At 44.0% G+C, this 72089-nt stretch overlaps 1 protein-coding gene across 1 annotated transcript; it reads right to left on the bottom strand.

The window, feature by feature from the left end:
- Positions 1 to 20092: 20092 nt before the first annotated feature.
- LOC144683318 (transmembrane protein 182-like) lies at positions 20093 to 70339 on the bottom strand. Its single transcript, XM_078546256.1, has 5 exons — positions 70077 to 70339; positions 55512 to 55632; positions 44957 to 45049; positions 42029 to 42166; positions 20093 to 21437 (listed from the first exon to the last, which is right to left on the bottom strand). Exons 1-5 carry the CDS (start codon positions 70242 to 70244, stop codon positions 21211 to 21213), a joined length of 747 nt encoding a protein of 248 aa, XP_078402382.1. The 5' UTR covers positions 70245 to 70339; the 3' UTR covers positions 20093 to 21210.
- Positions 70340 to 72089: the final 1750 nt, after the last annotated feature.

The raw sequence follows: 72089 nt of genomic DNA, 5'->3' as shown, positions 1-72089 counted from the left end.
CTGGACTAATGCTGCAGAGACATGGGCCAGCATCTTCCGGTCGGTAAGCAGGGGCGAGGCCTGCTCGCTGACGTGTAAAATGACGTGGGGTGACGGCCATTCAAAAAACAATTAAGCTCATTAGTGGACCTGCCCGTCCAACCTTAAGGTTGGCGGGCAGGTTGGGAGCGCTGGCGGCCACCTGAAAAAGCATGAAACCTCATCCACGGGCGGGATGAGGTTTCATTGCTGAATCAAAAAAATTAAGAGACACGTTTAATTAACGTTATGTCCATGTCCCAACTCATGTGACATTGTCACATGAGGGGACATGGATGTTGAATTAAATTTTCACTGCAGTAACTTTTTTACTTTGGGAACCAATCTCTCTGACGCAGCACTTAGTCTCAGGGAGATTGGAGCGCACTTCTGATTTTAGGAATTCCCTGTGCGCTGATCGGAGGGACGCCTGCCCACACCCACCCCCGTACATCCCCCCCAATGGGGGGGAATTTTGCCCATGAGTTCAAATGCCAACACGGCAGTTGGGGGAATTTAATTTTAATTAATTAAATAAAGCTGGAATTAAAAAGTTAGCCTCAGTAATGGTGACGGTGAAACTGCGAGATTGTCACAAAAACCCATCAAGTTCACGAGTGTGCTTTAGGGAAGGAAATCTGCTGTCCTTACCTGGTCTGGCCTACATGTGATTCCAGACCCACAGTTCACTTTTAACTGCCCCCTGAAATTGTCCAGTAAATCACTCAAAAAGAATCAAATTGAATGGACCACCCACAGGGCATGATCCTGCAATACCCTCCATACTAACATCTGGGGCTTGTGCCAGAATTGGAAGGGCTGTTTTGCAGACATGTCAAGCAACAGGGTGACTTATTCACAGAATTATATCTTAGTGGTGTCAAAGGAAGCTTGGCAAGTTTCTGCAGCGCACATTATAGATGGTACACACTGCTGCCACTGTGTGTCAATGGTTGAGGAAGTGAATGTTTAAGCTGGTGGATGGGGTGCCAATCAACTTTTTCCCTTGATGGTGTCGGGCTTCTTGAGCATTGTTGGAGCTGCATTCATCCAACCAATAGAGAGTATTCCATCACGCTCCTGACTTGTGCCTTGTAGATGGTGGACAGGCTTTGGGGAGTAAGGAGATGAGTTACTCGCTGCAGAGTTCCCAGACTCTGACCTGCTCTTGTAGCCACAGTATTTATATAGCTAGTCCAGTTCAGTTTCTGATCAATGGTAACCTCAGGATGTTGATAGTGGGGGGTCCAGCGATGGTAATGCTATTGAATGTCAAGGGACGATGGTTAGATTCTCTCTTGTTGGAGTTGGTCATTGCCTGGCACTTGTGTGGCCCGGATGTTACTTGCCACATATCAGACCAAGCCAATTCGTTTGGTTTTGCTGCATGTGGACTGCTTCAGTATCTGAGGTATCATGAATGGCGCTGAACATTGTGCAATCATCAGCAAACGTCCCCACTTCTGACCTTATGATGGAAGAAAAGTCATTGATGAAACAGATTCAGATGGTTTGGCCAAGGACACTACCCTGAGGAACTCCTGCAATGATGTCCTGGAGCTAAGATGGAATAAAAAACACAACCATCTTCCTTTGTGCTAGGTATGACTCTAACCAGTAGAGATTTCCCCCGATTGACTAATTTTCCTCAGGCTCCATGATGCCACATTCGGTCAAATGCTGCCTTGATGTCAAGGGCATCACTCCCACCTCAACCCTTGAAATTTGTCCATGTCTGGACCAAGGCTGTAATGAGGCCAGGAGCTGAATAGAATCCAAACTATATCATTGAGCAGGTTATTGCTGTGTAAGTATCACTTGATAGCACTTGCCATCACTTTGCTGATGATTGAGAGCAGACTGATGGGCAGGTGATTGGCCAGATTCTATTTGTCCTGCTTTTTCTGGGCAGGGCTTGGGCAATTTTCCACATTTCTGGGTAGATGCCAGTGTTGTAGCTGTACTGGAACAGCTTGGCTAGGGGCACAGCTAGTTCTGGAGTACAAGTCTTCAGCACTACTGCCGGGATGTTGTCAGAGCCCATAGCCTTTGCGGTATCCACTGCGCTCAGTTTCTTGATATCATATGCAATGAATTGAATTTGTTGAAGATTTCCATCTGTGGTTTTAGGCATCTCAGGAGGAGGCTGAGCTGGATCATCCACTTGGCGCTTCTAGATAAAGGTAGTTGCAAATGCTTCAGCCATGGCTTTCACATTCATGTGTTGGGCTTATGGAGCCACCTTCTCCGGTTAGTCATTCACCATGGTTACAAGAGCAGGTTAGGGGTCAGAAATCCTTCGGTGACCAACTCACCCCCTGACTGCTCAAAGCCTGTCCACCATTTACAAGGCACAAGTCGGGACTATGATAGAAAACTGTACTGTCCACTTGCCTGGATGTGTGCGGCTCCAACAACAATCCAGAACAAAGCAGCCATTTCATCAGCACCCTATCCATCATCTTAAACATTCACTCCCTGCATCATTGATGCACAGTAGCAGCAGTGTGTACCATCTACACGATGCACTGCAGCATCCCATAAGTCTCCTTTGACAGCACCTTCCAAATCCACAACCTCTACCACCTAGAAGGAGAAGGGCAGCAGTTGCATAGGAACACCACAACCTGCAAGTTCCCCTCTGAGTCACACACCATCCTGACTTGGAAATATAGCACTGTTTCTTCTTCACTGTCACCGGGTCAAAATCCTGAAACTCCCTCCCTAACAGCATTGTTTGTGTGCCTACACCACAGTTCAAGAAGGTGGTTCACCATCACCTTCCCAAGGACAACTACAGAAGGGAAATAAATGCTGGCCCAGCCAGTGACGCCCATGTCCTGTGAATGAATTAAAAGGAAGCACTGCAGGGGTTTTCTACAGTAACATGGATATTTTGAAAAGATGCTTGAGGATAACCAGATGTTTAAAACCTGAACTTTTGTGAAGGGTTGTTTTATTAAAAAAAGAGGATGCTTTAGGCTTTTGACAGAATCTGAATTGATTTCAAAGGCTGTTCCCATTACTATTTGACATTACTTTTGTGCAAAATTCCACACACTTGCTGCAGAGAATGATGTGAACAGTATTTGCTATTATTATGGACATATAAGTCCATAATGTGTGCGTTTCACTATAGGCTGCTTGCGCGCTTATCATCTCATGCTTAAGTGAGTAGACATAAAGGTGTAAATTCTCTAAGGGCGGAATTTTACGGCAGCAGAATTTTCTGATCCCAGCAAAGCCAATGGGCTTTTGAATGGCTAGTTGCATTTTATGGGCCAACCCCCCCACCGTAGAATTCTGCCCTAAGTTTCACCCGGGGATATTTTCATTCCACCAGCCTCTCTGCCTCTTTTTTCAGATACTGCAGGCTTTTAACTAAAATCCGGAAGTGAGATAAAACTATGCAGACAGAATAAAAAGAAATATAGCAAGTGTGTTCCAAACATTTTCAGATTAATATGAACAGTGCAGAGCTCCTCTTAGCAAGTCGCCTAAAAATAGCATAGTGGATTTTTAAATATTTTGAACCTTTTGATAAAAAGCAAAAGAATGCTGATGAAATTACTGCATGGCATTGGCTAGTTCCACAGCTGGAGGATTGTGGCAGTTTGGGGCAACTCCATTAAAGAGAGGATAAAACAATTAAGATTAAGATACAATGTACGTTGACTGGGGTGGCAGTTGTACGAGGCTCAATGCACATGGCTTTGTACGCTGCCGCAGTGAATATTCAGGGGAGAATCTATTTGAAGTTCAAATGTTTTCAGATGGTGATAGTAAATGATAGTTTCCCTTTGGTCAGTAAACAATAAGAAAGGGAAGTAAATTTACAAATGGCACTAGTAATATGAAGGGCAACATTACAAGAAATTTCAAACCAGGTGTTAATTTGGGCATTGAATGCATTAGCGCAAATGGCTATTGAAGCTGCAGCAATCATAATATCTAAGGGGAAATTAGATAGAGATTTGAAGATGAATATTATGAAGAAAGAACAGGGAAACAGGGTTAGAGTGGAAGTCTTACAGATGGCATAGGCACAATGGGTTGGAAGGTCTCCTTCTATACTATCAACCAAAGAACAAAGAGATAGGCCCCAGACAGCATTACTTTGTGGGTGATAGTGGTGTAGTGGTAATGTTGCTGGACTAGTTAACCAGAGGGCCAGGCTAATGCTCTGGGGAATATGGGTTCAAATCCCACCACGGCAATTGATGGAATTTAAATTCAATTATGGTGAAAGTGTGATGAGACAAGCTCACATTACACACAAAATTCCTGTTGTGTTGAATTCATCAGCCAATCCCACTGGCAGAATAGCAAATCCCATAGACAGATACCTGTGATAAACTGAAATCCTTCACTGGTAACTCCAGGTTAGGTAAGCTTGTCATGTGCTGACCAATCAGAGTGGAGCTGGACAATACAAAAGTGCAACATCTTGGAGCACTGGACAAGCCATCATTTGATATTGCGATCTCCCTGTGAAAGGACTTGCGAAGCCAGCAAGTATGACTAACCTGTGTGGAATTTAGAAGTGTTGTTGATCTGAGAGAAGGTGAAGTTGATACAGTAAGTGGAAAATTGTGGCACCAAGCTAAAAGTGAACATGGCGAAGGAGTGGGAGATTCCACCATTGAGTTTGTCCACCATTTTGAAACACAAGGCAATCATCTTGGAACAGTTAACCAAGCAGGCATTCTCTCCAGCAAGGAAGAGGATTAGAACTGCGGTCTATTCCTTTGTTGAAGAAGCTCTGCTAACGTGGTTCAAGGTAGCCCAGGCAAAGAACGTTCCCACTTCCGGTCCAATCCATTGTAAGATGCGAACAAATTGAATAAAGACTTATTTTCAAACATATACTATTTTACTGTGTTTTCATTTGGCTTTTGAATCTGTTGACATAGACTTTTGACATAGACCATGTTTGTAGGCATATCAGGTTACACAGAGACACCTCAGCTATCACAAAACTCTGCTTAACACAAATTTGTGAGCACAAACCCTGAGATTCAACTCATTGGGATTTTACTGTAATAAACTTGGAATATAAAATATTGACAACTATAGTTGATTGTTGTAAAAACCAATCTGGCTCTTCCGGGAAGGAAATCTGTCATCCTAACCCGGTTTGGCCTACATGTAGCTCCAGACCCACAGCATAATGGCTGTCTCTTAACTATCTTAGCAAGCTGCTCAGTTCATAGGCAATTAGGGATGGGCAACAAATGCTGGCCTTGCCAGTGATGCTCACATCCCATGAAAGAAAAACTCTTTTTGAAACCTCTTTCTAGGCTATTGCGGTGTTCCTCTTGACTCAATGGTGTTCACCCCCTCTAAAAAGATCCACCTTTCTTTGTAGCATCTCTTAAAGACATCTCCTAGGATTGGACTGCTCTGTCTCTGAAAATGTTGTCAACCATTTAAAAACGAGAGACCTTTTCCCCTTTATGGGTGGTCAGCGGCCCTTTAATAGCTGCTGACATCAGATGTGCCACCTTTAAATCTTACATGCTTCCAGCTCACAAGGGGCTATGGTGAAACTTTTATTTAGACGTTGAATTGAGAGCTTTGTGTGAGCAAGTAACCTCCCAGAGCAAGTAACTGAAAAATGAATCACATTGGCCTGATCTCTGGCCAATAATGGAGCAGCACTGGGAAAGGATCGGAGTCAGTCCCTGCTCACCTGGCCTGAGAATGATGAGTGATGTGATGTAAGGTTAAAGAAATGGCCCTATAACTGAAAGGAAAGGGATCTTTTTAAATTTCATTTACCCCTTATTTGATGAAAGCATTTTGTTTCCATGATTGCTTTGTGTATTTTTCCCCCATATTTCAGAAGAAAGGGTTGCTAAAACCCTCCAGTGCACAATCTTATTGCTGATGCTGCTCTGTTCCTTCCATCTGGAGGCTGCAGGCTGTGAGCATCACTGTGAAAACAGCAGTGGACACCCAGTTTCTCCCTGCTGCTAAAAAATCCAACCACCACTTGGCAAAAGGGGCTGTTGCCCAGGCTAAACTCACCCTAACCTGATCCCAGGTCCCAGCCATGCTTACTGTCCGCCTGTATATGGGTGACAGTCAAGATTTCAAGGAGATTCCATTGTCCTTTTTCAAAAAAGTCCAGGCCATGCCCTTGGCCCCACTTCCACCCCCTCCCCTCCCCCACAGTGGGGCCCATCTAGAGACCATTATGATTCATCCTAGTTGACGTGCTGGATTCCAGTACTATGCTAGGCTGCGAATGAGTCAAGCATATGGAGACCCCTTGACACTACCACTTGACCCTACCACTTGACCCCACCCCTTAGCCCTATTCCTTGACTGCACCCCTTGATCTCACTCCTTGACTCAGCCTTTTACCCCATCCTTTGACTCTACCCCATGACCCCATCCTTTGACCCCTACCCTTTGACCCCACCCTTTGACTTCACCCTCTGACTCCACCTCTTGACCCTGTCCCTTGACCGCATGCCTTGACCTCACCAATGCCATGCCTGGTAAGGAGCATGTGGCTGTTCTAACCCTCACAAGACAGATTGGGAATTCCCGGGAGTGGGACCGCCCAATTTTCAGTGAGTTTTGGGGAAGGCCGGTTGACCTCTGTGGATTTTTGGGGCTGAGGTTATTAGGACTCGGGATACAGTAACTTGGGACTCTAGGTCTAAATGATTGGTGTGAAGGTCAAAAATTACTTCCAATATTCTTTAATGTCCTTCCCTTTATATACAGGTGCTGATTCCCATGGAATCATTTTAAACATAATTTTTCCTGTCAGCAATCAGCCTGAGAAGAAGTATCAGTACAGAATATTAGTTTAGAAAAACAGGCCATTTAGCCTCTTGAATTTTAGTTGCTGTTTGTCTCTGTCATTCTGTCTAATTCCACCCTTTTGCTTGCTCCCCATCCTTGTAATATTCTTCTTTTCCTAACAACAATGTATTTCCCTTTTAAGAGTGTTTAATTCTGCTCAGCAATAGTTTGAGGTGGAGAATTCCAAATTTGCACCATCCCCTCCGTATAGCACTTTCTTCTAACCTTCCCTTTAATTCTTTGTCTAATGATAACTACCCCAGTAACTCTGGTAACATAAAGAAGCAGGATCAAAGCTGAATCCATCATCAACTCCTATCTTTAAGTTTGAAGCTCATTTATACAACTCTTTATGAAAAGCAGTTTTAGGCTCCTAGAAGTCATTATGCACGTTCTTAGAAGTTTCATTGTGCCTCAGTCACACATATAAGAAGAAAGATTTGCATTTATATAGAACCTTTCACAAGACCCCAAAGTACTTTCCAGCCAATGAAGTGCTTCTGAAGCATAGTCACTGTTGTCATGTAAGAAATCCAGCAGCCATTTCACACACAGCAGACTCCCACAAGCAGTAATGTGGTAATGGGCAGATCATTTTTTTTAGTGACATTGGTTGACAGATAAAACTGGCCAGGACTTTCCTGCCTTTCTTCAAATCACACCATAGGATCTTTGACGTCCATCGGATGCCTTAACTCAATAACTCATCTGGAAGGTGGCACTTATAACACTGCTGCACTCCCTCAGAACTGCACTTAAGATTCAGCTTAGATCATGTGCTCAAGTCTCTAAGAACCTGCAATCTTATGTGTCAGAGGCAAGTGTGCTCACATTGAGCTACAGCTGGCACATTTACTTAAACACAAAAAAAAAATCACAGAGTTAATGGAGCCCTAAAGGAGGCCATTTGGCCCATTGTTACTGTGATAGATATTTGCTAAAACAATCCCAAAATAGTGAGCCATATTACTCTCTCTCCCCATAGTCCTGTAACTTCCTCTGTTTCAAACATGTATTTACTCTGTCCTAACAGATACAACATCCTTGTCTTCAACTAGCGAAGAATCCCACTCTGCACTTACCCTCTGCCTCAAGTCATTCCTCTTAGCTCTTCTCATCACTGTCACAATTTAAAATTGATAACCCCTTCGTCACTGACTCACCAACTAGAAGAAATAGTCTTTCTCTATTCACCCTCTTAAAACCCTTTCTTAATTGTTAAAGTCTACTCTTAGCCTTCTCTGCTCCAGCGGGAATAATTCCTAGTATCTAAATTCAAATGAGACTAATTAAGAGAACTCTGAAAATATATCATAAGCTTGCGTCTATTTGTATTCCAACAGAAGCCCATTTCTTAGCTGGGGTAATACCTCCTTCACACATCACAAACACATTCCTTAATCTTGGTTACTCTGTATCAGAAGGAGCCAGAATGCTGTCGTAAGAATATTGTTGAACTCAGTGCAACACTGCTCAAAGGTCAATTGCAAATTTCATGGGTGGAAGCACTGCACATGCTGGAATGCCAATACAGTAATTGAAAGTTGCAACCGAATAACAGCGAGTAATTGTTACTCTGCTCTATTCTGCTGTAGCTGAGATCAAGATACTTGTTAAAAGGTTCAGAGTAATTTTAATCAGTTTCGCTGCACTGAATGAAGGCAGGAAGAGTGCGAATGCAGTCAACAGCTCCCTCCGCTGCCCAGAACATATAATAGCAATTGGATGTGAAAATCAGGAAATTCCAATTTACATTGGTAGGACACTTAAATATAAAGAAATAATCAGTTTGGAATTTAATTCAAGCTGAAAGCAGAGTGAAGAGCCTCAACTGAAGATTAATAATGATTGTACGTTTGTGTGCATAACACCTAGAACCTAAACATCCTTTTAATGAGAAAAATGCTTTTTCACAGAATCACAGAATCACACAGTGCAGAAGAGGCCCTTCAGTCCATCGAGTCTGCACCGACACGTGAGAAACACCTGATCTACCTACTTAATCCCATTTACCAGCACTTGGCCCATAGCCTTGAATGTTATGATGTGCCAAGTGCTCATCCAGGTACTTTTTAAAGGATGTGAGGCATCCTTTCTAACTTTTATGAATTTTGATTTAAAAACACTTGAATCTCAATATTTCCGTGCATTTTTTTCTCCCTTCTCACTTTAATTTTAATTAACATTTATAATCCCACTCAAGAGACTTGAGCAGATAATCTATATTGACATTTCAGTGCAGTACTGTAGGAATGCTTCACTGGCCACAGTGCTGTGCTTCAACCAAAGCCCTATCTACCCTGCAAGGTGGATGCAAAAGTTATCATTGCATTATTCAAAGAAGAGCAGGGGAGTTCCCTGCAGCTTAAAGGCCTACGTTTATCTCTCAATGATTTTCTCTGATTCCTGGTGATTTATCTCATTGCTATTTGTGGGGTCTTGCTGTGTGCAAATTAGGCTCCAGGTTTACCTAGACCACAACTGGACTTGAAAAGGACTTTCATCAGGTGCACAAAGCTTTGAGGGTACCCTGAAGATGTGAAAGGTGCTATATAAATGCATTTATCTCTCAATGAACTTTACTGAGTTCTATGAATAAGTAAGCCTGTTTTTCTGGATGTCTTAAGGCTGGCACCTTAATACATGAAGAAAAAACTCAAAAGGAATGGAAAAAGTCATGGTCAACGCAGGGAAATACAGAAATGGCAGCATGCTTTTTGAACTTAGACAACTCAACAAAACACCTCCACTATGATAAAGTGGCTTGGATAAACAGTTAGTGGAGCTGCTGTTTCTCTTGTTTTATTGGTGATATCTGTGCCCAAACAATGAAAACTTGCTTGACAAAGTGACATCAGCTCATTCAAATATCTTAGCCACACTCCTGCTGCTAGAGCATTTGTCACAGTTGGAGCATCACTGGAACAGCAGGATGGAACACCGACACCTGTCTGTCCTTGATCTTTTTAACCACTACACGTGCACGCTGGCCTTGACTTAACCGTTCACCTGGACTCAGACATCCAGGTAACCACAAACTGAAAACACAGTCTAAAACGTTGCGCAGTTTGGAATGTTGGCGAGTTATGCAAACACATACAATATGCCCAGGTTTGCTCGGTCCTTTAGTGCAGCAACAATGTCTTGCATTTATATAGCCCACTTTACAAAGTAAAACTTTATGGATTGATCCCTCCTCCCGAATGCATCTCCCCACCCAACGCCCCCCCCAGCTTAAAGAGCCTTGTTCTTGTGAGGTTTCTGTAACCCAGCTTGCTTGCAGCTTTCTTCAAATTACAATTTGAAGTGAAGCAGGAAAATAAAACCATTCTCCTGGTGCTTTATTGCAACTTTTGGAGTGTTTTAAAAACAAACCGCTGGGAGGAGCCCTGTATTCCCCGTTTGCTTGATTGCATTTTTATGGCATCAGAAAAAGTCACATTAATAACGGAATAAGCTTCATGAATGTATTGTACCTGGTGCGTATGAATGATGGTTCAATGAGTTGCAAGCTAAGCTTTTCGGAAGCTCCTCACCAAATAAATTTCTAGCTCTGCTGCTCTCTCTCCACCTGTAAAAATCTTTTGGCCTTCAAAGCCTTTGACTCATGTCCTTGTCGTCCCTCCTGATCCCTCCCTACCCAGCACAGCAGCAGTGCTTTCAGATAGTTGCTTTGCTCAATGTGCTGTGTAAATGCAAGTTGTTGTTACATTTGCTGCCAGTGCTTGAAGCTGGCATGATTCCTTCATTTGGTTGTGAGCTTGATTGAAGTATTTGAATAATTAACGTTTCATCAGGTATTCTTCACCCCTAACTCCTTCACCCCATTCCCTCCATTATCCCTACATCCCTGTGTCCATCCTCATCCGCCCCCCATCCCCCTCCCCTCCATTAACATCCCATCCCTTCCTCCATCCCAACCTCACTGCCCGAAGGTTAGCAGCAGCAGCAGCAACTGTCATGAGAGTGCCCTCGGTTGAAAAACAGTAAGTGAAACCCCTGTAATCTTAGAACTAATTGGGTTCTGCATGTGGTGATGAGTTGAGGAAGAGGTTGGAGGGCTGAGGTGAGGGTTGGGGGGAGGTTGGGGGTCAGAGGGGTGAGGAGGAGGTGGGGGCATTGGTGGGAGTTTGTGGGGGTTGGGGGAGGTGGAGGAGGTTGGGGGACGGGGGTACTTGAGAGGGTGGGAAAAGTTGGGTGGTGAGGGAGGTTTGGGGAGTTGGGCGGTGGGGACATTGGGGGAGTTTGGCGGGAGAGGTTGGAGGGGTCGGGATGTTGGGGGTGGGGGACGTTAGGGTTCAGTTGGAGTTGAGTGGAGGGCAAGTTTGGTGGGCTGGGGCAGCTTGGGGCAGTTGAGACGGGGGATGGCAGCGGTTTGGGGTGGCGGAGTAGCGGGGGTGGGTGTGATGGGGGTGGGGGAGTGTGGGGGCATGTGGGAAGGTTGAGGGGGTAAGCTTGTGGGGCTGAGGGTTGGGTTGGGGGTTTGCTGGGGAGGTTAGAAAGAAGGCTGTGGAGAGGTTGGAGAGGGGTCGTAGGGGAAGGTTGAAGGGGGTGGGGAGGAAGGCTTTGAGGATGGGGGGGTTCACTGCTGGAGTTTCTTAATTATTAATTATATTTTTCCACTTAATTTGCCTGTTTCTCCCACACCTCAAACAACAATTTGATTTTTTAAAAATGTAATTTGCACATTTATTTAGTATAAACATCATATGGAACCTATGTAAATTCACAGTGTTCAACAGAGTTGTACGACAGTGGGTTGGCGCCAGTGATGTCAGAATGGTAAGGTTGTATTAGCTACATAGTTGAAATGCTTTGTAAATGTAGTGATTTCTTTGTAGCATTTTCCTATTGTCAGTTGATTGCTCAGTGATTAATTATCCTTAGAGAATCAGTACTGAGCCTCCATTGCTACAGTCACTCTGCCTACTGCATACAGGTGTACTGAAAGAAAGACAAAACCTACATTTATATAGCACCTATTATGATGCCCCAAATTGCAATACAGCCAATTAGGTACTTTTGTGTTTTAGTCACTGGGATAATGTAGGCAAAATTATCAAATGGCAGAGCAGGCTCGATGGGCTGAATGGCCAACTCCTTCTCCTAATTCATGGGTATAATTTTCCCCCAGATCGGGGGCACAGCGTCATTTTATGTGGGTGGGCCAATTAAGGCCTGCCCAGCGTGACATCCACACGGAAGCGCTATGCGCTCCCTGTGCAGGCGGGGGCGGGATTCCCTAAATCAAGAGTGTGCACTTTCACGCATGCGCATGAAAGAGCGCACTCGTATCCCTGAGGCTAAGTGCAGCCTAAGGGAGATTGGCTGTTCTGTGACAATAATTAAAAATACTGTCACATGAGTTGGGATATGTTCATAATTTTTACAAAAACTTTAATAAAATTTTTAAAACCCTAATTCCTGCCTGGGCTCCTGGCCTGCCCACCAACCTTAAGGTTGGACGGGCAGGTCCATTAATTAGCTAAATGACTCTGTCAATGGCCTCAATTGGCCATTGACAGGTCAGCGGGCGCACAGCTGATTTTGCTGCGCCCCCGCCTACTGGAAAATTTAAATGGGGCGTGATGATGTTGGGAGTTCCGCCTGACATCACCGCGCGTCATTTTACACGTTGGCGAGCGGACCCCACCCCCGCCCCCGCTCGCTGATGGGAAAATCCTGCCCCATATATTCATATGCATCTTAACCATATCTTGCCTTCTCTCCCTTCATTTTCCTTTCCAAACCTGATTTGAAACTGAATTAAACACTCTGCCTGATTCATCATGGTTCAGACTCTGATCATTATGACTATGTGGGGGTTAGGATTAGTAAGTTTGCGGATGACACAAAGATTGGCTGATTGGTTAACAGTGAGGTTGAGTGTCTTGGACTACAGGAAGATATAGACGGGATGGTCAAATGGGCAGATAAGTGGCAAATGGAATTGAACCCTGAAAAGTGTGAGGTGATACACTTTGGAAGGAGTAATTTGACAATGAACGGCATGACACTAGGAAGTTCTGAGGAACAAAGGGACCTTGGCGTTTGTGTCCATAGGTCTCTGAAGGCCGAGGGGCATGTTAGTGGGGTGGTGAAAAAGGCATATGGGACACTTGCCTTTACCAATCAAGGCATAGATTACAAAGTAAGGAGGTCATGTTGGAGTTGTATAGAACCTTGGTGAGGCCACAGCTGGAGTGCTGTGTGCAGTTCTGGTCGCCACATTATAGGAAGGATGTGATTGCACTGGAGGGGGTGCAGAGGAGATTCACCAGGACATTGCCTGGGATGAAACATTTAAGTTATGAAGACAGGTTGGATAGACTTGGGTTGTTTTTGTTGGAGCTGTGAAGACTGAGGGGTGACCTGATCGAGGTGTACAAGATTATGAGGGGCATGGACAGGATGGATAGGGAGCAGCTGTTCCCCTTAGTTGAAGGGTCAGTCATGAGGGGACATAAGTTCAAGGTGAGGGGCAGGTGGTTTAGGGGGGATGTGAGGAAAACATTTTTTACCCAGAGGGTGGTGGCGGTCTGGAATGCACTGCCTGGGAGGGTGGTAGAGGCGGGTTGCCTCACATCCTTTAAAAAGTACCTGGATGAGCACTTGGCACGTCACGACATTCAAGGCTATGGGCCAAGTGCTGGCAAATGGGATTAGGTACGTAGGTCAGGTGTTTCTCACGTATCGGTGCAGACTCGATGGGCCGAAGGACCTCTTCTGCACTGTGTGGTTCTGTGATTCTGTGATTAATAATTCTTCAGTCTGATTAGTTAAGGAAATAAACATTTGCTCACCCTTTTCACACAAGTCCCAGATGCCCTGTAAAAGGGCGTTGGGATTTTTGGAGGTCTAGCTGATGTACTTCCCATGTAAAAGCCTGTAGGATATCTGTGGGCAAGTCCAAGTGGAACAAATGTTGCTGTTCATTCATTGCTGATCACAAGATCTGCCCCAGTGGGTGGGATTTTATGGCTCTGTTGTGGTGGAGGTAGCGGTATAAAATGCAACAAGCTGTTCAAAACTCCACTGAAATCGGCGGGACCTTAAAATCCCGTCAGCATAAATTTCCGCCCAGGGTATTGAAATCTGAGTTTTCCCAAATTCAAACACACCCCAGGACAGTCACTGGGAAAGCTCTGTTCTGATCAAATCAAACTAAAAACTGCAATGTAATAAGCGATTTTCTTGGTTGAAATGATTCAATTAAAGAAAGGTTTGCATTTATACAGCACCTTAATAGGACGTCCCAAAGTGCTTTACAGCTAATGATGTATTTTTGAAATGTATTCACATTTGTTATGTAAGAAACATGGCAGCCAATCTTCACACAGCAAGATCCCATAAACTAACAAAGAGATGAGTGATCAGGTAATCTGTTTTAATGATTTTAGCTGAAAGACTCCTTACTCTTCATCATGGGATCTCAGGTTAACAATTTACCAAAGCGCCAGCCTAGATTACGTGCTCCAGTTTTCTGGAGTGAGGCTGAATCTACAACTTTCAAAACCTGAATTGTATTCAACCCCCTTGCCTTTTTCAGGATAGTGTGACCCACCCATCCTGCTAACATCCCTTAACCTTTATTTATTTATTCTTTGATGGGATGCAGGAATTGTTGTCAAGGCCAGCATTTGCTGCCCATTGCTAATTGCCCTTGAACTGGGTGGCTTGCTTGCTAGGCCATTTCAGAGGGCATGACTGTGGATCTGGAGTCATAATGTAGGCCTGACCAGGCAAGGATGGCAGATTTCCCTTCCCTAAAGGACATTAGTAAACAGATGGGTTTTTATGACATCAATTGATAATAACTTCATGGTCAACATCACTGGGACTAGCTTTTAATTCCCAATTTTATCAATTGAATTTAAATTCCACCAGTTGCCATGGTGGGATTTGAACCCATGCCCCCTGAACAATTAGCCTGGGCCCCTGGATTATTAGCTCAGTGACATTACCACTATGCCACCATCTTCCACCAGGTGAAAACATCTGGGGAGAGCAGCAGTTTTACACTGTTCTAGTCTCATCAATGGTACTTACTTAGCCAGTTACATGTCCAGTCAGTGGCTAATTTCACCTTAAGTCTTTCTACTTAATCTTTATCCAAAATAAATGATGGATTATAAAATTATGACATCAAATAAATGAGATTTAATAACTCTTGACCACTGATGGAGAGGAATCCAATAGGCCTCCCTCTATCAATATTATTAGTCAGTCCTCATTGGAATCATTAGACAACCTCTATAGCTTATATTCATTATTCCCTATCAGTATCATTTGTTTATCCTATCTACCTCAATCTTAAAAGTTTATTATTCACCCTGACCAGTTGTATTCCACCAATGACATTTAAAAAAGCACAACATTTATCTGATCATTGCTTAATAATTTGATGTTAAAATTATACATCACTGCAACGATATAAGTCATAACATTGATTTTTTTAAATTCCAGGCATGTGACAGTCAGTTCTGTCCATATTTAAAATCAATTGTTAGGGTTTTTGATGTCAGCTCGATACATGTTTAACATCTAATGTTAGGGTTTGTGAGACATATTGAAAACATCACAATAAATAAAACATCAGCCACAAAGGTTTCAATCCAAATGAGATTTTATCATTTGATCTTAATATGTACAACATGGGTCATTGTTGCAAGCAATTTTTGCACGCATATTCAAATTGCACTAGACAAGTTTAATTTTATTAACTATTTGCATTATGCAGTTGTAAAAATCTACAGAGAATATCTTTCAGGAATCAATATGTTCTCTGTGTGAATATCAAAAGACAGAAATTCTGTATTTCAGCAGATTTTCCCATACAAATATCTTAGGGGAGAATTTTCAGCTCAGCGAGCGGGGGCAGGGCCCACTCGCCGAAGTGTAAAATGATGCGGAGTGATGTTGGGTGTGCGTCCTGACGTCAACACGGGTCATTTAGATTTTCAGTTCGGCTGTGTGCCCGCTGAACTGTCAAAGGCCTGTTAAGGCCATTAATTAACCAATTAAATCTATTGAGAAAGCTGCCTGTCCAACCTTAAGGTTGGCGGGCAGGCGAAGAGCCCAGGCAGCCTTCGCATTTTTCATGGAACCTCATCCACAGGCAGGATGAGGTTTCATGAAGGGTTTATAAATTAAATAAATGTTTTCATTCAAGTTCATTGACATGTCTCAACTCATGTGGCACTGTCACATGAGGGGACATGTCTTAAAATGTTTCTTTTTCTTTATTAAAATTTTTCAAACCTAAAACTTATCTCCCTGAGGTAGCTCTGTGCCTCAGGAAGATTTCTGTGCTCTCGCACTTCCGACTTAGGGAACTCCCCCACCCCCCCCACCCGCACAAGGTGCGGTTAATTGGCCCCTCCACGTAAAATGGCGGCGTGGACCCGATCGGGGGTGCTCCCAATCGGGTCCACGCCCGCTCCCACACAACACTCCCAACAGGGGGAATATTCTCCCCTTAGTTACTCAATGTTAGGGGAGAAATTGTCTTTCACCACGTACCAAACCATCTATTTAGTCCATTATTATAGGGTGGATTCTGTCCATAATGGACTTGTGACATGAATAAAGGCTCTCATCACATATACACCCCAACTAGCTTGCCACCTTGTAACATGCCCTTGACTCGAACTGCTACAGCCAATACTTACCCTGAAGAAGAAGATGAGTGAGTGTGGCTATGAGGACAAAGGTAGAGGTGAACATGATCATGGGGAAAGTTGGTTTGAGGACAACATGGTAGGAACAGCGTGAGGGCGAATGGGCCTGAGGGGTTGCAGGTTTGGGAGGAAGGGTCGTACATGAGAAGCTGTCGATTCAGAGCATTATGATATGAGTTGACTCCACATCTGGAGAGTGTTTATATGAATATCATCACACTTTCTGTGTCGGTGAAAGCTAAATCTGCCTTGAATTTTTTTTTGGCTCTATCCTTTTCCAAGCTGCTGGCTGAGATTACGTTGCTATTGATCAAAGCACAGTGTTGAATTGTATAAAGGTGATTGAAGCTTTCACGGTGCATTCTTCATGCTTCATTTATTTTTTTTCTCCAAAGCAGTGAATCAACAATTGTCAAAGCAATAGGAGCTCAATGCAAAAGCATTTCCACAAATCCAGGGTATCTGGATTCTGTGCACAAAAAGATTTTGACACTATCTGGAAAGCCAGTGATCTGTAACTGCTGAGAAGGTTTCTACTGCCTCAATGCATGGGAAATCTGAGATGCACGTAATAATCTAATGATGATCATTGCCAAATCCCTTCAATTGAACACAGTTTTCCATTCTAAATAGAGCCTGTGCATCTACATTATTTGAGCATGATGGCTACTGTGAAAGTTGGTACTTACATGCACAACAGCAGACTTGATTTGTTATATTGTCACAAAAAGCACAAGATGCCAACGACCTGTAATAAAAGATATTTCCTCATTACCTCTCTAATCCTTCTTCCAAAAAACCTGGCATGTTAAATCCCATCATCAATTGTTGAATGTGCACTGAGAATATTGGAAGAGACATAGATTTAAAGTAGTTGATACGAGGACTAGAGGGGAGATGAGGAAATATTTTCTCACCTAGAGGGTTGTGGGGGCCTGGAACTCAACGCCTAAAAGGGTGAGTAAGGCAGAAATTCTCAGCAGATTTAAAAAGTAGGAACATAGGAAAAAGGAAATAGGAGTAGGAGCAGGAGTAGGCCATTTGGCCCATCGAGCCTGCGCTGCCATCCAAACAGATCATGGCTGATCAATTACCTCTTACGCCATTTTTCCCACTCTCCCCATTTTCCTGAAGCACTTGAATGTCTCCTTGAAGAGCAGAAACCTGCATGGCTACAGACCAAATGCAGGAAGGTGGCATTAGCCTGGGTAACTTTGTGTCACAGCGCGAACACAATGGGCCAAATGGCCTCCTTTTCTATAATTTTTTTATAATTCTGTGATCTCTATGAAGAAAAGATAGAGGTGCCTAGATCCATCGTCTGGTACCTCAGTGCAAGAACCGGTAAAATGTGCTAAATAGCTGTTATGATTCTATAATACATGCAGAGCTTCATGTAACTTTTAATTGGCGAGGAATGCATGTGAGTGAAGGGAGTTAGGACGAGGAACTTTGGTCGTCTGTTCCAGTGATTTCTTCTGTGGTTCTCTAAAGAGCTGCAAAATCTAAGTGATGGAAAACGGCTTCACACAAAGAATCTTGTGAGCATGTCCTCCTGGGCCAACATATTACCGTACCTCAGCTGACCGCTCCTTCTTCTTCCATCCACTTCTCACGAGCCTTCACCTGGTGGGAAAACAGCGTCAGCTTCCCCATTCGGGAAGGAGTTAAAATTGTAATTGGGGCCAGATGATGTAATTGGATCTAGATCTATATATTTAAAGAAGAACTGCACTAGGCAGTTACCTGTTTCGAATAGCTGATTAAGATAGAAGATGGCAGGATCCACATGGCGCATCATTGCAATCCCTTTCTCAGTGCTCCCTTGTAGCTCAATTCATGTGTTGTACAGCAGGAACTATGACATTTGAATTTTTCTTCACATCAAACGGCATTATAGTCATTCTGAAGTTTAACAAGCCAGTCAGATCAAAGTAGGATCAATGTTCTCCAATCTTTGATCTATGGACTTGTATAAGTGCTCCAGTTAATATCCTTTTCATATACCACACTCTTACTTTGAATACCTATTAATATCTTCATTTTCCTGCTGAGACACCTGCAGTTTCTGATGTGTAGAAGCTGCAGTTCATCTGCTCAATTCATCTTTCTGAGCTGTAATGCTAAATCCTTTGTACCAGTTAATCGGCTGTAGCAGGAGCTCCAACCAATGTTTCTGATCGCGGACGATTGTATTTAGGCCGATGTCTGAAATTTGAAATTTTCGTTGCACAGACATTACTGCAGGTGGATGGAATAATTGCCTTTGGGTTGTGCTAAGAGGCCTATCAATGGAAGAAGGTAAAGAATGAAGTTGGTAACACTCACCTTTCACAATCTTCACACTGAGACACAATGACACAACAACCAACAAGAGATAATGTTTGATAGTGTTAGGTAACTCGCATGATCTTCATTGCATCAGACAAATAAAGCTTTACAATTCACTAAATCATATCAAAATATAGTGACACTCACCAGTTAGTGGAAGCCATTTCCACTTCAAAGCCCACATGAACAAACCTGAAGATTTCCTCTTCAACAATGGTCAGGAACTTTAGAACCTGTTGTACTTTCCTGATTTCACTTCTGGTCCTTTCATTGACCAATGTAAATGTTTAAATTACTTGCAATGACCTTCCATACTTATCCACAGCCAGTTATTTTGTGCTCCCAGAAGTTGCTAATCATCTGGCTGCAGCCTCCTGTATCAAAACGTTCATTCGCGACCTATAGTAAACTTCCACTGTGGCTTGGAGAATCTTCACACAATATTTGGTGGAAGACCCTTTGTAGACTGGAAATGATGTTATTGTGAACTCAATGCACTCCTCTCCCTGTTATTTTGATAGAGGCCATGTAAAATAAAGGGGTTTACCTCTGCATGGAAGTGAGAAGTTTTACATGGTCATGTTAAGTGCTTGAGTGGTGGCGACATCTGACCTAACTCATTCATGTGTCTAGAAGGGCCAAGCAGGCAACTTCTAGCTTAGCCTTCAATTTAGTGCAATTGGATGTCTAAATATTGGATTTATTCTCCACTGAGATTTTAATTGTGTTGCAGTGCAGTTTTCCTCCCCTCAAAAGTCTGCCTTTTCCATACAATATCTGGAATTATTTTTCTTTCTTGGGATATGGGCATTGCTGGCAAGGCCAGCATTTTTTGCCTGTCCCTAATTGCCCTTGAACTGAATAGTTTGGTAAACCATTTCAGGGGGCAGTTAAGAGTTAACCACATTGCTGTGGGTCTGGAGTCACATGTAGGCTGGACCAGGTAAGGACAGCAGATTTCCATCCCTAAAGGGCATTATTGAACTAGAAGGGTTTTTACAACAAACAATGATAGTTGTCATGGTCACTATTACTGAGACTAGCTTTCAATTCTTGATTTATTAATTGAATTTTAATTCCACCAGCTGCTATGGTGGGATTTGAACCCATGTCCCCCAGAGCATTGGTCTGGGCCTCTGGATTACTAATCCAATGGCATCACCATTATGTCACCATCACCTCCCCCCTCCCCCTCAATATAGCCCTTGTGAATTTTGCTTTGTATAAATGTCTCACAAGCTACATTTTAGCATTTTCCAAGCAATGTTTATTTCAATAATATTTGCATCGCTCCCAAAAGTGGTACAAAACATAAGTTTTTCAGCAACCCTGCATTGTGCGCACATGAACAAGCATTAAAAATTGCACAGTAAAGATAATTTTTGATAATACACTACTACAACCCCGATATCATGCTGGAAAAGCTTGAAAGTTGAAGAGCAGATTTAAACATACCAACTATATCATAGCAGCTAGCTTTTTAGACTATACAAGTCACTTTAAATAATTATCTGCTTTTGAAACACAATTATTGAATTATCCTCAGGATATTCTATGTTAACAGTCATAGGTCTAAATACATGGGACATAAGTTGACTTTAGCATTAGAGCCTGAGAATAAATATCTGGTCAAAAACACATCAAAATCAGCTGCCATTCACTGTGAAGCTTTTATTCCACATCAACCAATCACTGAATCATAGCAATATAAAAAATTCATACAGTATTTGATGCCATGAATGAATATCAAAAGAAAAATATATTAATGTACCTGATGCGTACAGGTGTAGCAGCTGGGATATCCAAAATAGCATTTTATTTTAGCAGAATGTCATGGAATAAAAGCATTATTGAAAGCATAATTTCAGTTTTTGTTTTTTTTACAAAATCTAATAAAATAAAACATGTCCTCAAATGATCAAAGCTGAGGCATACCTTTTGATAATACTAATGGGTGAAGAATCGATTAATTTGAATAACATTTCTCTTGTCAGTTATTTCATGGGGTTAATGCCCGAGTTAAAATAGTGGAACAAGAAAGGTCAGATGAATGTGTGAAGCATTTGTTTGCTAAAATGACCAACTTAATCTGCAGGTTTAAAGATCCTCTTCAGTACACCCAATGTCGGCAAAATTAATTCCTGTGTTCTCAAATGTGATGCATCATTAAACCAAAATAAAATATCCTCTGAAAATAGAGCTGGGGCTTGCTTCATATGTCTCCCTGGATCTCAAAACAAGATGGACCTTACTGTAATCTCAAATATGTTGGAGCATTGATGACTATTTTTGATTTCCCACTGCACGTAATCAAACTAGCACCGCACAAGAGCTTGTCGCTCCAGGTGTCAGCATCTACCTCTTATTTGTTATGGGCCTCGATGGTGCAGCCAATTAGGTAGAACATCAGTCCAGCAAGTAGAGTCAAAGGAATCCCAGCAGCCGCAAACATGAAGGACCATCCGTACTGCACGTAGACTAGGATATCCATGCAGCTGTTTCTTCTCTCTAACAGTATGTATCTTTCCAAATCCACCACAAATTCCTTCCACATCACAAACAGAAATATCAAGATAGAAAATAAAATTCCTGCAAAGAAAGAAACTCCAGTGAGATTTGGCAGTTCATATTTTGACACCGTTGTTTATAATTTCTCAAAATGCAAAATGAGCATTTACCAAGGGTTGAATCTAATACTGCCAGGGCTTATAGCTAACCGACCACATATGATTACTGGTGAAAGATGACTCCCAGTGGAAAACCTGAGGGATTTCACATGGGAGAATATCAGCAGGACTAATTTTAAAAAGCAGTTATGATGCTCTAAAAAACCAAAATTGAAAGCTTACCTGAGTAGGCTTGTCAACTCTGATCAGAGTCATTCTTGATGATTTAATCACATGATATTTGGACCATTTTTTTATTCATTCACGGGAGGTGACCATTTATTGTCCATCCCTAATTGCCCTCAAGAAGGTAATAATAAGCTACCTTCTTGAACCATTGCAATCCATGTGGTGGCGAGTTGCTGCAGTGCATCTTGTAGATGGCACAAGTGGTACACGTTGCTGCCGGGATGCACTGGTTGTGGAGGGAGTGAGTATTTAAGGTGGTGGATGAGATGCCACTCTAGCCAGTTGCTTGGTCCTTGATGGTGTTGAGTTTCTTGCATGTTTTTGGAGCTGTGCTTATTTAGGTATGTAGAGAATGCACATTCCTGACTTGTGCTTTGTAGATGGTGGACAGACTTTGGGGAATCAGAAGGTGAGTTACTCATTGTAGAATTCCCAGCCTCTGACCTGCTCTTCTAGCCACAGTACTTGTATGGCTAGTCCAGTTAAACTTCTGCTCAATGCTGGCCCCCAGGATATTGATGGTGGGTGATTCAGCGATGGCAATGCCAGTGAGTGTCAAGGGAAGATGATTAGATTCCTTCTTGTTGGAGATGGTTATTGCCTGGCATTTGTGTGACCCAGTTGTTACTTGCTGCTTATCAGTCCAAACATGAATGTTGTCCAGATCTTACTGCATGTCTGATGAGTTGTGATGTCCAAGCCTGGGTGGTCCAATCCTGGGAGAGGGGCGTCTGTTTCCCATCCCTTGTGATAGGGGTGGGGAGGGATGAAGGAAGCTAGGAAGGCTGCAGTGGACTTCCAATGCTCCTCCTCGCTCACAAGCAATGCCGTAAACCTTCTCCCCAAAACTCTCCTCACTTCTTTCAGTTGCCAGGTTTGCTGAGGTCTGAGAAACCCATGAGGGTTAAGACTCCAAAGAAGGCTAAATCAGAGGCTGCCAGCCTTATTAAATATTTCAATTGCCAAGCTGCCTCCCAGCAGTGCAATGGCTGCCCACCCCTCGTTCCTGCATGCATTCAATCCAAAACTGGCTGGGTTAGAGTCGGGCACAAGGTTTTTAAAATTTTAACATGTGACCTGAACCCGACCCCAATCCACCATTTTTAGGCATAAAGCTTCATCCCATTCTTAGGAATAGACCAAACCCATTAGACCCAATGAGACTATCCCTCTTTCAGAGGTCAAGAGATCACCCACCTTCTCAATATCAGCTGGATAGGCTAGTGGAACAGGCAACATGTGATGTTTCTTTGTCTGTTATTTAAATGGAGGCATTAACATGTTTGATATCAACCATGTACCACTACAAAGAAGTAGGAGGCAGGTCAATGTCACCCTTGACACATGAAGCCTTCCAAGCTTCCTTCATCACTAGGGATGAGAAACAGACACCCCTCTCACAGGATCGGACCACCTAGGCTTGGGCTTCACAACTCCTCAGATATTCATCCACCAATATCCTCAACGGCCATGTCTGGCCTGAAAATGCCAGATACGCACCCATTGATACTACTTTCCTCAAAGGAGGGATGGTACTACGCTATGGTCTGAATTTTTATGTCAGCGGGCACGATTGGCAGGCCAATGGAACGGCTGGAGAATGGACAGCCGACTGCGATCGGCCCCCGACCGCGATTTCACACTGGCTGGCCAATTACCAGCCAACCAGCGTGAATCGCGTGCTGAAAAGCTCAGCGCTGCCAGGGTGGGGGTGGGAAGAGGCGGGCGCTGACGTCAGTGCAGGCACGAGTCAGCGCTGAGAGAAAGCTCCCTGACAGCAGAAAGCTGCCTCAGGGAGCTGCAGACATGAAAAATCAAAAATAAAGGTTTCAGAAGCTGAAAGAAAGTGTCCATGTATCATAATAAATCACCTGAAAATTTACCTACTGAAAACAGAGCTGCCTTAGGGAGATGAACAATTTAAAACATTAAAAGTAAAGATTTCTAAAATGTTATAAAATGCGTCCCCTCATGTGACTGTGCCTCTGTCACATGAGCAGGGATATGTTATAAATGAAATTTAAAAATTTTTCTTTTGCTGTTGGAAACCTCATCCCGCCCGTGGATGAGGTTTCCTAAAAAACGCAAAGGCCACTTGGTACCGTAAGGTTGGACGGGCAGCAAAAACTTTCATTCAATAACCCTTTTAATGGCCTTAATAAGCCTTTTAATTGTCAGTGGGCGCGCTGCCAACACCGGCAGTGCACCCAGCGGCTGAAATATCGCGCGAGTGCACAATGATGTTGGGATGCTCGCCTGATGTCACTGCGTGTCATGTTACGCTCGGCTGGATTGGGCACGCGCCTGCCCGATGAGCCTAAAATTCTCCTCATGAAAAATGTAAAGGCCACCTAGCCAATTCGCCCATCCGCCAACCATAAGGTTGGATGGACCATGAAAAATCGGAATCAATTGCTCCGTTAATGGGCTTATTTGCCAGTGGGCGCGCTTCTGACGTTTCCGTGCTCGATCAGCATAAAATTCTGCACTATATTTCTCACCAGGTTGATCGAGTGCTGTCAATGTTTTCTCGAGGCTATTATCTCATGCAATGCTTTCTTAGTTCACAGCAAGAGGCTTAAGCATTCCTGCCTCCAGTTTATAGCCAGCTGCCAAATAAATCCCCCTGCCCACAGAAGATGCATGGTGCGTGTGTCAGTTTGGTAACTTGATAGTAATTCCTGACCAAGCATCAGAGCAGTGTAAACACAGAGATCACATGAGTCACCGAGCAGCTGACTCTGAACTGTAGGCGCACCTCAGCATCAGTGACACTTTAGATGGTGATTTTGATAAGAGAGCCATGCTTTCCAGGCCTGTTAAGGGAAATATCTACGACTGGTTTGGATATGCTTGAATTGAATAAACTGTGATTTTAAATAGTCCTTTCACCTTCACTAGACACTGTAAAGAGGAGAACCTATGTCTGCTGGCACTATTTTTATTGGTCCTTTAAAGCTTAAGGCTATTCCTAGCCAAAGAGAATGGGAGGGGGGCTGGGATCAAAGATAAAGACAAAAAATCTTTACTGTTCAGGTGTTAAGAATCCTCTGCAGGCCCACAGAGCAGCACATTGATGTTCTGTGTTGCCTATTCTTCCCCAAACTTTTCAGTTATGTTTCAGGTCAAGGTAAATTTAACTCCAGATGCAGCTTTGAGCTTGCCAGCAGAATGGGCAGTTTTAATCTAGTACTTGTACAACTTTGAAATTATTAACAGTGGTTTTGATTTCTTCACAGTCTGCAAATGGGTGCAAGGGAGTAGGTCTTTAAAACCAGAGGAAAGCCCTGTTTAAAGTATGGGTATTCTTTTTTTAATGCTTTTACTAAGATGCAACAAAGAAAAACATTTATATAGTGATTTTCATGAGTTTAAAATGACCATAGCACTTAATTAGAGCCAATGGAAATCTTTTGAAGTGTAATCACTGTTGTAATGTAGAAAACATGGCAAATAATTTACACACTGCAAGCTCTCACAAATAACAATGTAGTAATGAACAGATAGTCTGTTCTCGTGATGTTGATTGAGGGATAAATATTGGCCAGGACACTGGGGATAACATCTCTACTCTTCTTCAAAATAGTGCCCTGGGATCTTTTACATCCACCTGAGGGGGCAGACAGGGCCTCAGTTAACATCTGATCCAAAAGTTGGCACCTTCCACAGTGCAGTACACCTATGGTATTACACTGAGTGTCAGGCTAGACTTTGAGCTCACGTTCCAAAAGGTTGAACTCACAACCTTCTGGCTCAGAGGCAAGAGTGCTACCAACAGCTGACACCTTACCAAAAGGTGGCTTTGGCAATTGCAAAATAATTAGACATGCTTATTTAGACCCTCCTCAGTCAAGACATTGGGTTTTCCTCACTAACTTAATCAGTTGTGAGAGCGACCTTAACTCCAGAGATCAGTAAAGGTTTTTAACATGTAATTCCATGCATTGGTAATAATTTGTATAATGCAACTGAAGTACAACAGGCCTTCTGTAACACAGTCCCAGTGATAACTCTGAGCATTCATAGCATCTGATGGTCATGATGCACTTAGTTACTAATTGCACTTGCGATATAGTTGGGAAGCCTTTCTGCTCAATCTATTTTCCCTGATGCCTTGCCTAACTATTTAAAGTGCTGCAGAGTATGTTGTTGATCAACCAGGGGAGCAGCCCATCCAGAAGACTTTCCAACTATTTTGCAAGCATGATTACTGATTGTCTTACTCGACTCAGCATCCATTCCACTCCCGTATCAGATACAACTAGAGAATGCGCTCTATAAATACTAATAAACACCAAGAGTTCACTCAGTTCTTCCTTATGATCCTTTCCCCTGTAGATGCCTGATGCAGAAAACATTGTGGACTCATTAACTGCTCTGTTGGATAGGATTGGAACACTGTGTAGGAATACACAAACTTAAATGATCAAAGTAATGACCAGACTCAGTTGGAGTTAAGATTGTTGTCACAACTAATTAAGTTTCTGAGGAAATCTTATGTTCATTTTAGTAAGCTTCTAACCAGTACCAGCATGCTTGGTTATTATTGCAATTCTTCTGAACACCTTTTGCTATATTGGAACAAAAGCAATATACTATGTATTTTCTTCATCAGCTCTCTGCCCAAAGGCAGGTCCTTGGTGACTATTCACCAAAACATGGCAAAGTGCTATGATTTTTTTACTATGAACAAGGCAAGTAAGCAGGCTCCGATTCTTTCGCAGATGGAACAGGATCAAACCCCATGCTATCAGTGCTCATTGGATCCATACACTAGTCATCTAGCAAACTAAGCTAGCTGCTTCCCTCTATGCATTTTAGTGCACTTATAAAACTATTCATTTTTCTGTATATTGAACACTGGGGAAATCAAAGACAGTGTAAGTAATCCCAGGGCTGTGCAACCACTGCTCAAAACTGACCACAATGCTGGCAATATCTGTTGCTGGTCATGATAAACAGTCTCAAAGCTTTCAGCATTGACCTGAATCCAGAATATGGAGAAAAAAACACAAGGGCCAGAATATTGCCATCAGCATGGAGGGCTGACAATTTAGATAATTAACAACGCTGCCCAGGCAGCCTTTGTGTTTTTCAGGAAACCACCCACGGACGGGATGAGTTTTCCTGAAGGTTTAATAAAATCAACAAATAAATTTTGATAAATTAACAAACATGTCCCAGCTCAAGTGACACAGTCACAGGAGGGGACATGTGTAAATAATTTTTCTCTTTCTTTATTGCAAAATTTCAATATGTTCTTAATCCCCCTGAGGCAGCTCAGTGCCCTGACTCTCCCTCCTCCCCCTGCCTGCACAGGTAGTGCTGAGCGCTACCGGCCATGCGTCTCAAGGCCCGCCCATGCAAAATGGCGGTACGTAGGGCGGCGATCAGCTCCACGCCCGCTCCCGCCCAGCCCGTCCGACATAGGTAAGTTTCTGGCCAAGAAGTTAGATCAATTGGAGTTCTTTTAAAGAACCAGCACAGGCACGATGGCTGAATGGCCTCCTTCTATACACTCAGATTCTATATTTCCAGGTATGAAGTGCAATTTTATTAACTCGTGTTGCTCTGCTTTCTTGCCACTGTTTAGGTTGTGATCATTGCACAATGATTATTGCGTAGTAAACAATGGGAATAGCAAACCTTTCCATTGTTCCCGCATTTAATCTTCTCCTTGAATGCTTCAGAATGCTTTAAATTGCTTTTGATGGCGAGTGTGGCGTGATTGACTAGCTTCCCACCATTCCCTGGTTATCAATTTGCTACATACAGGTTTGCCTACACAAAATCATTAGCAATGCCAAGTTGTTATTTGCCTGTTCAAAATTGCAAATCCATCATTGTTAATAAGTAGAGTAGGTCAGAGTCCAGGAGTCGAGGGTTGCCCACACACACACATCCAAAGTCACCAATAAGCTTCAAAACTGGGCTGGTAATCAGGGAGCCCTGCATCCTATTTTCTGATGGCATTCACTTCGAGGGAGTATACAACTCCTGTCAAACTGCTATTGTGTAGGGAGCTTTAGGTTTTTGATCCAACAACAATGAAATGAGTTATCATACCTTTTTACCATAATCAGCTCCATTTCAGAATTTCAAAGCACCAAATGATTGTTATTCATTTCTGCAGAAGTATTGCAGTTTCATGCCATAATAGAACTTGTACAATTCTAACAAGAAAATCATAATTAGGAGTATTTAAAAATAGTTTCCCTGCATTTGGATCGCAGTTAGTTGGCATCACACAGTTCCACTTTGGATAACAAGGGTGCAGGTTAAAACCCTGTGACCCAATCAAAAACTTGGGTAAGCTTCAGTTACTGGGATATATTGCTGTATCTTGAGTCCCATCCCCGGAGAAGATGCTAAATCAAGGCCATGAAAAGGTCATGATTTTCAGCATCCAAAGTATTTTGCTTTTGTTATTCGGATACAGTTTTGTTTGCTTGGCCTGGGGAATGAGAAAGGAACCAAGGCATGACTATGAAAGTATAATGATCTGGTACCTTGCCGCCAACTAGATGGGGAATTTCGCTAAAGAGTTCTCTTCAAACAAGATCGAAATAAATAATCTCAGTAAGTTATTTGCATTAGAAACGTTTGCCCCAGTGGTCTGTTGTTCTAGCTCACCATTCCTTTCACATTTTATTTTGTCATAGAAGCATGCACCTAGTTCATTCTTGTTTGGCACCTGTGCATTACTTATAAAGATTAAAGCCTTATTATTTATATATTTTTATTCATTCTTATGGTATTGGCATTGCTGGCAAAGCTGGCATTTATTTCCCATCCCTCAAGAAGATGTTGGTGGTGGGCCTTCATCTTGTGCCATTGCTGTCCAAGTCATGCAGGAAGTTCCAGGTTCATCATAATCTGCTCCATTTCAGAATTTCAAAACACCGAATTATTGTCCTTAGTTTCTGCAGAAGTTTTGAAGTTTCATGCTATAATAGAGCCTGTACAATTTAATGGATTTGTCTTTTTCACACTGTAAACACTGAGCAACTGATCCTAATTACCATGCAGGGAAACTCTGTACCAATCATAGTCAAGTCTGTTTCAACTCTCCCCCTGCCCCATAAGCTGACGGTATGAATAGATACTTGGAGAATTCCTTCATAGTCTTTTTATTCCTGAACTTTCTTGCATTCTTTTCTCTTTATTTTGTCTGTGAAACAGTTAAATCATTGGTAGTCTAGGACTTCCCATATTTTACACATATAATTTGAAAATGTTGGGGTATCTTTATGAAACAGAATAGAAACCTTCAGCCTGCAGAGAGAGAAGTTCTATTAATATGGCTCTCTAATTAGACAATTTGCATATGCAAATTGAATTATGAAACAGACTTTCCACAGTAACTCAACACTCAGAAGCCCTAACTTTACGAAACAAGAGAACATAATTAGGTTGTTAAGGATAAAGTGCCCATAAATTATCAGATTAATGTATTTGCATATTGATTATGTTAATTAGGATAATTTAAACACATGAATTAAGCTGGTATAAAAATTGTCCTCCCTACCCATGGTTAGCTTTATCTCTAGATCTGCCATTAAATGCATGTGTTAACAATGATTTCAGGCTATGTACCAGAGCTATTTAATTAAACTGTATGTTAACAGTGGACGGAAGAAGAGAAAAGCTGCCATCTAGACCTCATCTGTTGCATGAATAAACATTTATTTCTCATGATGTCCAGCAATGTGAGGGATTAGTTGGTGCAAGTCAGTGCAATGTGTCTTTATGCAACCTATAAGCTCTTTATTGGGCTAAAGATAACCATGCACCATCATCTCGAGCCAGCTTTTTCCAGATGTCTTTGCACCTGGCCTTGTGCCAAATACACTCAGAATAAAAAGAAGGGCCAATTTCAATTTTTGATTTCTTCAAAGTGGATCATATATCTGGGGTGTTCAACTCAGTGTTTCAACAGTGAATGATGATAAATACACACGTGAATCTTGTGAATGCTGCTGGTTTATGTCAGTGACAGCTGGCACAAGCCTCAATGAGGAAAGTGAAGGAGGTCCAACAGCAGATAACATATTACAAGGACACCTTCTCCCTCCACTGTGACCTCTATTGTCCAGAAAACCAAAAGCAGAACTTTTAGGGGAACAAAATCACCTTCCGTTTCGCCTCCAAGTCACACCCCATTCCTGACTTGGGAGAAACAAGATGCACAAAGGATTGGGAGAGACAGATAACACCAGAGTAAGAAACAGGAACAGAATAACACAGGAAATAGGAGCAGCAGTAGGCAATTCAGTCCCTCGAGCCTGCTCCGCCATTCAACTAGATCATTGCTGGTCTTCTACCTCAATGCCATTTTCCCACACTATCTGCATACCCCTTGATATCTTTAATATCTAGAAATCTATCAACTTCTGACTTGAACATCCTCAACGACTGAGCTTCCACAGGTCTTTGGGGTAGAGAATTCCAAAGATACACCACCCTTTGAGTGAAGAAATTGCCCCTCATCTCAGTCCTAAATGGCCTACCTCTTATTCTGAGACTGTGTCCCCTGGTTCTAAACTCCACCCACCCCATAGCCAGGGGAAACATCCTTCCTGCATCTGCCCTGTCAAGCCCTGTAAGAATTTTGTATGTTTCAATGAGATCATCTCCCATCCTTCTAAACGCTAGAGAATACAGACCCATTCTCCTCAATCTCTCCTCATAAAACAATCCCGCCATGGTAAGGTATTAGGCATTAAGGTATCAGGTGAGGGTCAGATTAATAGGGAACACAGTAAGATCTAATTCAGGTTTGTAATTGCACAAAACATGGTAAATAAAGTTGGTGAGCTGCAAGTGCAGATAGCTACCTAGGAACATGATCTTGTGTTGACAATGGAGACCTGGTTTAAAGAAGGGCAGGATTGGATATTATATTCATGTATTCTTGTGTACATTCCTGGACACATGGTATTCAGGAAAGATAGGGAAGGAATTGGTTTGTTTTCGTTGGAGCAGAGAAGACTGAGGGGCAACCTGATCGAGGTGTACAAGATTATGAGGGGCATGGACAGGGTGGATAGGGAGCAGCCGTTCCCCTTAGTTGAAGGGTCAGTCACGAGGGGACACAAGTTCAAGGTGAGGGGCAGGAGGTTTAGGGGGGAATGTGAGGAAAAACTTTTTTACCCAGAGGGTGGTGACTGTCTGGAATGCACTGCCTGGGAGGGTGGTGGAGGCGGGTTGCCTCACATCCTTTAAAAAGTACCTGAATGAACACTTGGGACGTCATAATATTCAAGGGTATGGGCCAAGTGTTGGTAAATGGGATTAAGTAGGTAGGTCAGGTGTTTCTCACGTGTCGGTGCAGACTCGAAGGGCCGAAGGGCCTCTTCTGCACTGTGTGATTCTGTGAAAGGCAGGTGGAAGGGTAACAGTATTGTTTATGGAGAGTATCACAGAGCTGGAGAGAAAGGATACCCTAGAAGGTTCAAAGATAAAGCTATTCAGTTAGAGTTAAGAAACACTAGAGCTACCATTACTCTCCTAGGTATAAAAGCAGAAAATGCTGGAAATGCTCAGCAGGTTAGGCAGCATCTGTGGAGAGAAACAGAGTTAATGTTGTAGTTCAATGACCTTTCCAAACACTATGAGGTGTATTTTATAGGCTGCCAATTTGTGGGAAAGGTGTAGTGGAGCAGATTTTCAAGGAAATTACAGAGACTGTACAATACTGTAACTATAATAGGAACTTTAATGATCCAAATATGGACTAGGATATTAATAGTGTAAAGGCAGGGAGGACGAAGAGTTCCTCGAGTATGTTCAGGTTAATTCCATATGTTTCTAGTCCAATGTGAAAGATGGTATTGTTGGATCTGGTTCTGGGGCGTGAGGTGGGTCAAGTAGATCAAATGTTAGTAGGGGACCATTTAGGGAACAGTGATCATAGTATCATAAGGTTTAGTTTAGCAATGGAAAAGGACAAGGAGTAATGAAAGAAAAAGATACTTATTGAAGGAGGCCCAATTTTAGAGGAATGAGAATGGATCTGTCCCAGGTAAATTGGAATCAAAGATAGGCAGGCAAAACTGTAGTGGAACAATGGACTGCCATTAAAGTGGAGATGGCTTGGGTACAGCTCAGGTACATTCCTATGAGGTGAAAAGGCAGGAAAACAAATTCAGAGCTCCCTGGTTGATGAACGAGACAGACAGTAAGAGTGCATATGAAAGATGTCAGGTTGATAATATAAATGAGAATGAGGCTGAATATAGAAAGTTCAGGGGGGGAATTAAAAAGGATATAATATAGGTGAAAGGAAAGTATGAGAAGAGACTGGCAGCTAACATAAAAAGGAATCCAAAAGTCTCCTATAGGCATATGAATAATAAAAAGGTAGTAAGAGGAGGGTTGGGGTTGAATTAACACTTAAAATGGGATCTATGTATGGAGGCAAAGGGCGTGACTGAGGGACTAAACAAGTACTTTGCATCTATCATTACCAAGGTATAAGATGCTGCCAAAGTCATAATGAAAGCGGAGGCAGTTGAGATACTAAATGGGCTAAAAAGAGCCGTATTGGAAAGGCTGTCTGTACTTAAAGCTGACAGGTCACCAGGACCAGATGAGATGCATCCAAAGATGTTGAGGGAAGTAAGGGTAGAAATTCTGACGATACTGGCCATAATTTTCCAATCCTCTTTAGACATGGTGGTGGATGGGGGGTTGATTCCAGAGGACTGGAGAATTGCAAATGTTATACCCTTGTTCAAAATAAGGTGTAAGAATAATATCAACAATCACAAATCAGTCAGTTTATCTTCAATGGTGGGAATGCTTTTAGAAATGATCATCATTAACAGTCGCTTGGGCAAGTATGGATTAATTAAGGAAAGCCAGTATAGATTTGTTAAAGGAAACTTGTGTTTAACTTGATTGAGAGTTTTGGTGAGGTAACAAAGAGGATTGACAAGGGTTTTACAGTTGATGTGGTGTACATGGGCTTCCAAAAGCCATTTGATAAATTGTCACATAACAGGCTAGCCAGCAAAGTTGAATCCCAGGAAGAAAAGGCACAGTGGCAGTATGGATATAAAATTGGATGAGTGACAGGAAATGGAGAGCAGTGTAAACTGTTGTTTGTTGCTCTAGACAAATATGCATAGTCAAGTCCCATAGGGGTCATACTAGGACCACTGTTTTTCTTCTTATATATTAGTGAGCTGGACTTGGGTGTAAAGGGCACAATTTCAAAATTTGAAGATGGCTCAAAACTTGGAAGTATTATGAACTGTGAGGAGAATAGGGATAGACTTCACGAGGACATAGGCAGGCTGGTGGAATGGGCAGACAAAATTAAATGCCAAGACATGTGAAGCGATATATTTTGGTAGGAGGAATGAGGAGGGGCAATATAAATTAAATGGAACAATTCAATAGGAGGTGCAGGAACAGAGGAACCCAGGGTAGGATTTTACAATTCACCGGGGTTCCTGCCTTCCCCAGTGAAAATGTCAATTTTGAACCCACCCCTACTCTGGTGGTCTGCCCCGCAGCCATTTAGCACTCGGATGGATTTTAAGTGGCACAGGGTGAAACCTCTGCCCCATCTGAGGAAGAAGTTTCCAGAGGTACCAACCAATCAGATGGCCGGCAGCTCTCTGGTTCCAGCAGTGCCACTAGGAGCGGTGGCCACTGCTGGGACCACAACCAGTTCCCAGCAAAGATTGTCACTGGAGCCGGATGGAGAGGTAGGTTCTGGGGGGGGGCGGTGGGGTGCTGGGTGGCGGGGATTCGGTGGGGCCAGGCTAGGAGGACCCAGCGATGAGGGCAAGAGTGGAGGGAGGCATGGTGCACAGACCATGGGTAAAGGGGAAACTGGGAAGTGCATGGGGGCAGACCCCAGTAGGGTAGCCTCTGATAGCCTGTAAAAGAAGTACTTCCCATTTCCTGCTAATAACACCTGGCATGGGGCTTATGGGCTTCAACCTGGCTCCTGCCTCCACCCTCCACATGAAAAATTGCAACGAGGCAGGAAAAAGCCCTTAACGGGTCATTAATTGACCACTTAAAGGCCTCAATAAGTCTGAGCAGGTGGGCCACTTGATGTCTCCCTTGCCGCGTGTAAGATTGCAGTGGGATTGCAGGTGGCAGGTAGGGACCAGGAAAGCAACACATGGCATCATGCTTAATTTTACATGCCTGCCCTCGCCTGCCATCCTGACCCGAATATGACCCGAAGGAGCTTAACATTTTGCTACTGGGGTTGCATGTGCACACATCATTGAGGGCGGTAGGTCAAGTTGAGAAAGTGGTTAAGAAGTCATATGGACTCCTGTGCTTTGTAATTAGAGGCATAGAGTACAAAGCAAAGAGTTTATGAGGAGCCTTTATAAAGTACTGGTTTGGCCTCAACCGGAATGTTGTGTCAATTCTGGGCACCACACTTTTGGAAGAATGTGAATGCTTTAGAGAGGGCAAAGAAAGGATTTATGAGAATGGATACAGGGATAGGAACTTTGGCTACACAGCTAGATTGGAGAAGCTGGAGTTGTTCTTAGAGAAGAGAAAGTTATGAGGAGATTTGATAGAAGTATTCCAAATCACGAGGTGTTTATGATTAATTAATTACATCATAGTAAAGGATCTTCTAGGCAAGAGTGATTATAACATGATAAAATTTCATATTCAGTTTGTTGGTGAGAAATGTGGGTTTAGAGCTACTGTCTTAAACTAAAAAAAGGCAATTACAAAGGTATGAAGGCAGAGTTGGCTAAAGTGGACTGGAAGAAACAGGTTAAAAGGTAAGGCAGTGGAGAAACAATGGCAGATATTTAAGGAGATAATTCATAGTTCTCAATAAAGATATATTCCATTAAGAAAGAAAGATGAGAAGAATGCACCATCTGTAGCTAACTAAGGAAGTTCAGGATGGTACCAAATTGAAAGAAAAGGCATGCAATGCCGAGAAGGTTAGTGGTAGGTCAGCAGATTTGGAAAATTTCTGAAACAAAAAAGACTAAAATTACAAGAGAGAGGAAGAAATTAGAGTATGAGAGAAAACCAGCAATAAATATAAAAACAGTCAGTAAAAGCTTCCACAAGCTGACTAAAATGAGGCTTTGTCTCTTAGAGATTAAGATTGAGCAATTAATAATGGGAAACAAGGAAATGGAAGAGACTTTAAACAAGTCTTTTGTATCTGTCTTCACGAAGCATCCTAAGAATGATAGAAAATCAAGAGGCAAAGGGAAGGGAAGAATTTAAAACAATTATGATCACTAGAGAGAAAGTACTTGGAAAACTAGTAGGTCTAAAGGCTGACAAGTACCTTGGGCCTTCTGGCTGGCATCCTAGGGCCTTTACAGTGTTGGCTGCAGAGGATGCATTAGCTGTAATCTTCCAAATTTTCCTAGATTCTGGAAAGGTCACAGTGGATTGGACGTAATACTACTATTCATTAAAGGAGGGAGACAGAAAACAGGAAACTATAGGCCAGTTAGCCTAACATCTGTCATTGGGAAAATGCTAGAATCCATTACCAAAGAAGCAGTAGCAAGGACATGGTTTAGGGAAAGGGAAATCTTGTTTTGACAAATTTATTAGAGTTTTTTGAGGATGTAACAAGCAGGATAGATAAAGGGGAACTAGTAGATAGTGTGTTGGATTTCCAAAAGGCACTCGATAGGGAGCCACATAAATGGCTACTACCCAAGATAAGAGCTCATGGTGTTAGGGTGATATATTAGCATGCATAGAGGATTGGCTAACTAACAGAAAAATATGAGTCAGGATAAATGGGTTGTTTCCAGTTTTGCAAACTGTAATAAGTGGAGTGTCACGGGGATCAGTGCTGGGCCTCAACTACTTACAATCTATATTAATGACTTTGATGAAGGAACCAACTGCCTTAGGGCCAAATTTGCTGACAATGCAAAAATAGGTTGGAAAGCAAGTTGTGAGGAGGGTACAAAGAGTCTGAAAAGGGATATAGGAAAGTTAAGTGAGTGGGAAAAAAATTGACAGATGGGGTATAATGTGGGAAAATGTGAGGTTGTCCACTTTGGCAGGAAGAATAGAAAAACTGAATATTATTTAAACTGAATGAGGCTGCAGAATGCTTTGTGTACAGAAGCATCTTTGTACATGAATCACAAAATGTTAGCAAGGGTATTTTCCATTGACTTCAATCTTGTCCTTTTGTCTACTTACCTATTATCCAAATCTAACTTGGTGCTTTTTATGAGTTTTCTGAGGTATTGAAATATTGTGATAAAGTTGTGTTGCATAGCAGATATTGAAAATGTATTGTAGTGAGGAGCAATCAGCAGAATCTTCAGACTTGCTGATAAAAAAAACACAGATACAACTGTGAAACATTCAGTCTTTGTTCTCTGGCTTTTTAAAAATTCTGTTGCACAGATACACCTGAGGGCCTGGAAACAGGAGAAGCAGCAGGGCCGACGATTTCTCTCGCTGGTCCTGAGTGAATGTCCAGGATGTCTAGGTTGGTGTCCAGAGGCATGTTCATGCTCTTTCCCTTATCCGCTTCCAATGTTTTGCTTCCCACACCGTTCCCTGTTTCCCACATCTTCTGAACCCACCCTCCTCCCCCACCTACCAGGGCCACTCCTCTCTTGGCTTCTTGCCAAAGATATAAATGCTCTGCACTGATATTTGTAAGTAAACACCTGCTTCTCTAAAAACATTATTAATGAAATGTCCCTTAGATGCAGGATTTTCATGTTATGCGCATTATATAGTATCTTGATAGAGGGGAGGGCAGGCCTGTGATTACTAATCCATTTGAAATGGGGCCATTTAATCAAAAAAGTTTGTGAAGCATTGAATAATCTAAAACAGACCCAGGCATGAGGTGAGAAAAACCCTACAAGTGAAAAGCTTTGGGCCAAAGTCACCTTTTTCCTCCAAGGTATGTGACATTTACCACATGTACGGCCTCAAATTACTCATTTACTGCCTCCCAAAATGTTATTTACTGAAAGAAAGCTATGAATTTGCATTTGAATGAATCAGTACAAACTGCATCTGCCATCTCCCTTGGGAGCCTTTTCTATAGGCTGATCACTCGACTGCCAGTTCAGTAGATACTGCTTCCCCAGATTTGTTTTGAATTTTGAATATGCCCCATCTCAAGCACAGGCTTTGTTTTCTGATTCCAGTGTCCTGGGCAAGTTGAAAATAGCTTGACATGATTTACATTATCAAGGATCTTAAGAATCCTAAAAACAGTAACCATATCACCTCTCAGCATTTCACTTTTCCAGTGAGAACATCCCAATTTACAAAAACACTAGTGATGGTGTTTGTAGGGAGCCTATTATTCAAAGCATGTTCTTATAGCACCTTGTTTTGCCCACTGTTTGTACAACAACTAGAGTCCCACCAATACACTGCAGCACAGGCCTATTTAAAGACTGTCTCTTCAAACAAACTGAGATTTCCAACTCCTGGTGAATGCTGCCACACAGTAAATTAACTCATCTCAAAGAAAGCTGCGCTGAGAGATCTTGTAAGGTCTATGACGAGAACTTTAACTCTCAGTGATTGTGGTGTAGTTCAATAGAGATTTCCAGCATTTAGTTGCAACATTGTCATCAATCTCTCCAAGCAGCGAATCACATTAAATCATTCTCACAGACAACCAACCAGGAAATGAAAAGCACTGAAAGAAATAATCCTATCACTTCTTGAAAAATTTACAGGGATCAAGATTGAGACACACACACAGACTGAAGGTGGAAGCTGAAATACCATGAAAAATTCCTATTTTTGTTTTTAAAACATCTAATAATTAATCGTAATGGAGACATTTAGCAACATTCTACAAATATAAAATTATGTTTTCAGGCCAGATCTGTTGCTCAGCTATAGTTATTACTCACATCATCTTTAGAAACCCAATTACACCTTATTGAACAAAGCTTAAGTTTTTGCTGGTGTTTTGAACAGTGATGTGATGGCAACAAGTTCTTGCTGCATCATTTGATTTAGCTGAGTGAAGGTTCAAAGGAGGGAGTGGGAGTCCACAGAGCAGCAATGAGTGACAGTTTGCAACTTCAGGAATTTTTGAGTTAATTTGCGCCTGTGCTAAATCCTGAAGTTGTGGTTAGCTTTAAAAGGGTAATGACGGTGAACACTGGTAGCTTGCCAGCAAATGGCAAGCCTTTGGGCGGAGTCTAATGGCCCCTCCCGCTGTCAGGATCTTCCAGTCCTACCAATGTCAATGGGGCTTTGAATCGCTCGCTGCATTTTCCAGCCGCGGCAGGGCCGTAAAATTCCGCCCTATGTTTTTTCTCAGGCCTTTTATACATCCGCTAAAAACGTGTCCAATGGCCATGCTCAATATCAGCCAGACAATATAATTTACATTATTAAGTCCCTTTAGAATCCTAAAAACAGCAAACATATCACCTTTCAACGTTTCTCTTTATTGATAAATTAAGAATGCTTTAAGATAAAGAGCAGAATTTTCCGTGCCCTTTGGCATTGGCCATCATGGTGGGCGTGAGTGGACAATATGGCGGAAGGCCAAAAATTGGTTTCATGCCGTTGTGAAACCAGTTTGCAATTGTCTGCTTAGCGTATTGATGGTGGGCCGTGTTTCCTGCCGCCACATGGCGGGAACTTCATTTTCATACAGCTGCTTATCATTATAAGCCCTGTTCACCGGAATCATCTCTCCACGTCCAATTTACCACCCACATGCCAGCCCAGAACACATCTTGACAAGTGTAATGTGCAGAAGTCAGAACTTACCATTAGGGCCTTGCTCACATCATGGACATCCGAGGAGCAGAAGATGTTAGAGCCCTACAGAAACCAGAGAAGGAATATGTGCATTGTATGCTGGGTGGATTCTGATGGATATGGCTTCACTGTAAAGCAGCTCACGAAAGTTGGGAGGTCATCATTGAGGGTCTGCTTTGGGACATCAACGTCTTGGCCATTGTCTGCTACGGATGATTATCTGAGGGGTGGAGAGGAAGGTCTAGGCTTAACTTGGAGAGGAAGGTATAGCAGGGGGAATGAGGTTGGGAGAGGGGAACCGATGATGCCAGGGAGGTGGGTGACGTTGGGGGTTGGAGGGAGTAACTGAGGAGAATGCGGCAATTGGGGAGGTAGGTTTAAGGGAAAGAGTTTGGAGGGTGAAGAAATTTGGAGGGGGGAGGGACTTTGGGCGGAGGAAGGAGTTCAGAGAGGGTATGGAGTCCAGGGGTAGGAAGGAGTCCAGTGGGGAGGGAGGAGTTTGGAGAGGGGAAGGAATCTTGGGAAGGGAAAAAGTTTGGAGGGAGGGGGAAGGAGTCCAGGGGGAGGAAGGAGTAAGGGTAGAGGAAGGAGTAAGCACGGAGGAAGGACTAAGAGGGGAGATGTCCAGGTGAACGTGCAAGGGAGGGGTCTGTGGAGTCGATGACTGCCTCCTGGGGAGCCAAATGAAGGAATGGTGAGAATGGGAGAGGGCAGAGTGAGTCGGTAGGGTGTGAGGCTGGTGGTAGTGGTAGAAGGGACGGTGAGGGTGGTTGGTGGAGACTCGGAGGCAGACAAGGACCCTGGGACTTGCGAGGCCTGTAAATGAAGCTGAAAGACACCATTATATATTATTTAGTGAAAGTGAATATTTTACAGATTATTAAGTGACAAAATGTGTTCACCCGTGCAACCACTTGTGATCAGAAATTCTTAACTTTTCTAACCCTACCACTTCTTCTAGGTGCTGCCCTGACATCCGCAACAGGGTTGGAGACAGCCTGTGCAATGGATGGCACTGTTGCCTCTGATGACTTTGGCATGGGTCCTCTGGAGAGCTGAGGTTTTGGGGGGCCTGGCTTGCTTTGGTTGTCCTCCTGTAGGCCAGCTTCTCCCTCTGCTGTGACAGAGGATGAGTCACAGGCACAGGGGTCTTGGAGGAAGAGGGCAGCCTCAAAGATTCTTGAGTGGATGAATCCAGGGGTGTCCAGCTGCCTCTTCTCCTCCCTTTGGGTGCCCGAGGGCTCCGGCCTGACTCATTGAGGGGAAGGAGCACCTGGAGGGATGTCAAGGTGCCCCGTTTCCCTCTCGCATTGCCACTGCAGGAACATACCAATAGCTACCCCGATGGAGTGCAGGTCTGTGCACAACTCTGCATTCTGCTGGGCCAGGGTCTCCATGGTGTCCGCCATACTTTCCATGGAGACCTCCATATGTGCACATGTGGGCACCACTTCAGAGAGCAGGCATACGCATTCCGCCAACTCGTGTGCCACTCTGTTAAGAACTTCGAACAGCTCTGCGTGATGTTCCCCTGCCTTCTGCTGACTCTCCATGATGAGTTGGAAGTCCAAATCCAGAGGCTCGTCATCTGACTCGGACATCAGAGACACCTTTCCCCAGCAATCCCAGAGTGCCAGGGAGCACAGCTGAACCTGCCTCCTCCTGCTGCGGACACATGTCCTTGTGGTGACCACCAGATTGTGAACCCGAACCTGCTCGAGATCTAGGTCCCACCGAAGTATGTGTCTCTGCGCTGGTGGAGGGTGTGGGTAAGTGCTGCGACGGGTCCCCCAGGCTGCTTATTTCCAGCTCTTCAATGGAGGAGGTGCCCTCTTGACTGGAGGTGAGGACGTGGATGGAATTGAAGATCTGGCTGGCTGAGGGTGTCGGTCACTTGGCAGAGCTCCCTGTGAACCAAAGTGGAGATTATCAGTGCATGGCAGCAGAGTCAAAAGCAAGAGAGAGAGCACTCACAGTTGCATTGAGGGAGGGATGATGTGGTACAGGATCCTCATGTAGGTGTTCGCTGCCGACCTCACCGTCGCCTCAGGCACAGTCCATGTCCTCACCAGTCAGCACGATGGCATGCTCCTCAAAGTGAGTGAGGGGCCTAATGTGGGACACTCCATCCCCAGTCTGAGACTTCTCCCTGCTGATGTGAGCCAGCTTCTCCTGCATGAAAACGGATGAAGAGAATGTGAGCAGGACACATGGCACTGCATGGAATGTTTGTGTGGTGAGCGGAGCCATGGACAGGATGAACACGTGAGCTCCAGATGATATGAGCCTGATGGAGATGATATGGCAGGATTGTGAGTGTGTGAGTTGAGGGTGGTGAGAAGAGTGAGTTACCCTGGCAGAACGGATGAGAGCATTCATCCTCTTCCTGCACTGGATTGCTGGCCTTTTTTTGCAGGGCGTTGGCACTGATCACCGCTGTCGTTGCTTCTCATGCAGGATCGGTGACCTTGCTTGCTGGCCTTCCCCCAGAGCGCAGCTAGATGACATTGAGCTGGGTGTCCTCGGTGTCCAGTAAGCACTCGAGGGAGGCATCGCTAAATATGGGGCAGCACGTTTCTTCTCTTTGGCAGACACCAGTTCGCAGCAGCTTCCTGTCCCTCGAAGAGTGCTAGTTCTTTGCAGGTGCGGCCTTTAAATATGGCGCCCTTTTTGCTGAAGGACTGAGGTGATGGTGGGATGGGTGAAAGAGAGGACCCAGCGTGTTTCTCAGAAATTCATAATTAATGAGGCGGGATTGGGATGACACGGTGTGAAAAGCCATCATTGTGGCCAGCGGGTTAACCATCCTTTTTCCTGTCTATTACCACACTTAGTGAAAATCTCGGACGATTCCACTCTAATATTATTTCAGGCCAAGAGGGATTGGTCTCTGCACAAGAAGTGAAAATACCCAATTTCTTTTGAAATTTATATTATCGATAATCACATTCAGACATATAATCCATGGTATATTCCAATGTAATGAAAAAGTTTTAAACCATACAATGTAATATTATACAGTGACCATATAAAGTACATTGCATTTTATGTAAGGGTATTATAGACCACCATCATCAGACAGAGCGGACAATCGCAAACTGGTTTCATGACGTAGTGAAACCGAGTTTTGGCCTTCTTGCCATATTGTCCGCTCACACCACCGAACATGCCCGATGGCCTGTTGCATTGAATTGTTCTGTGCTTGATAATGTGAATCTATTTACTATGGATACTCACTGTGCTTGATTGATTAAACCTGGGTTTGGGTTCTGAGAGTAGTAAGTAAACTGTTGAAGTTGTTGCAAGCAAAGAGCTGTAAGCATTGAGCAGACATTTTAAAGCACAGTCAATAAATTCCTGTTGCACATATATAAACTGTTGTGTCATCTCTGCATAGCTCCGGGCTATAAATTATGTAACACCAAGACCTATCTGGTGCTCGTGGCTCAACATGAAATTTAATGAGCCATCAGGAATGTTGGGGAATAATCTCTTGAGGCAAAAAAAATAAATAATGCTCATTATTTTCTGTGATACCAACACTATATAATTATTAATATTTCTCATTGTACATATATAGAAACTTACCAGAAGTCAAAAGGAATCCACCTCCTAATTTGTATAGTTTGGCACTCACAAATGGCACTGCACAAACTACCAGGAATCCTCCCACAAGACCAACAGCCATACCAATTATTATGAATGCTGTCCAGAAACCTCGATACACTGTAAAATGGAAAGAATATTAAAGTTAATTAGTCATGCTGATTATTTAGATGTATTCACTTCAGTTTCTGTATACTAGCTGATCTGTAACTGAATTGTTCATGGACAAAAAGAGGAAGAATTTGTGTCTCACGTTTTTCTTTAATCTAATTTGCATTTCGTGTTTCTTTCCATTGCACCCACCTCTGCCATTTTGTTCTTTCTTTGCCCGTGTGTTTCTCTCTTGTTTTATTAGTTGTCCTCTCATTGGATGGAATCCTGTGGAGATGACGGGGCTCCTGGCCAATGACTTGTTGGTGGGACACCAGCGTTGCCTCTTTTTGAGAAGGCCCACCGCATTTTGTGCCACTCAAGAACTAAACAGGCCAGTGGCAGGCCTTTCCCCACGATCAAGGACCCCGGCAACACAAGTCCTGCTTGTCAAGAGCTGCTAGCCAATCATAGGCTAGCAGCTATTTTGTACTCAGCAGTGCCATTGGCAGGCTGTGGCTCCTGCTGGTAGTGCACACACCTGAGGCCTTGCAATACCAGAAGCTGTATGGACAGGTCTGGACCTCCCGGATTCTAAGTGTTGGGACTAAGTAAGTGTGGAATCTCAGGGCAGGGAAGGGAGGTGAGGCTGGGGTGGGGGGCGGTTGCTGTTGGTGGAGAGATGGGGTCGGGGGGAATGGAGCACCCGCAGGAGACAGACCTTGTTGGGCGGGGTGGGTGTGCCAGAAGTTGAAAGAAGATTGTTGATGGAGTCACCTCCCCCACTTCCCACCCGAGGCCTGAGCTGGGTCACTTTCCGGGCTTCTACCCTGCCCCTGAACTCCTCCTGCCAGCCTGAAAATTGAGGCTGCGCGGGAAACAACTGGCCACTTAGGGGCCTCGATAAGGAAAAGGACTGACAGGCTAACATTGGCCCTCGCCCACCCAAATTATGGAGAGGTCAGGCAGGCAGAAGGCCAGTGGGAAGGCCATCTGAAAGAGTTTATGGTCACCAACCACTCCCACCCTCATCACCACCCACTAAACCGCCGGTGTGGGACTGTAAAATTCTTCCCAGAGATTCCACGTTCAACGGATGGTTATCCCACGGCAGTGGCCACTCCCTCAGCTCCAGATCTGCCGCAGGGAGATTCACCCCTTCGATCACAAGGGCCTGCTTACTTGCCTGGCCCTGGCACATCAAAAAATGTCTTACCCCGCCTTTGGTGGTGTTTTAACACAGAGCTGCCCTCTCCTTCACTTTGCAGCATTTGCAACAGCCACCCCCATCAGTGGAGCTGCCTTTTAATTGACCGCTGCTGGCAAAATTGCCCCTGCGGTCCCACCATCCATCTGCAAGGGCTCGGGACCCACGGCCTGTCAGTAAAATGCCAGTCTTTATCCCTCCCTTCTTTCTGCATGTCACTCACTTTCAGTTTTTCATTTCAGTTCTCAAGGAGATCTGAAGAGCTCTCGGCAAAGTGGAGTTGAGACGACAACCAGATTAGCCATGATCTTATTGAATGGCGGAGAAGGCTGGAAGGGCTGAATGTCCGACTCCTGCTTCTATGTTCCTATGTTCCCATTCAAGTCTGGAGACAAAATAACATCTTTCCCTAGAAATGGAGCTTCAACTTTAGTTTTACCCTGAAATTTGTATTCTCAGAAAATTGAGAAGGTGAATTTATGAGACTCCGGAAAGATCATTTTGAAAGTGGGCAGAATAGAAAGGGTGGGTGAGTGCTCAAACTTAGACCAAAAGAATTTTGCCTTTATATAACATGAAAATGAATTAACAAATTAACATATTAATCGAAAACTAACAAATAAAAAATTCAATTTCTGCCAGATAAGTGAAGAATGGAAGAAGAATATGTGGTGGCCTTCAGAACACTGTAGGCAAATAATTGGATGAATGGATCACAAGGTATCCACCAACCAACTGGAGCATTGGATGAGTATTCGAACATGTTAGTCAACAAATTCCCATTAGCCAATCAAATCATTGGAAGAATAACAGAAGCACAGGCCAAGTGATTACCACAAATAATTCAGAGTAGCAAAAAGTGACATAGACTTCATGGGCCAACCAAATATAAAAAACCTCCAAACTTGACACCCTTGGAAATATAGGCTGCATCTTCTGGTCGGCGAGTGGGGGCCCACTCACCAATGCGTAAAATGATGCGGGGTGACATCGGGCGTGCATCCCAACGTCACCCCTTGTCATTTAGATTTTCAGTTTGGTGGGCGCACCCGTCGAACTGTCAAAGGCCTATTAAGGCCATTAAAAAAGTAATTTAAATGATTAATGGACCTGACTGTCCAACCTTAAGGTTGGCGGGCAGGCGAAGAGACCAGGTGGCTTTCAGAAAACAACATGAAATCTCATCCACAGGTGGGATGCGGTTTCATGAGGGTATTAAAAGTTGTACAAAATGTTTAATTAAATGAAATTGACATGTCCCAGCTCATGTGACAGTGTACTGAAAGTTTGAATCTTGAGCCGATCTCCCTGAGGCAGCACTTTGCCTCCCGGCTCAGGGAATCCCTCCTCCCCGCCCCCACAGGGAGCGCACAGCGCTTCTGGGTGGATGTCACGCTGGGCGGGCTTAATTGGCTCACCCATGTTAAATAGCGGTGTGCCCCCAATCGGGGCAGCGATCGGGTTCGCATCCACCCCCGCTCGCCCCCACACAACACCCCCACCACCATCAATGGTGGGGGAATTTCTGCCCATAGAAGAGGTGAGAAAAATCATCTAATTTTAAGCAAGAACCATGTACTGTCATTTAAAGCTAATTATGTTTCAAAACATACCAGCAGTACTGTCATGTGAAGATACAGGTCCCATTGCGATTGGAAAAGGGAAAAGATAGCCATGGGCGCAGTACTTGGACGGGGGTTGGTTTGCTGTGCAATACAAAATATGAAGACATTAATAAAATTCTCCAAGAAAATGTAGCAAATTTGTGACTACGGGATATATATTACTGAATATTTGTTCTTAGCTTCTTTTGGCCAGATCTTTGTTATTAGGTACTTTGCCTTGCTAGAAACTAAAGCTGTTTCAAGTTTTTACAGAAATCGTTGCATTATTTTTAATTGTGGTTTAACAATGGGTTAGGAGAGACAGTGAGCAGAGAACACAAAGTGTGAAGACTCCTAAGGTTTGAAAGGAAGAAGATAAAGTTAAAAAAAAATCTGCTACTGAAATCCTGGAAGAGTTTATCTTGCATAGATTTTTTTAAAAATAATGCTTTAGGTTATTGTATAAACATGAAAAACATGAAATGTATGGATGCCTGGAAAGATCAAATCGAGTTTCACAAATTGTTTTACTGGTTTGTTTCAGACAAAGGTTTACATTCCTTGACAAGTAAAAGACCAATTTGCAGTGACGAGAATCAATGTGAACTAATAGGTCATTTCACCTTTGGAACATATGATAGGACATTTTATACTGAAAATAATGAACTGGTGTGAGCTGATATCAGCAGAAATTTCCAGGAGTGTTTTAGATTGGGTGGACGATGATATAGTCAAAAAGGTCGGGTTTTGAGGAGCATTTGGAAAGTAGGCAGGGATGTAACAAAATGGAGCAATTTTGGGAGAGGGTTCCAGAAATCAGAACCAACATGGCTCAAGGCTCTGAAACAGATAGTAGACCCACAGAATAGTAGGGCTGTGCGTTAGTGGAGACTCCAAAGAGTGGAGGGTGATGTTGTGTTATTATAATGATATAATACTTTGGGCTTATTTACAGTATAGGACACAAAGCACCAATTGCTCATAAGGGATTGGGTAAACACGTTGTGAGTTCATTTATTAAGACTAGGCACATGAGAACAGTTATACATAGGTATAAAGCTTGAAAATATCAGAGCTGTGTGTGTGTGTGTGTGTGCTCTGCTCAAAGCAAAAGTGAAACTAAGACTGGATCACATGACATATTTCCAGTCGAGTCATGTTGTGCTGATATCCCTTAAAGGCACGGTACAACATCCCCATTGTTTTTGAAGATACTTTCGCCCCTCCCAAAGAAGCATAACTATTTGCAATACATGTTCATGTTCAGTTACCATTACATAAATGCATTGAACCAATGAATCTATGAGTCTCTAAAGCGTAGAGATAATCTGCTGGTACACCTAGATCTTGTAATGCTTGCCTTGTCTGGAGGTTTCTTTGATTGCTCACAGTGACCTGTGGGATTGTCATTCTGGGATGTTGTTTCTGGCTGCATTTGGGGTCTTGTCCTAGGTGTAATAGGGCTGTATGGTGGCTGGGAAGCTGGAATGGATCTGATTTGTCCTTGGTTACATCTCACCACTGCACCTAAGTGTGTAATGGCTTCACAGGACCTGGGTTCTGAACAAATCCTTGTCACCTTGGCTGGTTGCCAGGTATCTTCTGTGGGATCCTGGATGTGAACTTGTTGGCCCAACTGTAAACTTGGCAATTCTGTACCCACATTTTTATCATACATGTTGGTCATCTTCTTTTGTAGTTTCAAAAGTTGCTCTCCAGTTTCTGAGAGAGTAGGAGTTTTTTTGTGTTCATTCATGGGATGTAGGCATTGCTGGCTAGGCCAGCATTTATTGCCCTTCCCTAATGGCCCTTGAGAAGGTGCTGATGAGCTGCGTTCTTGAACTGCTGCAGTCCATGTGGTGTAGGTACATCCACAGTGCTGTTAGGGAGGGAGTTCCAGGACTTTGACCCAGCGACAGTGAAGGAATGGTGATATATTTCCAAGTCAGGATGGTGAGTGGCTTGGAGTGTGTGGTAAAGTGGAGTACCAGTGCCTTTAAGAGAATACAAGTGGACTAACCATGTGACACTACTGACCAATCACTGTACAGGGCTTGCTACTGGTTAACTGTAAGTCTAGAGCTGGAGGTAGTTGTGGGAGCACACAAGGATTTAGTGCTCTGCCTTCTGTTGCAATAAACAATCACAGTTTGTTCTTATGTCAGTCTCTCCATTATTGATAGCGAGTATCAGCTAACAGGTGTATATGAAGGCGTGCAATTCGAGTTTACTTGACTAGTTAACTCATAGACTCAAGACATAAAAGAGGGGAACTCCCAAGCGGTGGTATTCCCATGTGTCTGCTGCCCTTGTCCTTCTAGATGGTAGTGGTAGTGAGTTTGGAAGGTGCTGCCTAAAGAGCCTTGGTGAGTTCCTGCAGTGCATCATGTAGATGGTACACATAGCTGCTGCTGTGCATTGGTGGTGGAGGGAGTGAATGTTTGTGGATGGGGTGCCAATCAACCAGGCTGCTTTGTCCTGGATGGTGTCAAGTTTCTCGAGTGTTGTTGGAACTGTACTCATCCAGGTGAGCGGACAGTATTCCATCACACTCCTGACTTTTTTTTATATTCATTCATGGGATGTGGGCTTCGCTGGCTGGGTCAGCATTTATTGCCCATCTCTAGTTGCCCTTGAGAAGATGGTGGTGAGCTGCCTTCTTGAACCGCTGCAGTCCAATGCTGTTAGGAAGGGAGTTCCAGAATTTTGACCCAGTGACAGTGAAGGAACGGTGATATATTTCCAAGTCAGGATGGTGAGTGACTTGGAGGGGAATTTCCAGGTGGTGGTAACCCCATCTTGTCTCTCCTTGTCTTTCTACTCAGTAGTGGTCATGGGTTTGGAAGGTGCTGTCAAAGGAGCCTTGGTGAATTCCTGCAATGCATCTTGTGGATGGTACACACTGCTGCTACTGTGCATCGGTGGTGGAGGGAGTGAATGTTTGTGCCAATCAAGTGGGCTGCTTTGTCCTGGACATTGTCAAGCTTCTTGAGTGTTGTGGGAACTGCACTCATCCAGGTGATTGCATGCCTTCATATGCACCTGTTAGTTGATGTTCGCTATCAATAATGGAGAGAGTCCGACATAAGAACAAACTGTGATTGTTTATTGCAACGGAGGGCAGAGCACTAAATCCTCATGTGCTCCCAAACCACCTCCAGTTCTAGGCTTACAGTTTACCACACCCTCCAAGCCACTTTCCATCCTGATTTGGAAATATATCACCATTCCTTCACTAGGTCACTAGGTCAAAATCTTGGAACTCCCTCCCTAACAGCACTATGGGTATACCTACACCACATGAACTGCAGCAGTTCAAGAAGGCAGTGCCTCGTAGATTGTGGACAGGCTTTGGGGAGACAAGAGGTGAATTACTCACCACAGGATTCCTAGCCTCTGACCTGTTCTTGGAGCCATGGTATTTATATGGCTAGTCCAGTTCAGTTCTTGGTTAATGGTCACCACCAGGATGTTGAAAGTGGGGGAATTCTGCGATGGTAATGCCATTGAATATCAAGGGGCAATGGTTAGATTCTCTCTTGTTGGAGATGGTCATTGCCTGACACTTGTGTGGCGTGAATGTTATTTGCCTCTTATCAACATGGACTACTTCAGTATCTGAGGAGTTGCAAATGGTGCTGAACATTGTGCAATCATCAGCACACATCCCCAGTTCTGACCTAAGGAATGTAGGTAATGAAGCAGCTGAAGATGGTTGGGCCTAGGACAAGAATAGGTAAGAGGGTAAGAGTTGGTAAGTTGGTATGCACTAGTCTGCCAAACATGAGCTCCGCCGGTGATGGAATAGTTGTACTTAAAGGTGTCACTCTCAGGTGTGACATTGCATTGTGTGGATCTTGCTTGGTCTGTCTACGTTTCAGAATTTGGGATTTCACTGTGTGTATCATTTGTTCAGCTGGGCCATTAGATCTTGGGTAATGAGGAGAAGAAGTAGTGTGATCGATATTCAACTTCTGACACATATCCTGAAATGGCTTACCGTTATCTGTAATGATCCCTCTAGGCACACCAAATAAATTTAAAACAGTTCTGTGCAACAGTTGTGCTTGCCCTATTGTGCAAATGTCAAAAATGGGGTACTTGGTAAAGTACCCCATTGATGACAATGAAGGCAGTGCCATGGAAATGAAAGAGGTCAGATGCATTTTTGGGTCAAGGATGGATAGGAATGTCACACGGACTCAGTCATGCTTTATGCTGACTTGGCGTATGCTCTTGACATGCCTTGCACTTGTTGATGACAACTTCAATGTCATTGTTCATACCTGGGCAATAGACTGTTTCTTTTGCAAGTCTTCTCACCTGATCTACGCCCATGCGTGAGTGAAGATGTTGTTGAAGAATATCAGGTCGCAAAGATTCTAGTATGAAGACCTGTCTGCCTTTAAAAATTACTCCCTGGGAGATGCCTGGATCAATTGATGGACTTGCATTTGTCTGCAAGTATAATGTTGCAGCTCCCTTGGAACTGCTAATTTTGTCAAAACATTCAGGATATTTTGATGTTAGGTTGTGAACTGAGGTAATAGGGGTAGTTTCTGAAATGGACCTGCCTTGCGATGTCTGACTGATTCCATGGATTGTTACTAGTGTAAGGTCACAACATGCTTGTAGACCTGCAATCACTGGGCCTTTAGTCCCACAATGTAGAACATCTGTGACACCCAGGAGGATTGATTGTACTTGCACTCCAGGACTATGGAGCCTGCACATGGAATAATTGAGCCATTGTACGCTGAAAGTTTCACAACAGTAGGTTTCGCCATGGCCTTCCACAACTGTTGAAAAATGCCTTTTAGAACTTGCAGAGATATTATGTTGGCTCTTCCCCCTGTGTCAATCTTGGCCAATAAGGAATAGTTACCAACTTTAATTTGAATCTTGGCAACCACGTCAGACGCTGAGATGGCATCTGTTTCCCACGAGACTGATGGTGTGAAACCCGTGTTCACCATTGTTTGTCTTGTTGTACACATCACCATAATTTTCTGGTTTGTCAATCACCTTATGCATATGTTTCTGATGGGATACCGGATGGTCATTCTTATTGCCTGAAGTTGTGTCTGGTCTATTTGGATCAGTGTATGGTTCTTTATAGCTGCCTCAGCCTTTGCTCTAGTGCACTGCCTTTCCCAATGGCCCTTTCTGCCACATGCCTGGCAGAATTGATGAAAAGCTGGGCATTTCCTTGGTGCATGCAGAAGGCCACACTTTCCACATGACTTTTTAGATTTGGGTGTTCTAGTGAGTGTGTCAACAATTGGCATTGTGCTTAGGACCTGTAAGCTTTGTCACCCTGTGAGGATCACTTCAAACTTAAGTCCATCCTTGAGTAGCCCTTTGATGCTTTATGTCTTGGGCTTGTCTAGCAGATCTTTCTGGAACGTTTCTATGGAAGTGGATGTGATCACCAACTCAACAATTCTTGCTGCTAGCTCGGCATTTGAAAAATCAAAGTGCGTACCCTTTTCTCTGCATCTGCTGCATCTGTGGATTTTGAAGGCTGTTGTCAAAATGACATGAACTCTAATCGATATATGGAAGTTTAACCTGATCCTGAACCCATCTTCCAATGAAGTCCAGATCTTTTGGAAGAAGGGTCAATGAAGTCCAGATCTTTTGGAAGAAGGGTCATACAGACATGAAATGTTAACTTTGTTTCTTTCTCCACAGATGCTGCTGCACCCGCTGGGTTTTTCCAGCGCTTTCTGTTTTTATTTTAGATTTTCAGCATCCACAGTATTTTGCTTTAGCCCATATCTTTTGGGGATTTTCTGTTAATCCTGATGTGTTCAGCCTGTGTAAACCGTCATTCCCAATTGCTAGGCAAATTTTTATGCATTGCTTGTCTGGTTCAGACACACCTGAATCCAGAAAGCAAGGCTGGAGCTGAATACACAGTAACATTGTGCAGCACTCACCAGGGTGGCAGGGGTCAAGGGCAGCCCTGCCGCTGAATATGGCACACAAGTATTCTGGGTGGGGGGTAGGGTGGGTGAGGAAAGCGGCCACGCATTCGGGAAACCTGTATAAAGTGACCATTCCTCTGCAACTGAGACAGTTTAGGCGCAGCCACATTGATACGATTGGAGCCGGGCTGCTAGTTTATCTGCCCACTCAAGCAACGCAGAGGCATCAAAGTGTCACCAAGTTCCCAAAGCTCCCCCCCCCTCTCCGCCCCCACCCCCCTGGCACAGACTGCAAAGTCATGAGCACTTTAGTGGACTGCAGAACAGTTAGACTGCTCACGATGATGAGGAGGGTGATGATGACAGGCAGTGAGAACACTCCATAAATCTTCACATAGCCTCTGAGAATGTCTGACTCCATGCTGGCCGAGGGCAGCTTGTTTGTGCTCTGTGATCAGGGTCATCTCAGAGATGCAGCCATTAAACTTCAAAAGCACCTGATCCTTTGTCCGCGTTCAGCACCTGAGCCCTTCAGGAACACAGCGTCATTGGTCACAGATGCTGAAGAGATGGGGGCCAGCCCACCCCAAAGGTGCTGAGAGCACACAGAGAGAATGATGGAACTCTGTGACATCTGCCCATGACATGCTGGCAGCAATGATGCCTGTAATGTGTCCACTGAGTGTGAGGCTGGACCATCACTTTGGCCTGAAGGTTACACACTGCACAGGGAAGAGGCCCTGGACTGAGACACCTGCCTTTATCTTGTGCAGAAAGGTTTCACATCTGAGAGATACGAACACTCCTCATCAGAACAAGGAGCCATAGGCAGGGAGACATTCTTGGGAGTTTATTGCCAATAGTGAACATTATGTGCAAGTGATTAACACTCAGTCCCAGGCTGTGCAACTAACTCTTCTTAACTTCCCTAACCCTGCTGCTACGACTTGGTGCTCCCCGGTCATCCACAGCAGAGGTGGAGGCAGCCTGCTGACGGCTATGCCCTGTCTGTGATGACCTTGGTGGGCATCCTCTGGAGGGCCGAGACTTGGAGGGCCCCGGCCTGCTTTTGAGGTCCTGCTGTGTGGCAGTGGCGCCCTGCTCAGCTTGTGAAGCTGGAGCTGCAGAGGTCACAGGAAGAGGGGATTCGGATGGGCCGGACACTCTCGGAGTTATCTGGATAGATGGCCCCGGAGTGTGCACCTGCTGATCCACCTCTCTATGGGTGCCTGAGGGCTCCAGGCTGATTCCTGAGGAGAAGGGGTAGCCAGAGTGAGAACGAACTGCCCAGCACCCCTCTCGCACACTCACTGTTGCAGGTCAACTATGGCATCACCAATGGATTTGAGCCCGTGCAGTAGTGCAGGAGTGACGTCCTGGACCAAGGTCTCCATGGCCATCGCCATCCTACCAGTGTTGACTTCGGTGCGTTGGCATGCCGGCACTATCACCTCAGCCTGGGGGCAGACGGACTCCTCCATTTTGCTTTGCAATCTGAGGAGTGCAGCAAACATCCCTTCCTAATGTTCGCGAGCTTGCCTTTGCAGCTCCAGCAACTGTGACATGACCGAGTCCAGAGGCTCATCATCTGACTCAGACTCAGCAGATTTCTGGCCTCCAACAGTCCTTCAAGTGCCGGGGATCTTGGAAGTCCCTGCTGCTGCCTGCCGTGGATCAGACAGTGCGATGTGCTCACCAGATTGTGACCCCGAGGCCAATCTAAAGCTTGGTCCCATTGAGTTGCATGTCTCTGTGCTGGTGGAGGGTGTGGATGAGCGCTGTGACAGGACTTCAAAGAGGATGCCTCCAGATTCCTCTCCAGGGGTTTCTCTGGGGCTTGATTAGAGGCCCTGGGTCATGGGCTCTGTCGGTTATTTCCCAAATGTGCCTGCAAAGGCAAGGGGAGATAATTAATGCATGGCAGTGGCCTGTGAAACAGGACACATCACTCACATGGCTGTTTGATGGATGTTGCGCTGCTGGACCCTCACTTGGTTGAGCACTGCCAACGTCATTGTCAGCACAGGACCGGTCCAGATCGCCATCGGCCAGCTGGATGGCTCTGCTTTCAAAGTCCGCGAGGACCTTGATTTCAGGCATTCTGCCACCAGTCTGCAGCCTCTCCCTCCTGTTGTGTGCCAGCTTGTCCTGCATGAATAGAGATGGAGAGAGTATAAGCAGGATGCCTGCCTGTCCAGATGACAAGTGTGCCTGGCATGTGTGGGTGGTGAGTGGTCCCATGGAAGGGATGGGATGAGGACAATGACGGTGAGTGTGAGAGAGTGAATGATGATGTCCCTTGAACTGACAGTGAGTGAGGGTCCTGTGGATGTGTGATGGGTTTGTGAGTGTGTGAGTTGAGAGTGATGAGAAGCTTGACTTACCCTGGCGGAACGGAGGAGATCATTCATCCTCTTGCGGCACTGGGTGGCTGTCCCCTTTAGAAGGGCATTGGCGCTGACCACCGCTGCCACTGCCTCCCAAGCTGGATTAGTGATGTTGCTGCCCATCCTGTGGCCAGAGTGGGAGTAGAGGACATCCCAGCGGGACTCCACGGCATCCAAAATGAGTTCCAGTGACATGTCGCTGAACCTGGGGCCTGCAATCTTTTTTGCCTTTCAGGGCCATGTCTTCCCTGCAGGAGTCGTGGTCTGGAAGCACTGAGATGTGTGTGCATGGCTGGACGTTAAATATGGTGCCCAGCGCGATGAAGCGGCGAGGTGATAGCAGGCGGGTGAATGAGAGCCCACCTGCCATAGAAACGGCATGTTTCCTAGGAATGCATAAATGATGTGGCGGGTTTGGGGCGATACTGCGTGAAAACCCGCAATTGCGGCTGACATGTAAAACATTATTTTACCCGCCCGCTCCAAGTGCAAATCTGGGACGATTCTGCCCCATAACTCTTTATACTGTTCAAACATTGTAGGTCAGCTATATCCTAATTCAAACTCGGGAATATTGTGGACATTCTGGCAATACCCCTTTGACCTTCCATCTTCTGTAGTACCTGGGATGAATGTCTCCAAAGCCGCTTTCACGCACTTTTCCAAAGCTCGGCCAATGAAGGCGAGTTATGGTGGGAACGCACCATGAAGTAATAACGTCTTTTCTTTTTATTCAACTCATTGCTCAGCAACTCCCGAAGCCCCCCTTTATAATCGCAAGCTGCTCTGGCCCAATTTTTATGATGGTGTTTTGGGTTTTTTTGTTTGAGCCTCGCTGCTCATTGTCAATCCAGTCCACACCCTGGTCAGTCGCCTTTCCCGACTGAGCTAACCCGGTGCTGGTCCTCGCGACACGCTGTCCCTCTCATGGAACTGACAGGCTGTGCACTGAAATCTCACCATGGGGGACCGTCTGCTTAGTAGCTCTTCACCTGAGCACTTGCTGCTGCTGTGTCTCCAAAGCTTTTCTTCACAGTCATCATGTTGCATTTTCAACACTCTCCAATGCTGCAACTTCATTGTGGTCTGTCCAAAATTTTAAGGGTCTTCTCATGCTATGTAGCATGATCTAAGGCTGTTCATCATCTCGTACCTGTACTTAATCTTACTGACACCTGACTTACCACCACTGATCACCGTGTCGTGTTATTGTAATGACATAATACCTTGGGCTTATTCACTGTACAAGACACTAGGTACCAATCACTCATAAGGGGCACGTTGTGGGTTCATTTATTAAGACTAGGCAGATGACAACAGTTATACATAGGTCTAAATATTAGAGGCATCAGAGCTGTTTGTGTGTTCTCTGTTCAAAGCAAAAGTGAAGCTAAGACCATATCACATGGGACAGTAAATGAAACATCTGCCTATGACCTCCCTAGCTGGAATTTCTAGGTCCTGTCCAAATAGGTGCAATCCCTTCTGGGAACACCAAGCCACTCAATTCATCCTCCAGGTTTCAGTCATGGTCTCAGAGGTAGCACGTTCACCACTGGGTCGCAGTATTGTTCACATCTTATAGCAGAGACTTGAGCACATAATTTAGGCTGTCAGTACTGAAGGGCTGCTGCACTGTCAGAGGTGTTGTCTTTTGGGTGAAGTATTAAACTGGAACCTCTCCTTTTCTCTTCCAGCATTATTTGAAGAATGCAGGGTGTTCTCCCAGTGTTCTGGCCAGCATTTATCCCTCAACCACTGAAAGTTCTGATGAAGGGTAACTGGCCTGAAAGGTTAACTATTTTTCCCCACAGGTCCTACCTGACCTGCTGAGTACTTCCAGCATTCTCTGTTTTTATTTCAGATTCCCAGCACCTGCAGTATTTTACTTTTGCATCACAAAAAGCAGGTTATCTTGATACTTAAGTCATTGTTTTTGTGGGAGCTTGCTGTGTGCAAATTGGCTTCTACATTTTTTATACATTATCACAGTGACTACACTTTCAAAGCACTTTGCTGACTATGAAGTGCTTTGGGGAAATCCTGAAATAAGATCATGAAACACGCTATATAAATGTAAGCTTTTCTTTTTAAGATCATGATTAACTATTACCAGAAAATGACTGAACATGGACATCAGCAGAGTAGCTCCTGTATTTCAATTGAAAGCAATTGTTGGCTATGAGACAGATATATCAGCTGCACATCAGTGACTAAAGTTGACAATAATATATTGGCACTACTTACTGAACCAGAAATTCCAGATACTATCATGGGAAATGTCTTCAGTGAACCAGCACCGCCAAATGAACCCTTCATGGTGAAAGGTGATGGCTGATTCACCACGAGCTTCTGTTGCTTTCCTACTCTGCAATCAACATCATAAATAACATATTAAAAGCAGGCAGTGGATAGGTAAGCTCATAACCAGATTAGAGTCAAATAATTTAAGGTTTTTTGTGCTAAATTTATCTAAATTAGATGAGCTCGTATCACTTACTACTAGGAAGTTGAATTGCCCTGGTTCCCAGGTGCTGCGCTTTATAGGCCAGCTTGATAGTAAGGCATTGACATTCCAAGCTATTTTGAGGCATTCCAGTTAAAACATTAAAACTTTAAACCATAAAACCTTAAACATCCACTCCCTTCACCACCAACACACAGTGGCAGCAGTGGGTACCATCTACTGCAGCAACTCACCGAGGCTCCTTCAACATCACCTTCCAAATCTGTGATCTCTACCACCTAGAAGGACAAGTGGGAACACCACCACCTGTAAGTGCCCCCCCCAACCCACTCACCATCCTGGCTTTGAAATATATCGCCGTTCCTTCACTGTCGCTGGGTCAAAATCCTGGAACTCCCTTCCTAACAGCACTGTGGGTGTACCTACACCACATGAACTGCAGCGGTTCAAGAAGGCAGCTCACCACCACCTTCTCAAGGGCAAATAGAGTTGGGTAATCAATGCTGGCCCAGCCAGCAATACCCACATCCCATGAAAGAATGAAAAAAGATAGTTAAAAATGTACAATATAATTGAAGATGCTCTGTTCTATTTTCATTTGAAGTCAGATAACTGCAGTGAAAAGGTCAGGCAGACAACTTGCTAGTGGGCAGCTGTTGCTTCAAATCGGATAATACTGGGCACACAATATGAATTTGCCATGACTCAGTGAGGTGGAACATTTGGCCTCAGCTTGGCATCTCCCAGGCTTTGGAAACTGTAAATTGGCCACATTACCTTCAAAAAGATGAGGATGATTTGGACAGGGATACAGATAATTCCTTTAAACCTTAAATTATAAATGATAAAAAAAGAAATTTTACAAATTTATTTGCACTGGAAAAATGAAGATTAAGAGGTGACGTGATCCCTTCACAATTATGAAAGGAATGGATGACATTGTTGTAAACAGGGTCTTTAACTTCAGTTAAGGTCATGAGGTGAGAGGATAGGGATCAAGATTCACTGGAACATTTATTCACAGTCCTGTTTAATAGCAGTTCATTATAGCCAGTCAGTGGTAAGTGCTGATATCCTTTCAAAAGAAATGGGGTCTTTGATTGGCAAGAAACGGAATTAAAAATTATATAGACAAATTATGTCCCACTATTTATGTGGTTCATGGTACACCTTATGGCCTCTTACCAAGTATATTAAAGGAATATCTCGAAGAAATGCCTCTCTAAATGCCCAGTGAGCACCCCCAGGGACACAACTGGACACAATTTCCCTGATGCTAGCTGCTCACTTGGCCTGGGTGGATTGGGGAGGGGGTGAGGGGGAGTGGCGAGTGTAATTCCAGGCTCCTTGGATAGCCTTTAGGTCCAAAGATATTTGCCCTCAGCATGCCTTTCCATTCCAAAGCTGCACACACCATGAGTCATTTAATAACGAAGGCACCATAACTGCTTCCTTTGAGAACCTTTGACCACATCTGGTTATGCCGAGGGTTCAACGATCTTAGGTCTCCAGAGCAGTGATGGGTTTGGCTGGAAACAACCATAGCACTTGTTGTCCTCTCAAGAACATGACTTCCTTATTTAAGTCATGCAGGACCACAGGATTTCCCTGAATAAATTCCAATTCTTCTCAATTTTTATGGTACTATTTAAACAGAAGCAGCGACCAGGAGTAATGATGGAAAGTATTGGAAAATCAAACCCCATGAAGGCCAAATGGCAGATTTCCCAGCCACTGCACAGGTCAAAATGAAGGAAATATGATTGTAAATGCCAAAAGAAATACACTTATATCAGGTTCTCAAAGTGTGACCTCCCTTTCAGAGCCAACTTGAGTGTTGTACCATGTGGGGATTTAGAATAATACAAGCCAAAAGCTTCTGCTTACACAGTGCTACACTGTGCAAGCCTGACCAGAACACGGGACATGAAGTCACTTCCTGTGATGATTTATATATTTAAATAAACATATATTCAAATTATTACACTTATTTTATCCAACGTATTATCTTAACATACTAACCAATGTACTCCCTGCTTACCATTGATGGAGCAGGCCAGGGTCCAAGGATCAGGTGAGGAGTAGGTTTGGGGTGGAAACTTCCCAGAGTCATGCAGTTCAGCATAGGGCCTGGTTTTAATGGCAATACTCTAACTGAGTGTCACACATGTCCATGGCACAAACTCACTGTGCCCCAGCACCCCCTGAAATTGAGCATCATGAAACTCTTAGGTGCGATCGACTGTGAGCAGTGAGGTTCCATAACATCACCAGGACTTAGCAAAATTTACCTTTTGATTTGGGTATTGCTGAAAAAAGAAACATGTTGAAGCTTTTCATCTTTCACTCATAAGGACAATTCACAAGAATACCAATATAAGGGGAAAACAACAATTTATACTGTATGAGAAGAGAGTGCTGATTGGTTGGCAAGTGGACTCTGATTGATGGAGGCATTGCCATGGAGAATGCGCCAGTGATGGTGATGAACAGTGACTGCCAAGCATTGTCTGACAGGTAAATCAGGCAGCTTGACCCTGATTGGTCAAGGCATTGCATTGAGGAATGAGTCAGCGAATGGCTGCCACTTATTCTGTTTAGGTGAAACAGACACAATGGGCAAAAATTTTCGCTGATTGGGTGGGTGCATCCCAACATCATCACGCACTTGGGTGATATTTCAGTCAGCGGGCTCACAGGGAAGACGGAGCCCCACCTGCCATCAGCTACAAGGCTAGTTAAGGCCATTAAAAAGGCAATTAAGCTGGTTTTTATGTTGCCCATGTGATTTTGCGCTTGTTGCACAGGCAAAACAAGCAGGCGGGCAGCCGACAATTTACTAAACCTTATCCAAGGGTGGGATAAAAAGGGTCAGTGGCATTGCCAGTGTGAGTAGTGAGAAGTTTTGGAGATAGTTTGCTGCTGGTTGCCTTATTGGTACTTGGCAACTTCATCTCTGTTCAGGGCTTCATTGTTAGCATTTCCATGCGTCATTTCAGGACTTCCTAGTGTCTCCAAGGCCCCCGGAGGATTCAGACTATGTGGACTCTTCCAGGTATCAGCCAGCCTTCTGTATCCTGGTAATGAGGATAGTGGTCTCTGCTGGTGGCAACAATTTCTGGGTTCCCCCGCTTCCAGAGTGCCATCAACTGCACACGTGTGGCCATCAAGGTGCCAGTGGGTGTCGGGTGCCTTCATCAACAGGAAGGGATTCCACTCCATGAATGTGCAGGTAGTGTGTGACCACAAGATGCAGATTCTGCAATTCTGTGCAAGGTACCCAGGCAGCTCCCATGAAGCGTACATCCTGAGACACTCCCAGGTGCTGAGGCTCTTCAGTGCTCCAGCCCGACTGGATAAATGGCTGCTGGGTGACAAGGACTATCCGTTGAAATGGTGGCTCATGACGCCTCTCCGCCACCCAAGAACAGAGGCAGAGCAGTGTTATAATATGAGCCATGCCTCCACAAGGGCAGTGGTAGAGAGGACCATAAGTCTTCCGAAGATGCGCTTCCGATGCCTGTTCAGGGGGAGCACTCCAATACCGTCCAGAGCAAGATCTGCTTCCATCTCATGCCAGGGCTGCCGCCCTCATCCCGGATGTCTGAAATGACCCTTTCCTTTGAACCCAGAGTCTACTCAATGCCTGTGCAATAAAGTACCAAGCCACTCAGGTACAGCATTGCATACTGATGCACCCTGCAGCAAAAAAAAAGGCAAAGCATACTCAGGCCATCAGAACAAAAGCAAATTTAATGTTATTGTCATATTGAATGCATTATGACATTACCATTACTGGTGTTGATGTGCACGCCAGTAGACATATAAACTAAACATAAATTAACAGAAAATCACCCGTGACCAGTCCCTCTTGTGCTCATGGTGCCTTTAACTTACGTTTGCGAGTGCTAAGTCTTGGTGCTCCCCCCTCGCTGGCACCGGCATTGGAGACAGCCTGCTGACTCTGCTTTATTGTTGGCCTTGATGACCTTGGCGATCGTCCTCTGGCCAATGGAGCCTGTGCTGGGAGGGAGCGGCCGGTGCCACGGCTGGCATCTCCCCAGCTATTGCAGCCTCATCAGCTGCCACAGTCACTGGCGGACGGGTGGAGGAGCTGCTGCCGCCATCTGGAGCACCCTATGAGGAGCCCACAGATATGATGAACAGGTCATGCACCAACATGATGTCGCTCTGGATCTCCCTGCTTACCATTGATTGGCACCTAGCTGGGGTGCTGGGTGCCTCATCCATCTCCCACACTGGCACTGACTACCTGAGGTCAGTACCTGCTGCGTGAGGGCTTGCAGGTCTGAGCTCAACCCCAGGAACCCCTGATTCTGTCCCTGGAGAGTCGCCACTCTCTCAATGGAGGAGACAGTGCGCTCAGCCAGGAGGGTTAATGCAGTGCTCATGCTCCGCATGGACTCTTCCACAACGGAGGCCATGGCACGCAGACCCTCATGGATCTCCGCCAGATCCTTCCACACATCCCGCTGGACATCCAGCATCTGATGCCTAATAGACAACTCCAGAGGCTCATCATCAGCCTTCAACTCAGAATCATCTTGGTTCCCAGTAGTCCTCCAACTGCTGGTGCCCTGGGCACTCTCTGCCTCTGCCTGCACCTCAGGGGAGTGTGAAGTGCCCTCATCAATGTGCACCAACATTCTAGCTACTGATCAAATGCCCACTGAAGTGCTGATATCTGTGCTGGTGCCTGGCTCAGAAAGCGGGTGTGATGCAGGTGCAGATGAAGCCCGGCAGTCCCCCAGCATCGGGGTGGCCGTTCAGGGTCAAGGGAGTGAGTGCGTGCTAGTGAATCTAAGGGAGAACAAGGATATGTCATTAGTTAAAGTCATCACACTGTCACTGTGCATGCCAGGCACCCTAGTGAGACAATGGAAATCTGCATCATGGTGCCATCGTCTTTCAGTGATCAATGGGGACTCCAGGTTTGAGGCTCCAATCAATGAAGAGACTACATTAGGATGGTTGCACAATCTGAAACTCTCACCTCTGTGCACTGCGCTCTTACCTTAATCTGGCACTCTGCCTCTCCATGCCCAGTTGCACGTGGAGCATGCTGGCTCTCTAGATCTAGGGTGTCCTGCTCGAATCTGGTGAGCAGCAGCAGGTTGGGTGGGCCACTGCCTGATTGGCTATCGCTTGCTTCTCCTGAAAGGATAGAGGAGCGTTGATTAGTCCACTCTCTACCTGCAGCGCCATTGCAGCCTGGTCAACCCCACCTGAGGAACACCACCTGGCACATCCGAATTGCAAAGCACTCAGTCCAAGCAGCCAGGGCTCACCCCCTTTGTCGGCTCCGGCGTCATTGACAGTTGGCACTCAGACTCTAGCACCTGAGTTCCACGGGGGCGGGACAGCCACGCCTCAACACTTATGCACACTGACCCATGCCAACACGGTACTCACCCTTCCTGAGCACAGCAGGTCATTGAACCTCTTCCGGCACTGCACCCATGTGCGCCGCACCACGTCATGGCTGCTAACGTGCACTGCAAACTCGTCCCATACCCTCTTTGTAAAGTGCGGTGGTTTCCTCCTCCCATCTCTGGGGACAAGTGTGTCCCTCCTGGCAGCCACCTCCTCCAGGAGGACGGCGAGGCACTCATCACAAAAGCGGGGGGACGAGTGCCCACATGACCTGCCCTCCCGCCTGGCGTCTCCAGACACACTCAACTCCATCATGTTAGGAAACGAGAGACAGACAAGGCGTTCTTCCGTGGCAGCCTTCAAGGGGCTGCCTGTGTCGGCCGCCAGGTCCAATCCTGGCCCTGCCCAACCAGTAGAGAGCTGCGTTTCATGCTAGGCAGGCCTTAATTGGCCCACCAGTATAAAATCGTGGTTGGGGCTGATCGCAGGCAGCAGCCCGTTTCCTGGCCAATACCGGGCCCGCCGAACGCCGATTCTGCCCAATGTGTGCACATGTTCTTCCTGTCTGCAAGGAACAGTGCCTTGTAAATTAATATATGTACCTTCCAGTATCAGACTAATCAGAGTCAAGATGCCTGGCTTAACTTTCAAACAACACTTGGCAGTCACTGTCAGTCACCATCAGTCACCATCACTGGCGCATTCTCCATGGCAACGCCTCTACCACTCAGAGTCCACTTGACAACCTATCAGCACTCTCTTCTCATCCAATATAAATTGTTGTTTTCCTTTTATATTGGTATTCTTGTGAAATGTCCTAATGAGTGCAAGGCAAAAAGCTTTGCCATGTCTCTTTTTTCAGCAATACTCAAGTTCTGTACAACCAAACGGCTGCTCATGGTTTGAGTGAAATGTGCAATTTCCATTAAATGCAATAGCTTAACTGGAGACAAGTGGGAGTTCGCATCACCTTTAGAATTATTACAAGCATCAATCTTGGCCTGTATACTTCAAAATGCCTTTAAATAACACCAGAATAAACATCTGTGCTGTTTGGCTAAACCTTATGTCACCTTGTGTAACGTACATGCTCACGAGCTATGACATCAACTCCAAAGATACTGGTAATTTATCCAGTAAGCATAATGAGGAATGTGAATCAGAATGCTCTCCCCCGGGCCATCTAATGGTATATTTACCATAATTGCTCTTTATTTACTTTATAATGTTCCTTCCTACTTTTGTACAATTGTCTGTCAGCGATGCTGGCCTTGAATGTGGTCTCCAATCATGTTGTCAATGCCATTCCACCAGATGTGTTTGACCAGGTGAGTTTGTAGTTGCTGAGCTGAAGTAGTATTTTCATTCATGAGGAAGTTCTCCATTCTATTGGCACAGGAGCCACGTCTGGAAGGCAGTTGTTGAGGCAATGATTGCAACAAAAATTTTCTGAATGGAATCAACCAAAAAAATGACTGGGCTGTTCAGCTAAAGGTTCCTTTCCAATGTACACACAAAGAACCAAGCAACAATTTGAGTGCTGGAAGACGGAATCTCAATATTACTTCTGAAAACTAGGCTATCAAAGAGCATCCCGGGAGTTGCAGGTTTAGTGCTATATTCACTGTAGTCTGAGTTGATAGTGCACTGAATTGGATCATGTATCTGGCAACCAATGGAATTTTGCCTGTTTTGCCTTCCCACCCCCGAGACAAATTTTTACCCTGTCAAGTTCTGAATAAAGTCATACAATTAACCGGAGTTAATGAGCAGTGGATAAATACTTCCCCAGGTGCAGGAAGTGGCAAATGGTAGGCAAGTCATAAAGAAATAGGAGCTGGAGTAGGCCCTGCAGCAGCTCAAGTCTATTCTGCCATTCAATAAGATCATGGCTGAACTTTAACATTAGATTTGCTTACCCAACCTATCCCCAGATCCCTTGATTCCCTTAGAGTCCAAAAATCTATCAATCTTAGTCTTGAATATACATGATGACTGAGTACTTACAGATCTCTGGGAAAGATAATTTCAAAGATTTGAGTGGATTTCTCCTCATCCCAGCCCTTTTTCTGAACCTGTGACTCCTAGTTCTAAACTCTCCAGCCAAGGGACAGAGCTTCTCAATACAAGCCCTCTCAGAATTTTATACAGTTTAATCGGATCACCTCTCATTCTTCTAAATGCCAGAGAATATAAATCCATTCCACTTAATCTCTCTTCATAGGGCAGCTTCTCAGCCAGGAATCAATATAATGAACCTGAGTATATCTTTCCTCAGGTAAGGAGACCAAAACTGCAAACAGTACTCCAGGTGTGGTCTCACAAAAGCCATATATAAAAAGCTATATAATTGCAGCAAGTCTTCCTTACTCTTATACTACAACTGCTTTGCAATAAAGGCTAACATATATTTCTAGTGCTCACTTCAAGTAAGCAAAGAATGGTGCCTGGTGTAGGAACCATGGGAGCAAAGGAATTAACTTTTAGCTGTTAACCCAGAACACTTCAGGGTCCATGTCATTTCAGTAATGTATGGCAGCTCAGTTCCTTCATGTTGCAAGATGCACACATTTACAGCTGTGATGCATTTTCAATCCTGAAAATGCTTATGTTACCAAGCTGTGCTTTCAAACCCCAGAGATTCTTTCACACGAACCTGGCACCTCACCATCTCCATGTGCTGTTTTCAAAATGAAAATGTTCCCATGAGAGACACAGCACTGATGTTTTTTTGTGCCCTAAAGCTGTCTGAAGTGTAAATGAAGAATGGAGCTTGAGATTTCCAACATTTAGAGTTTCAGCTGACCCCTATCTATGGTAGAAATTACCTTGTAAGGCAATGTTACTGTATATACTTTACACTGTTATTGCCACTTCATGAGCAATAAGACTTTAGCATATAGATAGAACATTTCAATTTGCAATTTAAAATGGTACAGAAGAGATTGGTTAAGACAATAGTGGGAAAACAAGAGAAACTGGTACCTTTTTCACTAGAACAGAGAAGGGAAATGGAGATTTGATAGAGGTACTCAAAAAAAATTATGGGAGCTTTTTCATCAAAGCAGGCGCTGAATGTGTGTTGTGCTTATAAGAAACACCTGTTTGGAAGTCTGGATTTAGCATGCAATTTTTCAGTTAATTCATAATTATCATGATTTGAATCTGCCTACAGGCCCTGAAACTGTCAATTAACTGCAGGCTGAACACTCAAGCACTGATTACACACAATTTTTCTGGAGATGTAACTGTAGACTGCACTTATTCACTTCCACTGAAGCTGTGCAGTTTGAAGGATGTCTGAAGGAGCAAAAGAGGGGGTGACCATGTGCTCTGATGTGGCACCAGACATCCTAGTGGAGGAGGTGGGAAAGAGTCCACAGAGGCAACCAGTGCGCTGCATGTGGGAGAAAATCATATGGGTGGTGACAACCAAGATTGGTGGCGCCAGGAGATGGCTCCAGTGCCGCAAGAAATTTAACAACTTGACATAAGTGTTCCAGGTGAGTTCCTATCTCATAAACGTTCTTCTCAACAACTGCACCACCATCACCACCCCAACATGCTTTATCCACTATCTCGCTCTCCACTGGTATTCAAAAACCCCACACTATCGCATACTCACACCATGTGAGTCTTTACACACAAACACACATGCACACAAACACATCTGTCAATACATTCATTCAGGAAAAATAAGACTTAACAGGCCATAACAGGACCTGATCAGAGAAGGTCCATATGGGTTTTGTTTAGGTAAATTGGGAAAAGCTATTTTCACTGGTTGGTGAGTTGGTATTGAGGAAGCATACATTTAAGACCACCATCAAAAGATTGATGGGAGAATTTGGAGAATTGTATTTTATGCATTGGTTTTTAACATGTGGAATACTGTGGTGGAAGCATAATTCATTATTGTTCTTGAAAAAGAATTGGATAAATATTTGAAAAAAAAAAATTGGATATGAAGGAAAGTCAAGGGAATGGAATTAAGCGGATAGTTCTTTCAGAGAGAGGACGTTGTCATGAATAACAAAATGACCTCCTGTGTTATGACTAATTTCTCCTTCACACTAGTCCCAACTCTTTACTATAATGGATGAACAGATTTAAATAAAAATAAATATTTATTATTGTCTCCAAGTTATTATAAAAATTTAGTTAGTGACATTTTTTATAAAACTGGTTGGGCCATGATGTGTTTCTGCATGGGAAGTGCTTCTTGTTGTCTTTTGGTTCCCAGATATTGGTAATAATCATACTTTAAGCTTGGAAAAAGCGGAAACTCTTTTATGTTTAATTTTGCCATGCTGTCTTGTACAAGAAGGACCGGCTAAAACTGGTTCAGTTATACTTCACATCAGTCACTGGTGCAGCTGTGAAATGTGGCCGTGGAAAACTTACATGTAACACATTAGTTTCTAGCTAAGTAGTTCCTAGCTACTTACAGATATTTATGGATAATACAATATATAACAGGGAGTAAATGCAATGTTCATGTCAAGCAGGACTAAAGAGATGGGTTAAGGGGCGGGAGGGAGGAAGTTTGTGGGATAGGCAGAGCGTAGCAGCGAAGGAGGTTGGAGCCTTAGGGAAGTGAGAGGGGAAGGGAGGGGAGAAAGGCATGGCTGCGTGGCTGTATAGCAACATGGAGATTGCTGCAAAGGACATGCACAATTGGCTCCTTTAACTTACTGCATGAGTGCAACCACATAAAAATCTTAAAGACCCATGCACTTAAAACAAATTGGCCACACAATACAAAAAATAGAGGGCATTTTGGTGTGGAAGTCAATATTCTCAATGGGTGGGGGTGTCTGTTAAATCAGTTTCAAGGAAGTGGGTTTGGAGAAAACACAGGTTCCAGTTCCTTCTCATGGGGGGAGGGGTGGGCCAATGTTATGGGATGCAATGTTGCTTTATTTAGGCAAAGGAACTCCATAGTCAGTGAGTTTGGATCAAAAAATCACTTTATTTATTGAACAGATGCACAGATCTTTACAATAGTGCACTTCTGAAGAGCAGGCACCCCAAACAAAAGTGAAGGAATGGCTAGAAAGTGTTTACCAGGAGTGATCATTCATCATCTGGGTATTCGATAGAAAGAGGTGAGTAGGGGAACAGGGTGGTTATTTGGATTGGAGGTAGGATACAAGGATTATGATGATGTGGGTTTTGGAATAAGTAATTCAATTATCAAAATTTGCAGTAGAGGTTATAGCTAACACTGAGAAGGCTGCAACATGATACAAGACAACATTAGAAAACTTGCAGACAGGGCAGGTAAATGGCAAATAAACTTTATCATAGACAATTTTAATGATACATTTTGACAGAAAAAACAGAAAGATCATCCACAGTTTAGAAAATAAGAAACTGAATGGGGCGGAAGAGCAAAGAAATCTAGGATACAGATGAACCAATCAGTAAAAGCACAGGTTGGTAAAGCAATTCAAAAGGTTAAAATGATCGATTCATTTCTCGGTGTATAGAATTCAAAATTTGTGAAGTTATGCTAAACAAGTGTCAGACCCTAACCAGGCCCACACTTATATTACTGTGCACAATGTTAGTGTCCATACTATTAAAAGAAGCATTGGAAAAAGTGCAAAAAGTATTTACAAGGATGGTACCGAAACTGAGAGTTTACAGTTGTTGGTTATGATTGAACAGTTTGTGGCTTTTCTCTTTACAAAAGAGAAAACTTGGAGATGACGTGATAGAGTTCTCTGAAATCATGTCTGAGATTTTCCGGTCCCGTTGTGGCAGGGCCCACCGTGGGAGATTCAGCGGCCCAGCCGAAAGCCCATTGACTTTTGGCGGGATCGGACGATCCCAGTGGCGGGCAGGGCTGGAAAATCCCGCCCAGTGAATGGGTTGGACAAGGTAGATGTGGAGAAAATGCTTTCACTTGTGGGAGAATCGAAAACTAGAAGCCATGAACACAAGATAGTTTCTGTTACAAAGACGTGTTATATGGAATGTTAATTTGTAAAGTCATCTGATGGATTTTTTTTTTGAAAGGAACATTTTATGCTAAACAAAGGGCACTGGCCTACAACAGCTAAGTTGTATCTGTGAAGGCCACAAGCCACTTTATGGACACACAGAGACCGGGATTTTCTAGTCCCACCAACAGCAGGAATTGTGGTGGGCAGGATGAAAAATTTGATGGACCAGCCAAAGGTTCATTGACTTTGGGCAGGAATTTCCACCACAGGATTGGAAAATCCTGGCCAGAGCCCATGGAACTCTCAAAGGCATTGGCTAGGATAAGCTCCAGATTGAAGCCAGAGATCGGTCACATGACCAGTTCTTGGGTGAAAAATATACTGGGTTTGAATGAACAGAGACTACCACAGGGCCAGTAGGGGCAACAGCCTTACCCCTCTCTCTGAAAGTTCTATTAATAAAACTGGGCCCTGTTTGTGGTTTGAAAACCCACCAGAAGACCTCATTGCTGCAAACCGTGAGTTCTCAAAGGAGGATTCCAACTCAACACCATAGTTATCAAGAGAAAAGAGAGTTAACCAGCCCTGACTACAGAGTGACTGCTCCAGTGAGAAACCAAAGTACCAACAGCCAGTGTGGAAAGTGACTCTCTAGCTATGAACAAGCATTCAGACATTCTGTGAACATTTTTTCTGACTTTACCTTTTTTTTTCACTTGGCCAAGTTTTAACGTCTGATACTCTTGTAAAGTTTAATTTCTTTTTGTGCATACCTGGGGAAGTTGTATGTGTCCGTGTGTTTTTTGCATTAGTGGTAAGTTGGACATTTTGGTACATTTAAACCTCTTTGTTAATAATTTCTGCATCTTTAACTGAGTGAGTTTTAGTAATAAAACAAACTCATCACTTGTTAACTCAAGAAATCTGGCTGGCTTAATTCTTACACTGAGCTATACACAGCTAAGTAGACGCTGAATTGACAATATCATTTTTTTTAGAAATTCAAACGCTGTCACAACCAACCCAGGAGTGGAACAAAGGGAGGAGTTAGCTCACTCCTTCTAACCTGGTCATAACAGTTACTAATAAATCCAATACGGAAATAAGAAATCTCTTAGAAATTAGATAGAATGTAGAACTTATTATCACAGGAACCAGTAAGTTTAGATGCTTTCAAAAGTAAACTAAATGAGAACAATATAGAAAAGGGAATAGAAAAATATGCTGAAAGGCTGACATGAAGTAGATGAAATGTGAGGAGACTCATGGGGAGAATAAACACCAGTACAGCTTTGTTGTTTCAGCACTGTATATTCTATGTAATTTTATTCAATGTTAGCGTTGGGCTGTATATATTTCAGGAAAGAGTTCCAGATGTAACATTACAGTCCACATTTGGCACTCATCTCAAAACCATTCTGCTCCACTGCTGCTGCATTCACTGGTTTGTGGCCCTAAATTCTAACCTTAGTTTCCATTAATGGTTTCCAGTTTCTCAAATAACAAGTGAAGCCCCATTAAAAACATAGCCCAGATTAGGGAATCCACCTAATTATCCAAGAAATAGCTGGGGTTTGTATAGACCAAATATGTTTTAACCTATACGTCAGCTGCTTTCAGTAGCTCTACATCTGGCCAAGTTCAAGAACAGGGTGTGTGGTTCCTGTGTTTGTTGCCAATTTTTGTTTATAACTCTACATTATCTCTTAGAATGTCAACGAGCTGTCGGGAATAAATCTGGAGAATTAACTCTGACTTAGTAAAAATTAAATTATGTTGAGAATTTTTTTTTGCTGCATTCAGAGTTACATTGACCTGTTGGCCCTGAAACTGTATGGCTGATTGACACACATCCATTTTTTATACCTCATGTGGATTCCTGCTGCACCATCTTTCTCATGATACAATCATTCAATTATAAAATAGTTAACCAGGCCCCAGAAAAGGAAGAGGAGCCCCTCCAATGCAGCCTGAAGCAGACATGCACAAATTAACCTTCTGTAATTACCTCGCTAAGGGAATGCTGAACACTTTAAAGATTCTCCTTCACCCCTCACCCCACCCACCCCTGACTAGGCTTGGCCATTGCATTTTTTAATTGTTAAGTGCTTGACTGGTTTTCCTATTTGGATTTATAAAGCACAGAAATTCAAACAGTTCCCATTTTTGGGAGGACATATTTGCTGATAGCAGAACTCAATACCATTTCCTGACTCAATATTTAACAACTTACATTTGGTCCAGATCAAAAACTTTTGGTGAAGTAGAGGTCAAACCTGTAGCCCATCAGTTTAAGACATAACATATCGGTGCTCAAAATTGGCAACCCTTATTGTACAGGAATGGGAAGAGTGAGGTTGAGGTTATTAAATTTTATTCTTCCACAGATGTGGGCGTTGCATCTGTTGCCCATCCCTAATTGCCCTTGAACTGAGTAGCTTGCTAGGCCATTTCAGGGGGCAGTTAAGAGTCAACCACATTGAAGTCACATGTCAGCCAGACCAGGTAACTCTTTCGAGTTATCAACAGATCGCATGTAACTCTTTCGAGTACATTCACAGTTCTTGGTTTCCGGGAGTGGGACATGAATCCACAACCTTCTGATTCAAAGGCGAGGGTGCTATGAACTGAGCCACAGCTGACACCTCCAGACCAGGTAAGGATGGCAAATTCCCTTCATCAGTGAACCAGATGGGATTTTTTACAACAATCAATGATAGTTTCATGGTCACCATTAATGAGACAAGCTTTATATCCCAAATTGATTAATTGGAATTTAAATTCCATCAGCAGCTGCATTGGGATTTGAACCTATGCCTCCAGAACATTAACCTGGCTCTCTGGATTACTAGTGACACGACAACTACACCACTGCCTCCTCATAAACTACAATTTCATCTCCTTCAGTGTAATGTGGATAGTTGTAGTGATTTGCACTGCCTGACCATTCCACTTGACAACTTTAAATACAACTTGAAAACTGAAAGCCTCCAAACTCACCGGTTCAGCAGCTGTAGGCCTGGATGTTACATTCTCAGCACGGTGTTCATACACTTCACAGTTCTCGGTTGCTAGGAGCCAGTAATCTGTCCCAAATGCCACCAAAAAAAGAAGCAGCCCAATAGCTCCAATGAGCCCTGCTACGAAGGCAATAATACTGACTTTCATGGTCAAGCTAAAGTTTGTGAGTGGAGTATCGCTTTTAACTGGAAACTATGTCTGCAGTGTGTGTGTGTGTGTGAGAATGAGATGGCTATTTTAAGAGATAGATCAACTTCATTTGGTAACTGGTATAAGTTTCACAGGGGCGTGGTCCAACATATGTTAAAATAGATGACCTTGCCGAATAAACATTTGACAATAAAAAAAAGTGCCACTGCTGTTACTACAAGAGATTACTTGGTGTAATACGTATAATGTAGTTGAAATGCTTCTTATCCTGTTTCCCTTCCAGAAGTAGTTTGGAAAGTGAAGGCACCAGTAGTGAGGAAAGCTGGCCTAGCTTCCATAGAATGGCATATTTCTTTAATACCAGTGCTTCAAGCCAGCTATCTGCTTCAAGCCAGCTATCCCATGTGTGATGGATCATAGGGAAAAAATCTAGCCAAGCAAATGCCTCAGATAACTGTGTCCCGCCCTCAAGATTTAACACAACAGTGTAACTTGTATGGGGGGTAATGGGAATGCAAAGGCAGCCCAAATAACAGACCGGGGGTGATTATGAGTTAAGTTACTACATGAACATCTAACAGACATATTTCAAGTTCCTTACCCTATTGTTATGATGGCGGCTACAACCAACATAAGTGAATTAACCCTTCCATTAAAATAGCATAGAGAAAACATTGGTGTAAATGTGATAACACATCCCTTCAATAGCATTGCTCATGACATTTTGCAAGCTTACCTGACATTAAACCAAGCAGATAAAAAGCTCATTTCCCTATGCTCCCGGAATCCATTCCTTCTGTCCAACAAACATTAATTAGCTACAGTGCTCAGGGTGAGCACAGAGAAGGAGACAACTGTATTTGTGATAAATCAGGAAAATAGGACTTGCAGCCGAGAATCTGACTCAAAGGGATCTGCAAATGTCTGTTTAAGGGTGAATCGGCCTAAGGGAGGATGTGATTCCCGGGGCGGAATTGCCCCAGATTTGCACTAAGTGCGGTAGCGGGTGGGAACAAGAGCATTTTACCCGTCGACCGCAAAGACGGCTTTTCGCGCCATATCATCCCATTCCTGGCGCATCTCACCTCATTAATCATGCATTCCAGGAAACATGCCAAGCTGATGGTGGGGCAGCCTCTGATTCGCCTGCCCTGCTGTCACCTCAGGCCTTCAATAATCCGGGCACCATATTTAAAGGCTGCCCCTGCACAAAGCGAGCACTCTCCAAGGGATAGGAAGCTGCTAGGAACTGATGGCTGCCAAAGCTAGGAAACATGCTGACCCCAAATTTAGTGACACCTCCCTCGAGTGCCTACTAGACACAGGGGAGCCCCGCAATAAAATCCTCTACCTCGGTCTGGGTGAAGAGCAGAAAGCAAGGTGACAAATCCAGCATGGGAGGCAGTGGCAGCAGTGGTCAGCGCCAATGCCCTGCAAAAGAGGACAGGCACCCAGTGCTTAAAGAGGATGAATGATCTCCTCCATTCCATCAGGATAAGTCACTCTTCACATCACTCTCAGCTCACATGCTCACAAGCCCATCACACATCCACAGGGCCCTCACTCACTGCCAGTTCAAGGGACATCACCATTCACTCTGTCACACACACCTTCATTGTCCTCATCCCATCCATGGGACTACTTACCACCCACACATGCTAGGTATCCTTCTCTTCTGGCCTGGCAGGCATCCTGCTTATGCTCTATCCATCTGTATTCATGCAGGACAAGCTGGCACACAACAAAAGGGAGAGGTCACAGACTGGTGGAGGAATGCCTGACATCAAAGTCCTCACAGACGTTGAAAATAGAGTCATCCAGCTGGCCAGTGATGATCTGGAC

This window comes from Cetorhinus maximus, chromosome 8 (assembly GCF_964194155.1).
Source record: "Cetorhinus maximus chromosome 8, sCetMax3.hap1.1, whole genome shotgun sequence".
NCBI lineage: Eukaryota > Metazoa > Chordata > Chondrichthyes > Lamniformes > Cetorhinidae > Cetorhinus > Cetorhinus maximus.
Note: the sequence above shows the minus strand (reverse complement) of the source record. Positions and strands in the feature narration are given on the sequence as shown.

Excerpts from the sequence above, each read along its gene's own strand:
- LOC144683318 (XM_078546256.1), bottom strand. The coding sequence starts at position 70,244 with ATGAAAGTCAGTATTATTGCCTTCGTAGCAGGGCTCATTGGAGCTATT. Across the intron at positions 45,050-55,511 it reads TATCTGGAATTTCTGGTTCA|CAAACCAACCCCCGTCCAAG; the intron begins GTAAGTAGTGCC and ends TGTATTGCACAG. Across the intron at positions 42,167-44,956 it reads TTCACATGACAGTACTGCTG|TGTATCGAGGTTTCTGGACA; the intron begins GTATGTTTTGAA and ends TCCATTTTACAG.